At 38.6% G+C, this 72,089-nt stretch overlaps 2 protein-coding genes across 3 annotated transcripts in view; one reads left to right on the top strand and one right to left on the bottom strand.

Moving 5' to 3' along the window:
• Nucleotides 1-10,948, bottom strand: part of pkia (cAMP-dependent protein kinase inhibitor alpha) — a 13,103-nt gene extending 2,155 nt beyond the window's left edge. The window contains exon 1 of the mRNA XM_073831224.1: nucleotides 10,788-10,948. The gene's annotated coding sequence lies outside the window, so the exon portion shown is untranslated. The remainder of the gene's footprint in view (nucleotides 1-10,787) is intronic.
• A 3,021-nt stretch (nucleotides 10,949-13,969) lies between these two features.
• zc2hc1a (zinc finger, C2HC-type containing 1A) lies at nucleotides 13,970-42,146 on the top strand. 2 transcript variants are annotated; one of them, XM_073830467.1, is made up of 10 exons: nucleotides 13,970-14,087; nucleotides 14,769-14,839; nucleotides 16,358-16,474; nucleotides 25,831-25,866; nucleotides 26,656-26,797; nucleotides 26,880-27,028; nucleotides 37,403-37,511; nucleotides 40,518-40,623; nucleotides 40,706-40,816; nucleotides 41,042-42,146. In XM_073830467.1, the coding sequence occupies exons 1-10, from the start codon at nucleotides 14,072-14,074 to the stop codon at nucleotides 41,175-41,177; spliced, it is 993 nt and encodes a 330-aa protein (XP_073686568.1). In that variant the 5' UTR covers nucleotides 13,970-14,071; the 3' UTR covers nucleotides 41,178-42,146. The 2 variants fall into 2 exon arrangements, with proteins under 2 accessions (XP_073686568.1, XP_073686569.1); XM_073830468.1 differs by lacking the exon at nucleotides 25,831-25,866.
• Nucleotides 42,147-72,089: the final 29,943 nt, after the last annotated feature.

The following is a 72,089-nucleotide window of genomic DNA, read 5'->3' as shown; positions in this document are numbered from 1 at the left end:
CAAGGCTTGCCCCAATCGGCCTGACATTGGCTACAGCAATCGCAAAAGTACAAAATCGCTTGTAACTCCTAAACCATCAGTCGCAGGCTCAAGTGTCTTATGTTCTCAACCTACTTTTGAGACCTAGTCCTAGGTTTTCGCCAGATCGGAACCAAACCTGTGCAGAAAGAACGAAATGGGCAGGGCCACTTTTAGTAAAATGCCTATAACTCCTGAACGAAATGAGATATCTTCGCCAAACTCAGAACACTTATGTAAGAGCTCAATTTGAGGTCACAGGTCAAAAATTGCGGTGCTTGGCCACTTTGTTGTGCTAAAAAAAATGTCTATACCTATGCAGCCATTTGTCCTTTCAACATTAAAATGGCTATGTGCGGTAGAGCTACACGATTCTGAATAAAATGAGAATCATGATTTTTTTTGCTTAGAATAAAGATCACGATTCGATCATGATTCTGGTGAACTTTTTCATTTTAAAGATTTACCCCTGAACATTAGGTTATCAAACAGCAGTAAAATAGCAGTAAAATAAGACTTTAATTTTAAAGAAATGTAATGAAAAATAATGTAATAATGTAAAGAAAAAAATCACCATTAAACATTAAAAAATAAACATACAAAGGAGAAACACTAGCCTATCAACATTTTATGGCTGTCACCGTCCACTCTGGGATGCCCAAGTTACTTCACCATTTTACAAATAAATCCTAATCTAATCACGACAAACTATATATCGTTGGAAAGGTTTTTTTGTTACAAATTATGTAGGAAAAATCATTTATGATATCATGGATTAATTTATGACAAGAGTGCACCTCAAAAATCTACTTCTTAACAGGAGTCCTTTTTCACAAACAGATTTCCTCGTTGCCTTTTTCCCTATTACACTTTAGAAATCATAAATGATATATCAGATGAAAACTTCAAATTTCAAAATTCATCCTTTGAAAGCTATTTTAAAATCAGACATTGCATTAACATGAAAAATGTACATCAAAATCAAAATGTTTTTGTTCATGAATTATAAAAATGTAAGTTTCAATTCTACATTTTTCATATCTTTGTTCAAAAATGGGAGTAACAGTTAAGGGGTTAATGGATGTATATGGTTCCATTGCTCTGCTGGTCCATAAATCTGGCACGATCAAAGTACTACTCTTTCAATATTCAAAGTGCAAATACAGACTGAATTTTTCAAGCATGATACAGTTATAGACAACTACACAACTTATTATAGCCCACATACTAATAACAGCTGCGATATTTTATGTAGCCTAATTTGTGCGCATTGGGGAGTCACTCTCTAAACGCGGGGTATTAAAATTGCTTTTGAATGCGCGTGCGTGTTTTACTTTTGGTTTCATTTTAATGATCGTGCGAAACTCTCGACGGCGCTGAGCGTGCATTTTACAATACAAGAGATTATTTTAACAAAACCATTTGAAAGTGGGTGGACACCAACTGGGTTTTGAAAAGCGTGTCCCCAGTGGAAATTACGCCCCTGTGTGAGTGGAACTCTGTCGCTGAGTTATCATCTGATGTGAATGTATGCCGCGTTGTACAGTACATTGAGACAGAGGCGCCATGAATTGCATCTGACAGAATGTGAAATGTAGTATATTTCTTAAAAAAGCAGATTGTAAAGACCTTTTATTGTCCAACATCAAAAATCGTCATATCACACAACCCCTAATTGCAATGCAGTTTGTGCAGATCCAGAACAGAGTTTGGTTGAGAGAAAAAAAACGGCCGGTTCCTAGTTCAGAGGAGCGCAGTGTCAGAGACAGGGAGCAACTGACGGCTAATATCTCAAATCTTAATTAAATGTAATAAAGTAAAGATGAAGTTTAAATGGTTATGTAATGTTGGAGAGAACGGCGAACCTGTCACTGCATCAGCTCACAGCAGTCTGTGCAGTAATTAGGCTAGCGAAAGTTTTGTAAAATATAAATAAAATATAATTGGCTGAATCGTATAAATGCTGGATTAAGATCGTGAGGGGGGTCGAATCGAGATCGCGATCTTTTAACGATTAATTGTGCAGCTCTAGTGTGCGGCCTTGGTGCAAAGTCAAACAAGTGTCTATAACAGCCCAACCCTGTTCCTGGAGATCTACCAACCCTGATCAAACATACCTGAAACAGCTAATTAATCTCTTAGGTAGCACTTGCTAATTATAGACAGCTGTGTTGGAGCAGGGCTGGAACTAAAGTCTGCAGGTAGGTAGATCCCCAGGAACAGGGTTGGGCACCCCTGATCTATAAGGACATTTGCGCATCTCAAAAACATGGCCGCCATTGGCCGATGAAGTTTGAGCACCTATTAGGCAAGGTTAACAGAGGCCGATTTGACCGAAACGCAGTGGGCCTGTTAGACACATGGCCCCAAAGGTCTGTGAGAAATTTGAAAGAAATCGGCCACTTATGCGATATTGCATTTTTCAAGGTCATAAACAATTGTACATTGCGTGTTTTTTCGCACATATACACATGATATTCGTATCATATGATAGAACTCCTCATTCCGGAGAACTTTGTCTCTAGTACCACTGCTGTCAAATCCTTTGTTAAATGATTGTTAAAAAACCTAGACCTGGGTTTTTCAATCAATCTGGGAAAAACACTGCAGTACAATTCTTTGGACTCTCTAGGTAAATATTTATCAAAAAATGTTGAAATTTACCCTTTGGGAAGCTATAACAGGTTGTTTAAAAATGGGGTTTTTCCACATTTACCCCAAATCCTATAAAGCCTAAAGTAAAATGCAACACTTCATGAAACCTAGTGAGCATGTGCAACAGGTGATTCTAAACAAGCGTGCAAAGTTTTAAAAAGATGGGACCACAGCTGGTGTTATAACAGTCATAAACGTTAAAAAACATAATATTCCTATGGTAAATTACCTGGATTTGACATAAATGCTTTTTTAAATCATTGATTTAGGTGGTTACAGACTTGAGCCCCAGTAACCGCTGCTTGCAGCTATATTTAAAATATTTATTGGCTTTCTGATATATATTGGGCCAATGGTCAAAAATAAAATTTTAAATGTATTTGTTTATGCTAGTCAGTCCAGATTGCATTTTCATTTTTTAATGTGCTGTCATGCAATGATTCATTTTTATTTTTAACAATGCATTTTTATATTTTATATAGAATTACTACAAATATTCTGAATAATCTAATAGTTGCAATATTTTTAATCTTTATAAAATATTTCTGCAATATTATACTATATAATAATTAGAATCTTTTAAATTATTTATATATTTTTTTCATTCAATGTTTGACCTACAAGAAATGATGCAGCTATAGTGTAAACTACTGTTCAAAGGTATGGGGTTAGTGAGTTGTTTTTATTCAACAAAAACACATTAATTTGATCAAAAGTGACAGTAAAGGCATTTTTTTACGTTACAAATGAATGCTGTTCTTTTGAACTTTTTATTCATTAAAGAATCTTGGAAGAATGTATTACAAAAATAACTGTTTTCAACATTGATAATCATAAGAAATGTTTCCTATTCTCCAAATAGCCATTAAAATGTTTTTGTGGGATTATGTGCTCCCTGATCTCATGACGAAATCATACCAGAGTGAAACTTTTTCGCAAGACGCGAAATACTTACCAATAAATACATATCACTGCAGTTTCCAACAGAAATGAACACTAGAACAGCAAGCACTTTTAACTGGTTTAGTATAGAGTTATGATTACAGCTCCACGCGTTTTGTTTTTCGGACATAACAAGCTTGCTCTGTAGCTTAGACTTGAGGATTTGGAATCCTTGGGTACGAATCACATGAAAAACATGACTCACGATAAAAGAGTTGAAAGATGAGAAATCGAAAAACAAGCTAAAACGGCACGATTGCGTTTTTGCATCACATTCACTTTTGTTCATACTATTGGGTAGATTTATGTGTAGTGCAGATGGTACATTATCGTTACGAAAACTTTGAGTTGTATACAGAACTGCGGTGACACGTACCAAACCAACATCACATAAAACGTACCATATGTACGTTCATTTGTTCTGGGGAAAAAAAAGAACACTCTTTTAGCACCACTCAGTGGTTTCACATTAAATACGTTGTGAAATGTACATGGCGATATATATTTCCAGTCTTGCAAAAAAGTTCCCACAGGTACGTGTTTTTTTTTTTTGTCATGAGATCAGGTTAATTAACTGTTCTAGGAATCCCAAGCAAGTAACAATGTAAAGATTATATAAGCAGTCATAATCTGGCCTAGATAAGAAGATAAGCTTGGATAAGGGACTGCTTATTCTGTGCCACATTTGTGATCTCATGCATTTCTAAATTGTCCTTCTGGATGCGCTTCTTATCTGAGATTCTTTTTTATGTTGTGTGGGAAACAATATATCCCATAAAACATTTTTAATAATATGATCCCTGATCAGATCATCAAAACAGATGTGGGACAGCTCTGTAAGATTATCTCGAATTTTGTTGAACTAAATATCTTTCATGAGATGTGAGGATTCCCTGAGCTCTGAGTTATATTTAGCGCATGTTATCATCTCAGCACAGTCATTCTCAGCTGTTGCCTTCAAAATGGTGCCACTGTGTGGTGAAACACCCATAAGGTCATCATTAAAGGGCTGTTCACAGTATTATTCTCACACACTCATTTCTCCAACTAAAATATTCAATTGTCTTAATGTTCCTTACTAAATAAGTGAAAAAAGTATGATTTGTTTTATTCGACTCTCTTTACGTAGTTATACCACATCCATGAACGTCCACGTGTATGTCAGATTTATGCAGAAATACAGAAACTTTTAATCACTGCTATACTTAATATACTATAGCATCACATTCTATTGATATGCCCCTGGCTGTAAGCACTAAATGAATTGTCTTTTTCAATTTATACAGAGAAAGAGACATAATCTAAAGCTCGCTTGACAAAGCCATTTAAGTCCAAGTCCAAAAAATAAATATGGACTTGAGTGAGCACTTCCTCAAGGCAACAGTGACAACCATGCAGAAGAGTTGTCACACACGCTTACCCTGCCTATGTCTAGGTAGACCTCTGTGGAATCCACCAACGCAGCCTCAGAGACAGCTTGTGCAACAGTTTGGACAAAACAGCCCTAACACACTGAGATTTCAACAATAGAGGTTCAGCAGCTTCACATTTTACATAACAAAGAACAAAACAGGACTGCTGTATATAGTGTGCAGAGATAAGTGTGCCTCTTTTTTGCATAATATGTACACCACTGATGTCAGAGTCCTGGGACAGAACAGGCTGCAAATTAGAAAATAAAAGTTTATTTATAAGGATTAAATAGTTCAAAAAGGTTTAGGTGCAACCTGTTTCTTACTCATTATATTTCTTACTCATTCTGACCTTTTTGCTCAGAATTGTGATACAAACTCGGAATTCTGACCTTTTGCTCAAAAATATGTGATACAAACTTGTAATTCTGACTTTTTACTCAGAATTGTGTGATACAAACTCACAATTCTGCATGTTTGCTCAGAATTGTGAGATATAAACTCACAATTGCGAGTTACTGTATAGGCCCGGTTTCACAGTCAGGGCTTAGACTAAGCCAGGATTAGGCCATAGTTCAATTAGGACATTTAAGTAATTTTTATAAACATGCTTAGAAAAAAACATTACTGGTGTGCATCTTGAGACAAAACAAAGGCACTGATATATTTTAAAATCAATCAGTGCAATTTTATTTCAGTTGAAACAGCTCAGACTTACATTTTAGTCTAGGACTAGGCTTAAGCCTTGTCTGTGAAACCGGGGGATAAAGTCATAATTGTGAGATATAGCCTAAACTCGTGAGACATAAATTCGCAATTCTGAGAAATAGTCGCAAAAAATATCTAAAAAATGAAGTCGCATGTACGAGAAAAAAGTCAGAACTGCGAGTTTTTATCTCACAATTTTGACATTATTTCTTGCAATTGTGAGTTTATAATCATACAATTCTGAGTAAAAAAGTCAGAACTGAGTTTATATCTCGCAATTCTGACTTCATAACTCGCAGTTGTGAGTAGGGTTGCACGGTATACCGGTACATCGGTAGTATCGCGATATTAAAGCTTACAAATACCCGCGGTGCCATTGCATTTTTGAAACGGTAGTATCGTCCACACAATAGTACCGTGAGATATGTTGTAGATATGTTGAACACTGTTTAAAACTTTCATGCACGCCAGCAGAAACATTACAAGTTGATTGCCAAAATGTCTTTCTGCTGTGCGTTGTGTAGTATAGGCTGTGTATACGCTTTCTGTGCTATTCAGTGTTTCCCGACGCTTCAGTTCAGTTTGAAATGAGCAGCTGCGCGCGCACGTCGTTCTTCACGCTGCAGTTCCAGAAGAGAGGGTGTGATTCAGACCGTCTAATGTTATTTAAAAATAGCAGCTCAAGAATCACTTATTAGGGGCCGTTCACATGAAGCGTCTTTTGCGCGCGCAAGTTCGTTTTTTCAAATGGAGACGCGCGGCTTGCGCGCGCATATTGGAAGCCACGCGCTCGTTTTTTCCAGGCGCGTCCGCACCGCATCGATTTAAAAACATCTCAAGGGGCCGTTCACATGAAGCGTCTTTTGCACGCGCAAGTTCGTTATTTCAAATGGAGACGCGCGGCTTGCGCGCGCATATTGGAAGCCACGCGCTCGTTTTTTCCAGGCGCGTCCGCACCGCATCGATTTAAAAACATCTCAAGGGGCCGTTCACATGAAGCGTCTTTTGCACGCGCAAGTTCGTTATTTCAAATGGAGACGTGCGGCTTGCGCGCGCATATTGGAAGCCACGCGCTCGTTTTTTCCAGGCGCGTCCGCACCGCATCGATTTAAAAACATCTCAAGGGGCCGTTCACATGAAGCGTCTTTTGCACGCGCAAGTTCGTTATTTCAAATGGAGACGCGCGGCTTGCGCGCGCATATTGGAAGCGATGCGGTGCGACGCGCTCGTTTTTTCCAGGCGCGTCCGCGCCGCATCGATTTAAAAACATCTCAACTTTTCAGAATGTCGCAAGTGCACCGCAGGTCATGTGACATGAACTAACCAATCAGCTTCCTCACGTTTTTCCGTTACATTGAAACCTCAGCAGAAACATGGAGGAGCAGCTCATCATTGTGGTCCAGGGATTTCTTGAACTTTATGATTTGTCAAGCCCCCATTATTTTGACGCTAATAGAAGAAACAATGCATGGAGACGCATAGGCTTGGAGCTAGAGCGCAGCTGATGGTTGCTTAGAAACGGCAGACGCTTCCGGAGCGCAAGCGCCCGAGCGCTTTGTTGATAAGGAAGAAAGCGGCGCGCCTAGCGTTTTCCACGCGTTTTTAGGCGCGACATGTGAACGGCCCCTAAAGCATCAAAATATTTTACTAGAAAGAATTTTCGTATTTTTATTCATTTGCCCACTTTTAGAACAAGTGTAATAATTCGTTTCTGGAAGCATCTTTGCGATCACGAATGCAATTCCATTCATTAACATGGTGGTTTTGCACTTGGTTCATTATATATATATATATATATATATATATATGTATGTATGTATTTTTTAACATTATAAATGAATACGTTTTAATATACAACCTGCTTACTTGGAAATTTTAAGATATGGCAGCAAAAATGCTCGTGACAGTTCGCAAGATGTTTTTGTTTCGTTTCTGTGTTCGAATCTGAACTGGCGTTGGTTTGGGCGAATCACTGATTCACTAAGCCATTCATAAAAACGAGTCATTTGATTCAAGCCGTTTTGAAAGAATCGTTTGATTCAATCATGAACATTGCTGCCACCTGCTGGCGGTTTTAAGTTTCCCGTCATGTTCCATTCTTTGCCAACATATTTCTATATTCAGAGTTTTGTATTTAAAATATTAATCTTATAACATTATTTATGCAATTATAAGTACAGTCTAAATGTATAAATACCACATCTAAATGTCACTCCATGAAGCTTCTGTGCAGTGCTCAGATGAGTTTTGTTTACATGATTTTATGGATAACAATAGCCAGTCATTCATTCACATTAATGAAGTATTCAGAGAAAAATCTTGCCTGTTTTCATGTACATCTTTTTATTTATGAATTTTTTATTCATTTTGTAGAATTGAATTTTAAATTAACAGAATACTGCATGGTATCGTGATACTACTTGGTATCGTGATACTTCAGCTGGTATAGTATCGTAAGTCATTTTTATGGTATCGTGACAACCCTAGTTGTGAGTTTATATCTTGCAATTCTGAGAAAAAAGTCAGAATTGTGAGTTTAAATCTCGCAATTCTGACTATACCTCGCAGTTGTAAGTTTATATCATGCAGATCTGAGAAAAAAGTCAGGACTGTGTGTTTATATCTCGCAATTCTGACTTTATAACTCGCAGTTGTGAGTTTATATCATGCAGATCTGAAAAAAGGCAGAATTGTGAGTTTATATCTCACAATTCTGACTAGAATTTGCATATGTGAGTTTTTATCTCACAATTTTGACATTATTTCTTGCAATTGTGAGTTTATAATCATACAATTCTGAGTAAAAAAGTCAGAACTGAGTTTATATCTTGCAATTCTGAGAAAGAAATTCAGAATTGTGACTTGCAATTCTGACTACAACCCGCAGTTGTAAGTTTATATCACACAATTCTGAGAAAAAAGTCAGAATTGTGAGTTTATATCTCGCAATTCTGACTATACCTCGCAGTTGTAAGTTTATATCATGCAGATCTGAGAAAAAAGTCAGGACTGTGAGTTTATATCTTGCAATTCTGACTATAATTTGCAGTTGTAAGTTTATATCATGCAATTCTGAGAAAAAAGTCAGAATTGTGTGTTTATATCTCGCAATTCTGACTTTATAACTCGCAGTTGTGAGTTTATATCTTGCAATTCTGAGAAAAAAGTCAGAATTGTGAGTTTAAATCTCGCAATTCTGACTATACCTCGCAGTTGTAAGTTTATATCATGCAGATCTGAAAAAAGGCAGGACTGTGAGTTTATATCTTGCAATTCTGACTATAATTTGCCGTTGTAAGTTTATATCATGCAATTCTGAGAAAAAAGTCAGAATTGTGTGTTTATATCTCGCAATTCTGACTATACCTCGCAGTTGTGAGTTTATATCTTGCAATTCTGAGAAAAAAGTCAGAATTGTGAGTTTAAATCTCGCAATTCTGACTATACCTCGCAGTTGTAAGTTTATATCATGCAGATCTGAAAAAAAAGGCAGGACTGTGAGTATATATCTCGCAATTCTGACTTTATAACTCGCAGTTGTGAGTTTATATCTTGCAATTCTGAGAAAAAAAGTCAGAATTGTGAGTTTAAATCTCGCAATTCTGACTATACCTCGCAGTTGTAAGTTTATATAACACAATTCTGAGAAAAAAGGCAGAATTGTGAGTTTATATCTCGCAATTCTGACTTAACTCGCAGTTGTGAGTTTATATCATGCAATTCTGAGAAAAAAGGCAGGACTGTGAGTATATATCTCGCAATTCTGACTTTATAACTTGCAGTTGTGAGTTTATATTTTGCAATTCTGAGAAAAAAAGTCAGAATTGTGAGTTTAATCTCACAATTCTGACTATAATTCGCATATGTGAGTTTATATCTCATAATTTAGACTATTTCTCACAATTGCAAGTTTATATCTCGCAATTCTGACTTAATTTCTCACAACTGTGAGTTCATTTCAGGCAATTCTAAGAAAAAAAGTCAGAATTGTGAACTAAAATCACACAATTCTGAGAAAAAAAAGTCAGAAAAACTCACAGTTCTGACTTTTTTCTAGGAACTGAATTATATAAACTTGCAATTGCGTGATATAGTCAAAATTGCGAGATATAAACTCATAATTCTGACTTTTTTTTCAGATCTGCATGATATAAACTCACAACTGCGAGCTTTATAAGTCGCAATTGTGAGTTTATATCATGCAATTCTGAGAAAAAAGACATAGTAATGTTAACCCTTTTTTTTTTTTTTTTAATTCAGTGGCAGAACCGGGCTTCTATATTATTTGAATTTGATAGTACATATAAATGTTTTCATAACTACATGATGGTAAAAGATACATTTATATTTCAGTTTACTAATTTTTATCTATATGAAGTATTAAGGTTTCATCTGAAAACAGGTGGTTTCAGTGAATGCAATGTCATTTCAATACCAATAAACAGAAGTCAAATGAAGTAGTCATTCATATTATAGTTATACTTTTTTTATTAATTTGAGTGTTTTTGTTTTTTTGGTTTTGTTTTTTTGGTAGTCCAGTTTTGACCTCTGACATATGATGGAGAATGTTCTGGAATAACAATAGCTCTCTAATGTTAGTTACAATGTGCATCATAAAAATAGTGATACAATTTTAGATTTGCTTCATTCATAATTAAACCCTCAGAATATAAATCACCTTTATTAACTGAAGCCAAACTGAAACAATGCATATTGTTGTGACATTCTAGCTCTTCCTCTTTCCCTTCGTTTAAATGAGCAAACACTCCTGTCAATTTGACAGGTTTATGAACAATTAGAGCGTAAAAGCGTAGTATCCAACATTACATGTCCAGATATAACAGCTACAAGTGCAAATCCCAACGGTGCAATTCTTTCATTTACAGCACAGCGTTTGAGCTTATATGAATGCAACGGGACCGGGTTATATAAATCTGACAGGCTATACACAGATGCTAATGAAACATTCGCGGGAGCGACTCTATTTTATCACAGAATACGCCTCAGAAGGCTTATCTATAAGGCAAATCTTCAAGAATTCGCAAATCTTACCTGTTTTAGGCTGGACGTTTTCCTAATTGTCAAGGCTGTGCAGTTTTGTCGCTCTGGTTAATACTTCAGTAGGATGCGACGGTGCTGTTGCTGCTGCTGCTGGTTCAGTCCATGAGTCTGCAAGAGAAGAGAGGGATGACGTATGCGCGTTACTGGGTGCTGATGATATGCAAGGATTATCCAAAACCATTCTATCTGCTTATGCTCAGCAGTGCTGGGCGTTTGATTCATCTTAGTGATTCGAATCTTTTGAACCGTTTAGTTTAGACTCGTTCACTCATATGATTCTTTAAAAAACAGTTTCATTTTCATTTTTTCATTTTCAACAGGTCATTTTTTATGGGTTCAAGTTCTACTGTAATTGTTAGAATGGTCACAGAACAACAATCTCCATGTAAAACTGATCATGCAGGCCATATGTAGTCATAGAGACTTGAAACTTGGAGGGATGGTAGTACTCACACTGCCTACAACATGGAAGGCTTGGCTAATTGACTTGACAAGGGAATCAAAAGTACGAAATCGTTCATAAAGCTCATCACAGGCTCAAGTGTTTTGTCGTTGAATCCTTGGCTCGCGCCGGACAAAATGCATGCCTCAGATTTGATCATGAGCCTGTGAAATTTTCTGGTATTTTGAATTTTTTGAAAAACCTACTTTTGCTTACAAGTCCTAGATTTTTCGCCCGATCTGAACCAAACCAGTGCAGAAAGATTCTATGGAGAGTGAATATCATTAATTATCAAAAAAGTTAAACTTTAGACTCACCGTTGCAAAGGGGTGCCAAAACTTTTGAATGGGGGCCACTTTTAGTAAAATGCCTATAAATGGAATAAATGGAATGAGATATCTTCGCTAAACTCAGAACACTTATGTAAGAGCTCAGTCTTAGGTCATAGGAAACAAATTGTGGAGCTTGGTCATTTGGTGGTGCTATAAGAGAAAAAAAAAAACATAAAAATGGCTATAACTGCACAACCATTTGTGCACGGTCTTGGTCCGAAGTGCCACAAGTATCTACAAGGACATTTGCTTATCTCAACAAACATGGCCGCCATTGGGCGACAAAATTTAAGCACCTGTTAGACAATGTTAACGGAGGCCGTTCTAAACAAACCCATTTGACTCACGGCCCCAAAGGTTTGAGAGAAATGTGAAAGAAATAGGCCACTGGGGGGCAATATCACAATTTTTTTTTCAAGGACGTAAATGATTGTACATCGCACATTCGCACAATATTCATATCATGTGGTAGAACTCCTCATTCCGAACAACTTTGCCTCTAGACCCACTGCTGTCAGTTAAATTGTTTGTTAAATGATTGGGAAGATGTAAAAAACCTACTTTTAAAATGCTAGTCCTAGGTTTTTGCTCAATCTGGAATAAAACACTGCAGTACAATTCTATGGACTCTCACACATTAACGTGTGTTGGCAGTTTGTGTACACAACCAACCTACAGTGATAAAAATCCACCCAGTGGTATTTTTTTAATCTTTAAAAGTAATATCCCTTTTTTAAAATCAGGTCATTCTCAGCTTCTTGTCGGTGTGACGAAACACAGTTGATTGACATGAGCGTCTATACCCACCCTCACCGAGTTGAAACAGTCCGAATATGATCGCCATTGTGTGACTCAGGTGCAGGGGAAGACTAATTGAGCGATTGAGGTGTTCTGTTGTTGGAAGTAATAATGAACACAGCAGTCGTCATTTACTCCCGACATCTGAGCAGCTGAAGAGGCAGAGGATAATGTTACTTTCGTTTTTAAAAGGAAAGCGCAGATCCCGATCTACATATGCATCATGTTCGTGTGAATCATTCGTGATGCAGCTTCACCCACAGGAGAAGTGAGAATAAGGGTTTTTATGCATCTTTGCAAATGGTCTTTGTTAATAATATGCTTGTTGGCAAGTTTCACCAATAAACACAGCTAAATGTGGCTAAAGTAAACATTACGGCTTGTAATTCCTCAGCAGAGAGGGGCGGGGCGAGCAGAGCTGATTTGCATGTAAAGGGACCATGCAATAAAATGAGTTGATTTTTTGCAGAGCTGATTTTCACAAGGTAAAAGGGTGTTTTTTTACACTACTGAGAATTTTTAACCAAAGTATATTATAGACTTGTCATTAAGACCCTAAAGAATCATATGAACTTGTAAAAAAAATGAGCATCCGATGACCCCTTTAAAACTTTAAGAAACCCAGTAAGCGTATGCGACGGGTGATTCTAAACAAGCATGGAAAGTTTTAAGGAGATCGGACCACTGCTGGTGCTATAACAGTCATAAACGTTACAAAACATAATATTTCTATGGTAAATTATGTGGATTTGACAAAAATGCTATTTTAAATATTTGATTTGGGTGGTTACAAGCTTGCTAAATAATGTATTTTTTCACATGTGCTTTACACATTGTATTGTTTTCCTGCTCACTTTCTCTCATGTTGTAAATGAGGCTGATTTACATGCCTGATTCACTAATGTGATGAGAATGAGTTGACTCGTTTCATTAGGTGTAAAAAAAAGTCTCTCAAAAGGAAGATTGAATGAAAAATATGATTCATTGTAAGTAAATCAGAACGATTTGTTTGCTTATAAAACATTGATTTCTCATTCAATCAGTTTCTCATTGATACTCATTGGTATGTGCCATTTCAGATAAAACATTGCTGCCCAGATGATTTCACTAAGTAAATTCCAGACATTGCAGCTGTTGCTAACATGCATTTCCCACCACACATGGCAGATGTGCTGGGATGCTACCCAGCAGCAATCCAGTTTTTAAACAAGGCCTCTATTGTTTGGCATTTCGTCCAAAACACATGTTGATTGTTGCTGGCCAGGGCCATGTGAACAGGATCCTTGAAATAGAGAAATATGGTGCAATATGGCTTTTGGCATGGACAATATTCCTTTATTTTGCTTTTGCAAATAGTAGCTTTGGGTCTGGAAATGTGCCATTAAATACAATAAGAAGAAAAACAAATTGCAGAAATACGAACCAGAAGTATTCATGCAGACAAATGTTTTATTTTATTTATTTATTTTTTTTTTTTTAAATATCGTCAAACATCAGTGGTTATTAATCTTTCTATTGTAATGCCCAGTCTGGTCGCCTCCCACGTCCCACCTAGCGGCCAGTTGCAGGTACTGCACGGCGTTTATTTCTGCAGGGAAACGGGAAAAGACCAATCAAAAATAAGGATACTGCCATGTAGAGCGGCTGCCTAGAAGAGCCTAGTTGCCACAGCATCGTCCTTAGTGTCTTACCAGGCAAGAAAGATGGAGGAAATAGACGGTAAGGCTTTAAATAAACAAAATATGCCTATGTAAATATTTCGAATATGAGGCGTCTTACCTTTAACACTCAATACGCGTGGTTTCACAAAGGAGAGCAGCTTTGGTTTATTCGGACGCTGTTGTTTGAGGTTGTCACCATGGAAGAGAATGACGTCCTGTAGGAAAATACTGACGTTTAACTGTTATTTTTTAAGGGTTTATAAGTACACACACACACACACACACACACACACACACACACACACACACACACACACACACACACACACACACACGTAGATATATGGATAGATGAAGTGCTTTAGTTGTGGTATTTGATTCATGTGAGCTTTTGGTGATTTGTTTTGGTTTGTAATAAGTAAAAAAATCCCATGTCAGATCCTTTACATACAATTCAGGAAATATTTTCTTCTGCCCTGCATCTTTACATATTAAAGTTCCTGCCTTGTCAGTCAGTCCCTCAGTTGTTTTGCATGGACTGACAGGAGTGACCTATTTTCTCATGCTTCTGCTTGATCTGTTCTCACTTGTTTGTTTAGCTGATCTAAAACCACTTTATATGAGTGAATTAATCGGCACACCCAAACAGGCTGAACTGTTGATGTTTATCATTTTTGTGGTTGTTTTTCTGTTTAATCATGTTGATCTGTTACTATTTGCTTTTGTGTTTTGTCTACAGAATCTCCTCCTGTTTCTGAAGACCTGCTGCCTTGCAAAATATGCGGAAGAAGTTTTTTCTCAAGGGTTCTTGTAAGTATTTTTGAATGGATGATGAACTGACAGCTTGTGGTTGATATGAATCTTTTCATTCAAGCATGTAGATATAAAAATACAAATCCCAACATGACATTCTAAATTAAATGTATAAAATAATATATTTCATTATGTTACAGTATGGGAATTATTATTTGTTGTGTAGCAAGTTGCAGTATGATACAAAATGTACACTACAGTCCAAAGGTTTAGAGTCTCACCAAGGCTGAATTGATTTTATTAAGAAAATACAGCAAAAACAGTAATACTGTAAAATGTTATTACAGTTTAAAATAACAGTTTTCTATTTCAATATACACTACCAGTCAAAAGTTTTTGGACAGTAAGATTTTTAATGTTTTTTAAAGAAGTGTCTTCTGCTCACCAAGCCTGCATTTATTTGATGCAAAGTACAGCAAAAACAGTACGATTTTGATCCTTCAGTAATCATTCTAATATTCTGATTTGCTGCTCAAAAAATATTATTATTATTATTATTATTATTACTATGATTCTAAAAAAAAAGCTGATTAGAATTTATTTCAGGTTTTTTGGTAAATAGACAGTTCCGAAAAACATCATTTATCTGAAATAGAATTTTTTTTATAACATTATAAATGTCTTTATCATCACTTTTGATAAATTTAAAGCATCCTTGCCAAATAAACGTGTTAATTTCTGCCGTTTTTGAATGGCGTAGTGTATCAGCTTTTTATTTCAGATAAATGCTGACATTTAAGTCTTTCTATTTATCAAAGAATCCTGAAAAAAAGTACTTGACTGTTTTAAAAATTGATGATGATAATAATAATAATAAAAAAATTCTTCAGCAAATCGGCATAGTAGAATGAATTCTGAAGGATCATGTGACACTGAAGACTGGAGTAATGATGCTGAAAGCTACAGCTACTTTAGCTTTGATCACAGGGATAAGTTACATTTTAAAATATATTCAAATAGAAAGCAGTTTTTAAATAGTAAAAATATTTCACAGTATTACTGCTTTTGATGTATTTTGGGTCAAATAAATGCATACTTAGTGAGCTGAAGAGACTTCTTTAAAAAAAAAATGTCTGAAAACTTTTGACTAGTAGTGTATTTTAAAATGTGATGGAAGAACTGAATTTTCAGCATCATCACTCCAGTCTTCAGTGTCACATGATTCTTCAGAATTTTTCTAAAAACTGTGGTACTTTTTTTTTGTTTTACCAAAAAAACAACATTTAATCGAAATACACATCTTTTGTAACATTACAATAGTCTTCATTGTTACTTTTGATTAATTTCCTGTCTTATTGTGATTAAAAATACCAATTTAATTCATTTATAGTACATTATGTGTTGCCCAGCAATATACTAACCAATTATGTTGTTATAGTTGGTATATCAAGATTAGCAGCAAGGGAAGTATTTCTCTCAGATCACAAAGTAAACACAAAACCTTTATATTATTACTCAACCAACGCAGTGCTGTCACGGTTAACTGATACCTTTCCATCTTATTAACTGTTGCAGAAAAAACATGCGCAAATCTGCCAGAAGACAGCGGCAAAAAAAAGGAAGGTGTTCGACTCCAGCAGGCAAAGAGCAGAGGGGACCGATATTTCTACAGTCAAACCCATAAAACCAAAGGTGAGGAAACAACCAGACATAAACATTACAACAACACTTTTACACAAGTTGTTTGGATATGGATCTAGTTCACCTTGTACTGCATTGGTTCCCTTCATGTTCACAACTGATAGGAAGTGAACCATGAGTGATTACATAAAGTGTATTAATCAGACTGCTGCACATTCAGATTTCAGAAACTTAAAATCTACAGTGATATCTGCAGTGTCACTGCATACATTGGCAAAAGTGTTGTTCACCAACTTCATCTGCCTAGAGACACTGGCAGCAGTTTCCAGTACAGTATAGCTACTACTAATAATACAAATAATAAAGATATTTCGAAAAACAACGGTTTACTCTGCCTCAACACGCTAATATCTGAATTCAAAATTCATAGAAAACAAAAACCTCAATGCTAATCTGCAGTAATTAAAAATAATTTTCCGTAGACTTTATGGTTTCAATTTAAATAATGTTCAGATTGAATAAATGCAAAAAAGGAACTGTGTTAATGGGGTCATGACATGGATATTTTTACTGTTTTAATATGTTCCTTGAGGTTTACTTATAATGGTAACAAAGTAAAAAAAAATGTCATTTTGACTCTCTTTCTGAAACAACCTGTTTTTAAGAGGTGTGTCCTTTAAGGCTTCTCAATAATTGGCCGCTGTTATGAGTGGCTTATGTTATGTCATAAGACACAGTATCAGCACCCCCCTGCTAGTGGTTGTGAGTGATAAAAAAGGGGTAATTTCCAGACAAAGCATTATGAAATAATTTACTTACCATTTGTGATGCAGCTGCAGTCAGATGTAGTACTGCTTTCTTTGTGAACTCTCCATTAAAGCCTGTTCACAACAAGAATGATAATGATAACTATAATTGCGTCCACACTAGTGAACGATAACTGTCTATTTTTGTTGCATTTACTTGACTTCAACCAATAGATGTCCTCAGCATGCATGTTTCTAAACAGTGAATCTAGTTCCCCTTCAGTCGAATCACTTCGACGTTACATGGGAATTCGCTTAGAATCCAATCATATCTGAGCCTTATACAAAAGGCCAATGAAAATTGGCGAGTGGCATTTGCATGATGCGCCACGCCCCGTACATACGGGTATAAATAGCGACGTCATGCGCCAGTCAGACAGCTTCTTCGCTTCAGATCCGTCTGAATGTTGAGCCTGCTTTCTCTGCTAAAGAGTCTACAATCTTCAAAAGAAAAGAGTTCTTCCAGAGTTCCTGCTCTCTCTCCTGACGTGCTGCAACTAAAAGAGCTTATCCTTCTGCAGCCGTCAGCGATCTCCCGCGGGCTGCCGTTTTCACGGCCACTACAGCCGCTCTGCTTTCCAGCGAGAGAGTCCCGTTGAGTGCACAGCCGCCCCGCGGCTTTTTCCCTGGGCAGACCGGGAGCTAAAAGAGCAATTTCTCGCGGCCGTAAGACGTTCTTTTCAGAATGGCTTTTCGGCCGTGCGCTTCAGGATGCGGTAGTTTCCTCCCTCCTGCGGACGGACATGATCACTGCCTCACGTGTTTGGGGAGTGAGCACGCTGAGGCAGCGTTCATGGATGGTGAATGCATTCATTGCGAATGCATGACCATGAGCACGCTGAAGTCCCGCCGCTCGTTCGCGAGGCGGCTCCCCCCGTCTTCCTCTCGCGGTCCGTCGTTAAGCCGTCAATGCTTTTCGGCCACCGCGGCGAGACGCGGGGGGGACTTAACTGTCACCGTGCAGAACGCACCGCCGGCCCAGAAAGCCCTGCGGTCTTCTGTCACACAGCGTGGTCCCGTCGAGTTCCCGGAGCAGTACGCTTCCCCGCCCAGCGGGCTGAGCGTCTCCTTCGGTGCTCCTGCGGAGGATGAGATGTCGACCGCAGCATCAGAGGGAGAGTCGGTCGGCGAGGCGGACGCTTCGGCGGCGCGGCCCCCTCCAGAGGTGGCCGCTCCGTCTGAGGTGGACGTTGAGCTATCGACTATGCTCCTCCGGGCCGCCAGGGGGATCGGTCTGGAGGTGCCCCAGGTGCCCCCGGCCGATCCTTCTAGGCTGGATGATTGGTTCCTGGGGAGGGCCCCCGCGGCTCCACCTCGCCCCCCCTCGGTCCCATTCTTCCCGGAGGTGCACGAGGAGCTGACGAGATCCTGGCGGGCCCCCTTCTCATCACGGCCCCGCCCCAGCTCCTCTCCCCTCACCACCCTCGATGGCGGGGCGGCCAGGGGGTATGCAGCGATTCCCCGGGTCGAGCGCGCTGTGGCGGTGCATTTGTGCCCACGCGGCGCTGCCACCTGGAGGGATCGTCCGCATCTCCCGTCCAGGGCGTGCGAGCGCTCGTCCGCCCTTGCGGGCCGCGTTTACCACGCCGCTGGACAGGCCGCCACCGCCCTGCATGCTATGGCGATCCTCCAAGTTTATCAGGCCCAGGCCCTGAAACAGCTGCACGAGGGTGGTCCCGACCAGGGGGTTATGGAAGAACTCCGCGCCGCCACCGACTTCGCCCTACGGGCGACGAAGGTCACGGCGCGTTCCCTTGGTCAGGTGATGTCCACAGCCGTGGTCCAGGAGCGACACCTATGGCTCACTCTGGCCCAGGTGGCAGACGTCGACAAAGCTCGCTTTCTTGACGCTCCTATCTCCCAGAGTGGCCTATTCGGCGACACTGTCGAGGACTTTGCCCAGCAGTTCTCGGCAGTCCAGAAGCAGAGGGAGGCCATTCAACACATCCTGCCCCGCCGCGAGTCCAAAACCATCCCGCCGCCGGTGGCTCAGCCTCCCCCCGCTCGTCGCCGAGGGCGCCCCCCCGCGGCCCCCACCAAACCTGCTCCGTCGCCTGCTGAACCCAAGAAGGAGACGGCCCGACGTCGAGCCGGCCGCGGGGGCGTGGCGCCGCCCGCCTCTCAGGGACCTGCAAAGAACACCCGCAAGAGAGCCGCGAAACGTCCCTGACGCCGGCAACCCGGAGGTGGAGAAGTTTGTTCTTCAGGGGACGAGAACATCTGCGTCCCCGCTCCCGCTGGAGGGCCGGGGGATGTTGTGCACTTTAACGCTGCCGCCGGCCCATGGGTCGGCGGTACCCACAACTTCAATAAAAGAGCAATTTCCTTCACCTCCGGGGCCTCGGCCCCGTGTTCCCGTTCCGGGCGGCACCAGGATGCCCTCTCGGAGCCGGACTCGGAGCTGTCTTTCGCCAGCGCGGGAACCTGGGAAGAAGGTAGGCCCTGCTCAGAGCAGCTTGTCTCCCCTTCCTGTTCCCCCCCTAGGCTGCCCCACCACGGTCACGTCGGTCAACGTTCCCTTGACACCCCTGTCGAGGCGCTTGGGGGCCTGGCTTCAGCTCCCCAGCCCCTCGCGGTGGTTGATACGGACGGTACGTCTCGGCTATGCGATTCAGTTCGCCAAAGCTCCGCCCAGGTACAGAGGTGTCCTTCACACTCGTGTCCACTCAGACACCCACGCCGCTGTCCTGCGTGCAGAGGTCGCAGTCCTACTGGCGAAGGATGCGATCGAGCTTGTCCCTCCAGCCGAGATGAGGTCAGGGTTTTACAGTCCCTACTTCATCGTGCCCAAAAAGAGTGGTGGGTTAAGACCCATCCTGGATCTCAGAGTCCTGAATCGGTCCCTTCTCAGGCTGCCGTTCAAGATGCTCACGACGAAGCGCATGCTCTCATGCATTCGTCCCCAGGATTGGTTTGCAGCCATCGACCTGAAGGACGCGTACTTCCATGTCTCGATTCTTCCTCGCCACAGGCCCTTTCTTCGGTTTGCGTTCGAGGGTCGAGCATACCAGTACAAAGTTCTCCCATTCGGCCTGTCCCTCTCTCCTCGCGTTTTCACCAAGGTTGCGGAAGCGGCCCTGGCCCCTCTTTGGCTGTCAGGTTTCCGCATCCTCAACTATCTCGACGACTGGCTTCTGATAGCCCACTCTCGAGAGGTGCTTTGCGACCAGAGGGACCTGGTGCTTCAGCACCTCAGCCGCCTGGGCCTTCAGGTCAACCGAGAAAAGAGCAAACTCTCCCCAGTGCAGAGGATCTCTTTTCTCGGCGTGGAGCTGGACTCGGTCTCCATGACAGCCCGTCTCACCAACGAGCGCGCTCAGTCGGTGCTGAGATGTCTAGATTTATTCAGGCACAAGACAGCGGTTCCTCTAAAAACTTTTCAGAGGCTCCTGGGGCATATGGCAGCTGCGGCCGCGGTAACGCCGCTGGGCTTGCTTCATATGAGACCGCTTCAGCACTGGCTACACGACCGAGTCCCGAGACGGGCATGGCACCGTGGCACACTCCGGATTGGCGTTTCCCCGCAGTGTCGCCGCCTGTTCAGCCCGTGGTCAGACCCTGCCTTTCTCCAGGCCGGAGTACCCCTGGGGCAGGTGTCCAGGCACATCGTGGTTTACACGGATGCCTCCACCACGGGTTGGGGTGCTGTGTGCAACGGGCAAGCAGCTTCGGGCTCCTGGACAGGACCTCGACTGCAGTGGCACATCAATTGCCTCGAGTTGTTGGCTGTGCTTCTGGCCCTTCGTCGCTTCCGACCGACGTTGCGTCAGAAGCACGTACTTGTGCGTACCGACAGCACTGCGACTGTGGCTTATATCAACCGCCAGGGCGGCCTCCGCTCCCGTCGCATGTCACAACTCGCCCGCCGTCTGCTCCTCTGGAGTCAAACGTGGCTAAAATCGCTACGTGCCATTCACATTCCGGGGGAACTCAACCGTGCAGCCGATCAGCTCTCACGGCAGTCCACCCTCCCTGGAGAATGGCGACTCCACCCCGAGACAGTCCAGCTGATTTGGAGGCATTTCGGGGAGGCCCAGATAGATCTGTTTGCCTCCCCCGAATCCTCCCACTGCCAGCAGTTCTTCTCCCTCAACGAGGTATCCCTCGGCAGGGACGCTCTGGCCCACAGCTGGCCTCCGGGCCCAAGTACGCCTTTCCCCCAGTGAGCCTCCTTGCACAGACCCTGTGCAAGATCAGGGAGGACGAGGAGCAGGTTCTCCTGGTCGCCCCATACTGGCCTGCCAGGACCTGGTTCCCAGAACTCATTTCCCTCGCGGCAGCCCCTCCCTGGAAAATCCCCTTGAGGGAAGGACCTTCTTTCTCAGGGGATGGGCACTATTTGGCACCCACGTCCCGATCTATGGAATTTGCACGTCTGGCTCCTGGACGGGACGCTTCAGACCTCGCCGGCCTTCCACAGGCCGTGGTAGAAACCATCACTCAGTCCCGAGCCCCCTCTACAAGGCAGGCGTACGCACTGAGGTGGGGTCTATTCGTCGACTGGTTTTCCTCACGAGAACAGGACCCACAGAGATGCACGATTGCAGTAGTGCTTTCCTTCCTGCAAGAGAAGTTGGAGCGCAGGCTGTCCCCTTCGACTCTCAAAGTGTATGTTGCCGCTATTGCCGCACATCACGATGCAGTGGATGGATCATCCCTAGGTAAGCACCCTCTGGTCGTGAGATTCCTCAGAGGCGCTAGGAGGATCAATCCTCCCAGACCGCGCCTCGTACCCTCTTGGGACCTCTCCGTCGCCCTCCAGGGCCTGCGGGGACCTCCCTTCGAGCCCCTCGCCTCAGTTGAGCTTAAGTTTCTGTCATTGAAGACAGCGCTCCTGACTGCGTTGGCCTCCATCAAGAGGGTGGGGGATCTGCAAGCTTTCTCTGTCGACGAAGCGTGCCTGGAGTTCGGGCCCGGCGATTCTCACGTCATCCTGAGACCCCGGCCCGGCTATGTGCCCAAGGTTCCCACCACGCCTTTCCGCGATCAGGTGGTGAACCTGCAAGCTCTGCCCTTGGAGGAGGCAGACCCAGCTATAGCATCGTTGTGTCCAGTCCGTGCTCTGCGCACTTACGTAGACCGCACTCGGCACTTCAGACGCACTGAGCAGCTCTTTGTCTGCTTCGGAGGTCAGCAGAAAGGGAATGCTGTCTCCAAACAGAGGTTGGCGCATTGGGTGGTAGAAGCCATCTCCCTGTCTTACTTGTATCAGGGAGAGCCTTGCCCCTTAGGCTTGCATGCCCACTCCACACGGAGTGTTGCATCTTCCTACACGTTGGCACATGGCGCCTCATTAGCGGACATCTGCAGAGCTGCCGGCTGGGCGACACCAAATACCTTTGCCAGGTTTTACAACCTTCGCTTAGAGGCCGTGTCCTCCCGAGTTCTGACAGGTGACCGGGAGGACGGCTAGTGTCGGCTTGCTGCGCCATTCCCACGTGGATCCGTGCGCTATCTCCCAGTCTGTTCCCTCCGGCGAACCTGGGTCCTCCATGCCCCTCAGTCCGGGCTAGACGCGGAGTAGCTCTTGACTGTGCTCCTGCCGGGTCTCCTTCGCCCCGCAGGTTGTGGCTATTTTTCTCTATATTTTTCCAGGGGTCAACCAGAAGGCCTCTGTTTCCCTCGTATATCCCTAAAACCCCCTTATGGATATATTGAATTTCTTATTTTCACATGGACAGAATTCATGTCTCCGCCCCCCCAACCCCTGCTTCAGTTTCTGGCATCCCTGGGGACCCCCCTTCTCGGGCCCCAGGGCGTTGGGAAGGTTACGTTAACGTCCGCCTGTTGACACGTCCGCCTGCCGGCACGTGGTCGTTGCGTAACGCGGCGCAGGGACGTGGCTTGTTCCATAGGGTCAGTTCCCATGTAACGTCGAAGTGATTCGACTGAAGGGGAACGTCTAGGTTACGTAGGTAACCCTCGTTCCCTGAAGGAGGGAACGGAGACGTTACATCCCCTGCCACGTCCCTGTCGTCGCGCTGACGCCGGCTCAACCCGGCTCCTCAGCGAAGAACCTGTCTGACTGGCGCATGACGTCGCTATTTATACCCGTATGTACGGGGCGTGGCGCATCATGCAAATGCCACTCGCCAATTTTCATTGGCCTTTTGTATAAGGCTCAGATATGATTGGATTCTAAGCGAATTCCCATGTAACGTCTCCGTTCCCTCCTTCAGGGAACGAGGGTTACCTACGTAACCTAGACGTTTCTCTTACATAGTCAATGTAGTGGAAATAAAAACTGTAAGATCTCTTTTCTACTACACCTTCAAAGATGGCTAGACAATGTTGTCCAAACTAGCGCTGAATTCCTGAGGTAATTTTATGTTTTATGTTACTCTGTTTGCTGTGCAGTGTCTGTTTGCTTCTCAACAATGTCGTCTGCCATTTCAAATGCACAAGCCTTTTAAATTTGAATGAAGTCTGATTAGCTGAAAAAGTTTTTAAAAAAAATAAATAAAAAAGTTTTGAAAGTGATCCCAACGATATCGCTGCCCTGTATCATTATCGTTGTAGTTGTGGTATTAACACTGCTATTCTCTTAAATTCGAAACTATTTTTAGAATGTTATCTTTATAGTTATAGTTATCTTGGTGTGAACGGGCCTTTACACTGTGCCTCGGTTACAAAACAACATGCTTTGAAGAATAGGGTTGGGTATCGAGAACCGGTTCCATTTTAGAACCAGTTCCAAAAAAAAAAAACGGGTATTTTGATTTCGCTTAATGATTCCCGCAGTCACATTTTAATGTGATTCTTAAACTATTTAAGTGCAGGAAGGAAAAGAACTTGCGCACACATCTGAAGCGCAAGCACACAGAACAGCGGTCCTAATGCGGCTTCCAGACCTGTGTCTGTTCTTGAACAGCTTCGTGCATTTCCACTGGAGAAAATGTTGTTTCGGTATGTGTAACAGTATTTTTAGATCTGTGTTTGGTGTTAAAGAGACAGCTATCTAATAAACCTGCTGCCTGTCATTATGTTAATCACAGAACAAAAGAAAATCGTTAACTGACTGAATATCATTTATAAATGTAATGAGGATTAATCAAATTATTTATGAAAAGAAAACTATTTTTTTTAACTTAAAACAGTGTTTTTAAACTTTTGATTTAAATTTCTGCATCTGACATTTGTTCGGTTTTATTTATTTATGCTATTGCTAATTGATTAGTTTGTCTTTACCAGTTTAATCTTTGAAATTTATATTAGTCTAGATATTTTTTTTTCTTTTTCTTTTTTTTTTCAGTAAAACCATAGTCAGAAGACAGAATAAACATGTTTGACATCTAAATGTTTGACTTCATTTATTTTATCTTATTTTATCTGAAATAGGAATCGATAAGAATCAGAATCGATAAGCAGAATCCGAACTGGAATCGGAATCGGTAAAATTAAAATGATACCCAACCCTACCGAAGAATAAACTATCCACTTGTTCCTTACACTGGGATCCTTCTATGTGTACAAAGAGCTGTTTAAACCAAATGCGTCAAAGCGAACGTTCTTTCACATCATTTGTCCTATTGACGACAGAAAGTCCTGGACTGCGTCAGAAAGCGCACGCTAATTTAGTTTTGCTTATGACGCGACATGACACTCGCATTAAGCGTATTTTAGTGATCAGACGTTAAGCTACTGAAAACCAGTGGGCAGGACATATACTGAGAAAATGACTATTCGTCGATGGCTTGCTCTGGAGGCGGTGTTTATGCAAATGTTTGTGCCTGGGTGACGTCACCTTGCAGCTCAGATCCAAAAAAGCCTTTTTTTTTAAGCTTGATTAAAGGGTTACTCCACCCCAAAATGATCATTTTGTCAATCACTTACCCCCATGTCGTTCCAAACCTGTAAAAGCTTTGTTCGTCTTCGCAACACAATTTGAGATATTTTAGATTAAAACCGATAGCTTTTTGACTGTCCCATTGAAGCTATGAGAATACTATTTGTAAGCAAAGAAACCTTGACAGTGCTATTTATTTGGCAGTCAATGAGACAGTCAAAAAGCTCCCGGTTTTCATCCAAAAACATCAAATTGTGTTTCAATACGAATTAAGCTTTTACAGGTTTGGAATGACATGGAGGTAACTGGTTAATGACAATTTTCATTTTGGGATGGAGTAACCCTTTAAATAAATGTTTTGTTTTAAGCTTTAAATCTTGGAGGAACCAAAACCGTGACCTTTCCGTTGTTTGTGCCATTGTTTATCGGTTAATTTAACCTGTTAGCGTTCCATTGTAACACGAGCGGTACACTTCGCATTTAGTTAAGTTTTATGGGAATGCTGAGGGGTTAAATGAACATCACGCTTGGCCTCCCCTACAAAGTTTTTTGGGGCAGTGTGAAGTTTTTTCAACTTTCTGAATACAGTAGACCGCTTGTTTGAAACTTTAAAATATAGCTTTGGCGAAACAATGTCAGCCTACCAGCATGCTTTTGATTCAGAACAGTTAAACTCTGGTGTGCCCTCAAGCAAGCATTCCAAGTGTGAAAAAGACATCAGTCTCACACAGAGCCCACTATTCAGGGCCGTTTTCCTCCATAGCTACCCTCATATGTCATGAAATATTCTAAAGCACCTTTTGGTTATGTTTCAGTTACAAAGTTCTTCCAGCAGCTCTAAGTCTGATAAAGTAAGTTGAATGTTTGATTTAGTTTTCTTTCTCATCACTGAATTTTGTGTCTCACCTTGGACTTCTAGTATTAATGCTGCAGTGTTTAATATTTGCTTACTTTATGATGCACTCATGAAGTCTCCAAGAATGTTAGATCAGGAAAAGAAATGGGCCATAATGTAAATCTGTCCTACTTCTGTCAGTCCTTCTTATCCTCAAAGAAGAGCTGTGTCCTTAGCCTGAGGGAGTAATCTTTATTTTTATTTATTTATATACAGTATATTTCAAGATGTTTGTCTTAAGTTTATCTACTGGGAACAATAAATAATGTTTATCTACCTGACCTGACATACAAAACACAGCTATTGTTGTTATCCAATGCAATATTCAAGATATTTTCTTTAGTATTTCAGCTGTATTAATGGTAAAGCTTGTTTATCAAACTTTATTACCAGAAAATAGGAGTATCAATAGAATAAAATTCTTCATGATAAATTTTGTAATCACAGACATCATGAAGATCTCTTTTTTTACACTTAAAATACTAATAACAACAACACAATCTCAGAATGAAATTTTTGAGAAATTTTATTTTAGATTTTTATTTTAAAAATAGTCCATTTATCATTTTTGGCTGTAACCAGTAAATTATCAGAATTTTAATAATGGTACATTCCTACATTTTAAATAATTAAGTCATCTTATTCCCCCTTTGAAGATTATGTAGAAGGTGATTTATTTTATCCTACTTTCCTGTTTGATGTAGTTGCACTTGTTTGCCTGTTTTTAAACAAGTTTTTTTTTCAGCCTGAACCACCGAAGAAGCAGTCCAATTGGCGCCGAAAGCATGAAGAATTCATTGCCACCATTCGTGCTGCCAAGGGTATAAATCAAGTCATGAAAGACGGTGGGCCGCTTCCTCCACCCCCTCCTCCATCCTATGATCCAGGTTAAAAAAAAAACAACAACAGTAATTTATTGACACTTAAAATAGTTACAGTAAGATTGGTAACAGCAAATTACTTTTTCAGATTATATTCAGTGTCCCTATTGCCAGCGACGCTTCAGTGAGAATGCAGCAGATCGCCACATCAAGTTCTGTAAAGAGCAAGCGTCCAGAATCTCCAACAAGAGCAAGTTTCCTGGGAGTGATAAAGCCAAACCCGCAGCCAGGACTCAGGTGAGGCTTGATAAACATAAACAGAATTCACCAAAACTTAACGTTGTAAAGGACTTCTTGTCTCTTTTAAACGCTATTACTCTTTTAAACACTAACACTATTACACTATTATTACTAATTAAAAAAAAGGAGCACAGTCAAAATTTCAGTAGCACCTTCTAATCAATAACCAAAAAATTTGTTCAAAATATTGTCTTCTCATTACAAGATGATATTTGACTCCTTAAAGTGATTAACAGGGGAATTTTGTTTCTACCTTTGTAGTGGCATTTTTTGCAATTGTATTAAAAGTATATTTTATATCAAATAAAAAAAAAATACAGTCAAACCCGAAATTATTCATACCCCTGGCAAATTCTAACTTAAAGTTACTTTTATTCAACCAGCAAGTTTTTTTTTTTTTTTTTTTATTAGAAATGACACAGACGTCTCCCAGAAGATAACAAGACGATGTACAAGAGGCATCGTTGTGGAAAAAATGATTACTCATCTTTTATTTACATTTTAACAAAAAGTGGCATGTCCAAAATTATTCATACCCTTCTCAATAATCAATAGAAAAGCCTTTATCGACTATTACAGCAATCAAACGCTTCCTATAATTGCTGACCAGCTTTTTGCATGTCTCCACTGGTATTTTTGCCCATTCATCTTTAGCAATGAGCTCCCCCTCTGAGGTTTAAGGGTCTCCTTGCCATTACCCTGATCGTTAGCTCCCTCCAGAATTTGCCAGGGGTATGAATCATTTCGGGCTTAAATGTGTATATATATTTTAAGCTTTCTAAAATTTCTAATTAAAACAAAAGAATAAGAACAAGTAGAATAAGAATAAGTTACTAATCAAATCAAATCAGTATTAACAAAATGTATTTGTACTACAGAGGTGGCACAGAAAAACACAAAAGTGGCCAAGTAAGTTTAAAGGTGCCAAGTGTGTAATCAAATTCATAAATTTATGTTGCGATTAATGTTTTTAAAATAGAATTTTGAATACAGAAAGATTAAATGATATAAATAACTGAAAAAAAATACAGTATTTTAAAAATGAAACTAAATCTGCCAGTAGGTGGCAGCAAGTGACTGATTTAATTACTGAATCATATCATTCATTTAAATTATTCAAACGGCTTATTCATTCAGGAATAAAGCAAGTGACTGTTTATGAATGGGAAATTGAATCATTGGCTCTCTAGATTTATTTAAATACGCACGTTCATTCATAAACGAAACACTGCTGTGTTTGAATGGAAATGTGCAGCGGCTCAGTTGTGCCTTGTTTCAGACCATTTTTGATGACGAAATGGGGCAAAATCAGGCAATAGTGTTAGAGTCAGACAATGTAAGTCACTTAATATTACCTTCTTGTTTATTTAACGGTTGTATTAAATCAATATTTCATTTACGAACTCCCATAAAAATCATTAAAAGCTGTCACTCATCTTAGTTCATTGAATACACAAATATGAAAAAAACACAAATATGCTGATCGGGTCAGTCGTACATGGTGCTCCTAAAGATTTTTTTCATAATCACATGCAGCAGTTTTCAGTCTTAAATGCAGAACGACTTTAATGGTCGTACTGTAGAGCCCTGTTGCACCTGTTATTGCAACATGCTAACTTGGTCTAGTGTGTTGGTACATTCTGTTCTCAAACGCATACAAATGTTAAAGGGATAGTTCACCCAAAAATGAAAATTTGATGTTTATCTGCTTACCCCCAGGGCATCCAAGATGTAGGTGACTTTGTTTACTCAGAAAAACACAAACGAAGATTTTTAATGAAAACCGGTGCAGTCTGCCAGCCTTATCATGGGCGTGGATGGGCACCAAACCTTTAAAAGTAAACAAAAACATGCACAGACAAATCCAAATTACACCCTGCGGCTCGTGACGATACATTGATGTCTTAAGACACGAAACGATCGTTTTTTGCGAGAAACTGAACAGTATTTATATCATTTTTTACCTTTGATACACTGCCAGGTCCATCTGTCAGGAGCACGAGTTTGGCATCAGTCACGTCACATGTGCACGCTCTCTAGCGTAGAATACGCAAACGCCGTAAGGGGAAATCAGTGAAAAGTCCCGGATGAGTTTGCGCAAGCAAACGTAATCTTTTAGCTTTAAATCGGTTTAAACAATCAGGATACGCGCAAGTAATTACCATTTTGAATAGCCGCTATACCCACAATCTCTGTGCACTGTGGAAACAATGAGTGTCGTATACATGCAACAGATCGCTTCCGGCGTTTGCGTATTCTACGACAGAGCGCGTGCACATGTGACGTGACTGATGCCAAACTCGTGCTCATGACAGATGGACGTGGCTGTGTATCAAAGGTAAAAAATGATATAAATACTGTTCAGTTTGTCACAAAAACCGATCGTTTCGTGTCTTAGGACATCAATGTATCATCACGAGCCGCAGGGTGTAATTTGGATTTGTCTGTGCATGTTTTTGTTTACTTTTAAAGGTTTGGTGCCCATCCACGCCCATGATAAGGCTGGCAGACTGCACCGGTTTTCATTAAAAATCTTCGTTTGTGTTTTTCTGAGGAAACAAATTCACCTACATCTTGGATGCCCTGGGGGTAAGCAGATAAACATCAAATTTTCATTTTTGGGTGAACTATCCCTTTAAGCTTACATGATAAAGAAATACTAGTTATGATTCATAATAAAATTCCGTCATAATCCCCCCTCTTAAACAATTATCAACCTTCATTTATTAAATGAGTTTGGCATACATGCTTGTTTTTACATGCTCTTTACCAAAGCGTCCAATTCTGAGTCTTGGAATGAGTAATGTCAGTCTTTCTAATCTTATTAAATGTTTATTAAATTGTGATTCAATGCCACCTGATATCTCTCATAATCTTCATGTTAGCTAATACTTACATTCCTTCCATCTGCATCCTAAAATGGAATGGAAATACTACAAATTTTCTCTGTGGGCGATATACTGGTACTTTTGCCCTAGGTGCACTTGTGCATATTTTCAGGTAGCTTTGCAGGTAGGTCTCTTAAAGCATCTTGGAGACGTTGCCACAGTTCTTCTGGATATACTTCTGGATTCCAGACAGACTGGATGATGATGAGATCAGATTTCAGTGTGGAGCACTGGCTGTTGTCCTTGTGCAATCAAAAATCTGACAGAAGTAGTATAAAAAATGGTGAAATGAAGGTTTGGAAATGTAAACTGCAGAAAAAATATTAGTGTTCTGATTTTGGCCACCACTGTGCCAAAATGCCTGTTTTTTTTTTTCCAAGTATCCTTGTAAACACAGTAATTTAGGTTTTAAATAACTGACTGTCTGTCATTCATATTAATCAAACAGCAAAAAAAAAAAAAAAAAAAAAAAACACTTTTGTAACGTTAAAAAGAAAAAAAAATATTTATATAAAAATTTATAATACAAAAAAATGTGTATTTAAAGAAGTTAACTTCCAGAACAAAAATGTACAGATAATTTGCTCACCCCCTTGTCATCCAAGGTGTTCATGTCTTTCTCTCTTTAGTCGTAAAGAAATTATGTTTTTTGAGGAAAGCATTTCAGGATTTCTCTCCATATTGTGGACTTCTATAGTGCCTCCGAGTTTGAACTTTCAAAATTCAAAATGAAGCTTCAAAAAGCTCTAAACGATCCCAGCCGAGGAATAAGGGTCTTATCGAGTTATTTTGTTTTTAAAAAAAAAAAAAATAGAATTTATATACTTTTTAACCTCTAATGCTTGTCTTGTGTAGCTCTGCGTGAACATTCTGTATTCCGGTTCACGATAGTTAGGGTAGGTCGAAAAACTCCTATCTCATTTTCTTCTCCAACTTCGGCCGTTTGAACTTCTTTGCATGTTCACTTTGTAAACACTGGGTCGGCACTTCTGCAGCGATGTAGAATGATTTTAAAGGTGGAGGAGAAAATGAAATGGGATTTTTTTTTTCAACCTACTGTACCCTAAACTTCTTGAACTGGAATACATAGAGCACACAGAACTAGATAAGCATTTGAGGTTAAAAAGTATATAAAATGTCCAATATATGGAGAGAAATCCTGAAATGTTTTCCTCAAAAAAACTATGTCTTTACGTTTGAAGAAAGAAAGGCATGAAGATCTTGGATAACAAGGGAATGAGTAAATTATCTGTACATTTTTGTTCGGGAAGTGAACTTCTTCTTTAAGGGACACATCATCCAAGTTAACCATTGTGATTCCAATAGTAAATAATACAGACCCTCTCATCTCCCTCTCAGAGAAGGTTCAGCTTTACGCATGTTTTGCACAATGTCCCTTTTCTGAAATATATTTACTGGCCTTTGATGTAAGCAAGGCAACGATTTTACTTTATCAGGGACTTGTTTAATAATATCTTTTTTAAAACTCCATCTCCTATGTCAATTTGCACATTGTATTTTAATTTCACTACCCTGAAGAGTTCCTGCAAACACGTGTTCATTTCTGTGACTAATAGTGTACATGTTTTTGGGATTAGCCAAGTGTTCTTTTTGCCCTAATTTATGAGCTTGTCCAATTCCATATTTAGACAAAGTGACTTAACACACATTCTCTTGCAGAAATAAGAAATAATGACTTCGTCTTTAGCCACCACTGTTTTTTTTTCTCCCAATAGCATGTCTAGGGAGCAGTCGACTTGTATAAAAAATAAAACAGATATATATTTGTAGAAGCCATTTTGATGCAATACTGTTTTTAACCTTAAGGTGGCAGTATAATGAAAGAAGGAACAGGGTTGCCTATGACCTTCAAAAAACCCACTGTCAAACATGGAGGTGAAAACATTATGCTTTGGTGGTGTTTTTCTGCTAAGGACGATGGACGGGGCCATGTACCATCAAATCTTGGGTGAGAACCTCCTTCCCTCACTGAAAATGGGTTGTGGATGGGTATTCCAGCATAAAAATGCCAAAACACACGGCAGAGGCAACAAAGGAGTGGCTTAAGAAGCACATTAAGGTCCTGGAGTGGCCTAGCCAGTTCCCAGACCTTAAGCCCTTATAAAATCAGTGGAGGGACCTGAAGGTTTGAGTTGCCAAACATCAGCCTTAAAATCTTAATGACTTGGAAAGGATCTGCAAAAAGGAGTGGGACAGAATCCCTTCCTGAGATGTGTGCAAACCTGGTGGCCAACTACAAGAAACGTCTGACTTCTGTAATTTGCCTGTTTTGTTTGCACAGTTACTTTCTTTGCCCAATAAGAATAATCCCCTAGCTCGTTCACTTGGTACTTTGTTTTAGTGGTGTTCAGAACCAGCTCATTTTCTGAACACCACTTTGACCAGATGTTGAACTTCTTCCCTATAGTGTGTCTTGTCATTTCATTTAGAAGAATGGATAGGTGTACAGTTATGTGCAAATGAAGTGAAAAGGGCTGGACTGAGGATACAACCCTGCGGTACTCCTGTGTTCAGGGTGAGAGTAGATGAAATACAATCATCCACCCTGACAGTCTGTGGTCTGTTTGTAAGAAAGTCTGAAATCCATGAACAGAGTTTGGTGGTTAATCCCAGGTTTCTGAGCTTGTTTACCAGTTTATGAGGCACTACTGATTAAACACAGAGATAAAGTCCACAAATAACATCCTAAACTTTGTGTTGGGATGCTCAAGATGTGACAAGCTTGTGTGAAGTGTGATTGAGATTGTGTCCTCCGTTAGATGTGAGATAAGACATGCCTCACAAAGCACTTTATAATAATTGGTGTAAGGGCGATGGGGCAATTGTCAGTGAGACACCTGACTGCTTGCTTCTTAGGTACAGGGCCAATAGTGGTGGCTTTGAAACACTTCTGCTAATTGGCCAGAACATGACTTCAACGTACAACCCGGCACCATGTCTGATCCTGATGCTTTGGTAAAGTCAATGTTCTTCAGAGTGGATTTCACCTGATGACACTCCAAGGCCAGTAACGGCTCCTCCCTGGATGGTGGAATTGTCTGAGTTTTCACTTTGCCAGTATGGTTGTCAAAGAACTGATTCAAGGTATCAGGAAGTGTGGAATCATGGCTGGTCAGTGTAGTGCTGCTCTTATAGTCCGTTATGGCTTTTATACCTCTCCACATGCTGTGAAGGTTGTTATTTTTTAAATGGCCCTCTATATGCCTCTTTAATGCCCTTCCTCAGTTCTCTTCATGCATTACTGTAAGACATTACTGTTCTGCAGAGTTTAGGTATGTTTGAATAGGGTTGGAGCTAAACTCTGCAGGACAGTGGGCCTCTAGGACCGAAGTTGCCCATCCCTGCCTTAGATGCTGTCCAGAGTCGGAGATGGAAGTTAAGTGGAGCTTTTTATTATCTAATCTGACTCTATTAGAACGCCAATTATTATTGATCATTCATAGGATAATTTATCGACATCTGATTATTCTATTTATTCTATAAGAGCCATTTTGAAATTGCAATATCTCTTTTAACCAAACCATATAGGGTCTTAACACTGAAGTTGCCTAAATGAACATTTGTTAATACCCAATATTTAAAAGGGCATTAAGATATCTTTAATACATCTTGAGTTACAGACATGCAAACTTTGGAGAAGAAACTTAAAAGATGCTGTTTGACCATTTTTGGCTTTGAATCTCAGGTGGAAATTGTCATTTTGACCCCCCTCTAGAAAATGGATTATTCAGTAAATATTCATCCATGACATTTAATATTTTGGCTTTCATCACTATACATGTCTATCTTTCTACAGAAAAAATATTAGCAAAATCAAAAATTTGATCCGGGGACCTTTAGTTGAATTGACACGGAATGACTAAGCAGCAAACACGTGGTCAGATGCCACCTAGAACCTGTTTTTCAACAAACTTCACAATATGTGAGATATTTTGCTCGCATAATCTCACAAGCCTTTGTGCTCCAATGCTCTCTTAGTTTAAAGGGTAACTTTGTTACAGTAATTTTCATGTTACTGGGCATGTTGAGGTCTTGCATATACTGTATGAATGTTTGTCCATGGTTACAACAGGTACACAGAAGCAAAGCATAGCCCTCCTGGTACACCCTGGGCCTTTAAACTGGGTCAGCCAAGCCTTTCTTCAAATAGGCTGTCGATACAGTGAATTCATTACTAAAACTTTCCTTTAATAATCATTTTGCCAATGCAAGCAGAACAGTCCAGTTGGAAATCTCGTACTGACTAGATAAGGTATTATGCATCGATGCCTTCAGGAGATTTGTCTGACATCATGGTCAGGTGTTGTCACTGACTTTGAGTTAATTTCAAATGAAACAGCAAGACACACAACAAAAACTGATGTGCTATAGGAGGACCATTTTTGGTTCCCCAAAGAACCTTTCAGTGAGCAGTTCTTTAAGGAACCATTTTTAAAGATCTAAAGAATCTTTTTTTCCACTATACAGAACCTTTTCTGCTTTTGAAAGGTTCCATGGATGTTCAAGGTTCTTCATGGAACCATCGATGCCATTAATTTCAAAAACTGTGTCTAAGCATTTTTTTTTTTTAAACTGTAATGTTTCAGCATACCAGAATATTTCAGACAATGCTGTTGCTTCCAACTTTTTGGGAACAATTTGGGGGAAGTCCCTCTTCTATTCCAGCATGACTGTGTGTTTCTTTTTAAGAGTCCAAAACAAGTCAAATAAAGTGCATCCATCCATAACAAAAGTGCCTCACACGGCTCTAGGTGGTGAATAAAGGCCTCCTATAGCTAATCGATGTGTTTTTCTAAGAAAAATATCCATATTTAACCCCCCAATAATAAATTTATTATTATAAAAGCTTGCGCTAACAGTTGTACAGAAGCTGCTCTGGATGGTATACATCGCATACATTGCTCAGAAGTGACGAACACAGATGGACCGTGGCAAACAAAACAATGGTCACGAATTAGAAGTTTAAGAAAAATGCAAAAGGATTTCGATATAAGCCAAGAGGAGACTGGTTTTCCTTACACGAGACTCAGAGGTGAATGCGCTACGCATATGTCCGTCATCCACCTGGAGCAGCTTTTGTGTACAACTATTAGCACATGCTAGCTTAAAATGATTATTACGTTTTAAATAATGGATATTTTTCTTATAAAAATGCATTGATTCGCTACAGGAAGCCTTTAGTCACACAGCCATGTGAGGCACTTTTTATTATGGATAGGTGCACTTTATTGGACTTGGTTTGGACTGATAAAGAAAAACACTATGGCATTCTAAAGCTTGGAAGTGCCAGGATAATTTTTGATAAAACTCTGATTGCATTCTTCTGAAAGAAGCAGTCATATACACCAAGGATGCCTGAAGGGTGAGTTCTTTTCATATATACGAAATGAGCCAGAAGTAAAAGATCGTTTTCATGTTTGCACAGCGTCTTATTATTAGCCATGGTTATTCTAAGCTGTTAAGTTAAAAGGCTGCTAGTATGCATATCCACATATGTTTTACAGGATGCAGAAATGCAGGAATCTGATAATTAGCTGAATATATACTTGTTTAATCAGTGACTGTTAGTCCACATCTGAATATGGCAACATGATGCCTAGTTCTACAATAACTGTAATCACTGTTAGTAGCTTGTAAGCTTGATGTCATAGCAACAAGGTCAACCCCACCCTTTCTCTTAGCTTATTAAGATTGCTCCTCATTCTTAGTAAAGTTGGTCTCAGCTGCTTTGTGAATAGGTTTAAAATTAGTAGTTCACTTCCAGAGCAAAAATGTACAGATATACAGTACAGACCAAAAGTTTGGATACACCTTCTCATTCAGGTGTGTCCAAACTTTTGGCCTGTACTGTAGATATGAATTCAACTGAAAAAACATGTGAAAAAATATCTTTCAGGTGGTCAAATAGAAAATAGTGGAGCTCTGCAGCCACCTACTGGTAAAAGGTTTTTTTTTTTTACTTTTAAAACTGGATTTTCCAAAAGATGGGCAAAAATCTTACACTAAACCATGTGAAATTATCCATGTTATCCCCATGAATTAAAGTTAGAAATGTGGGTCTTTTATAAAGTGAATTTTACATAAAAAAAGCAGTTTTTGTATAAAAACCCATTTAAAAAATATTTATTTATTATTTTATATATATTTAAAAAATATCACTAACCCACTGAAAACTGCACAAATGTAGAGTAAAAGCTTTAATAAACAGAAAAATATACAGTACAGACCAAAAGTTTGGACACACCTTCTCATTCATTTGAATGAGAAGGTGTGTCCAAACTTTTGGTCTGTACTGTATACTCACCCCCTCACACTCTTGTCATCCAAGATGTTTATGTCTTTCTTTCTTCAGTCGTAAATAAATAGTTTTTTGTGGAAAAAAATATCTGGAATTATCCCCATACAGGGGACTTCTATGGTGTCCACGAGTTTGAAATTCCAAAATGCAGTTTCAGTGCAGCTTTAAAGGGCTCTAAAAAATCCCTGTCGAGGAAGGGTCTTATGTAGTGAAACCATCAGTCATTTTCTAAAAATAATTACCATTTATATACTTTTAAACCTCAAATGCTTGTCTTTTCCAGTTCTGCCATGCGCATACATAGTTTGTGCAGTCCCATTCAAAATAGTTAGGGTATGTCGGAACACTACCTTTTTGTGTAAAAGGCATTTGACCTTCTTTGCACGTTCACTTTGTAAACACTGGGTCGGGACTTCTGCAGCGATGTAGGACGATTGAAGTTAGAGGAGAAAATGAGATGGGAGTTTTTTTGACATACCCTAACTATATTGAACCAGAATGCACAGAGTGCACACAGAGCTAGACAAGATGAGCATTTGAGGTTAAAATGTATATTATTTATTTATTTTTAAGAAAATGACAGATCGTTTCACTAGATAAGACCCTTCTTCCTTGGCTGGGATCTTTTAGAGCCCTTTGAAGCTGCATTGAAAGTGCATTTTGGAAATTCAGACTCACGGGCACCATAGAAGTCCATATATGGAGGGAAATCCTGAAATGTTTTCCTCAAAAAACATCATTTCTTTACACTGAAGAAAGAAAGACATGAACATCTTGAATGACAACAAGGTGAGTACATTATCTGTACACTTTTGTTCTGGAAGTGAACTACTCCTTTAAGAGGTAACTTATACTTCTATTTAGAAGAAAAATATTTTGTGAAGACGGTCTCCCGATTTGCTGCTTTTAACGAGCACACTTGTCCTTTAAACTGCTTATTCATGAAAAAGTACTAAGTATAATGGCTATTAAGGGGTCACAAATGAAGCTAGACAAACTTAACTGCTTGAGTGGGCGGCACTAAATATGTGTCTAAATATTGCTCTGCAGAGTGTGTGGAAATTGATAGTTTGTTTCCGTAATTATATTCCCCTCAGTTGCACCATTTGTTTAGAGTGACTTGAGTGGATTGATTTTAAACATTGCATTTTTCTGTATCTGCAGTACAAGCCTCCTGCACCAAAGAAGACAAACTCTCCTGCTGTATCCACAGCGTCCACCGTGTCTTCTCGTCTACCTCAGCGCTCAGCCTATGGGCCGGGTGCTGCCACAGGTATGGAGTCGTTTCAATCAATTATTTCCCTCTTATTTCATCAAGAATCACTTTTGTGAAACATGGCACAACCAGATCAAGCAAGCTTACAGGATTGCTCCAGTGTTCAGTCGCTTTAGTAAGCAAAAACAGATACGTTTTTAGTGCTTCAAATCTGGCTTGTATTATCTTATCTGTTTTTACTGGAGCTGTCAATCGATATTTTTTTTTTCTGAAATAAATCATGATTAATCCCACCTAATATTTTAAAGTTTTAAATTATGCTTCTATATTAAATAATTTCACATTCAATCTTCAAATGAATGTACGATTGACACAGAAGTCAGTAATAAATAGTCATTATTTTTGCGCAAATAAAGTATTCTCGTAGCTTCATAAAATTACGGTTGAGCCACTGATGTCACTATTTTAACAATGTCCTTACCTTTCTTGCCCTTGAACATGCTAATTAAGTTGCTGTCTATAAAGAAGGCTTTTGGATTACATCAAAAATATCTTCATTTGTGTTCCGAAGATGAACGAAGGTCTTACGGGTTTGGAAACATGACAATTTCACAGGCCGCATTCATCATTGCTGTGTTATAAATGTAACTCAGAGCACAGGATTGCTCTAGATGTTCGTCAGCTGGCTGGATCTGGAGACAAAGATCTGTGTGGCATCTGTCAACAACTAATATTTCTAATGTATTTAGCACTCCCTTATTCTTATAAATACATTTAATGCTTCCTGCATGTGCTGACCCAGATGTCTCTAAGCATCCCATGAGTGCAAAAAATAACTTTCAGAGCACTGAAACTGGTCCAAGCACTGATCCTGTGTGTTTAAGATAACATATAAAGAATGACCTGGAGTGATCTATGTTTTATGATGGAACACAGTGTTATGGAAAAAATACACTTCATTCAACTGAAATCCAAATTGAATGCTGAGAGGCCTTTATTAGACATGCCAACATAAAATAATTTTTGACAATTGACCACAGATATTAAATTTAGTATACGGCCAACAAAATACAGATATATTCAGAAGTGTGAGGGTAGAAAAGCAGCTTTGGTTTAAACTCTTCAGATTTCTCTCTTGTAGCCATGTCTTGGCCACTGGTCCATTTGCTGAGTGAAATAAATTCTCTTTCATGTCTTATTGCGCTATAACTTTCAAATACACACGTTTATGTTAAAAACACACATAAGTTACAAAAACACAGTCCGTTATGTCTGTGATGGTAAACAGCTGGAAAATAAATCATATGTTAAATTAGATCTGTGTATTAAGTTGACAGCAGTGTAATATAGAGTACATATACTGCTGTCTATGATGTTAATATGACGCAAGCACAGAAAATCACTCACTGCTCGAAACTGAAGTACTTCTTTATCCCTAATAAGAAGACATTTCATACTTGAATGCTGTTTTTGAAGATACACATGGCTGTGCAGCTCGCTCAGGGTGGGGACTCTGTATGATTCATGGGGATTAAAAAAAGGATTTTTATTTATTTATTTGTTATTTATTGTAGGCAACAGTAACAATGATCCTGTGCATGTATTATTCTAAGTTTGTCCAACCTCCAGTTGTCTCCTTTTAATACTTTCATTTTTAACATCTGTAAAAAAAAAGTAAAATAGTCTTTCGAAGCTCTCCAGAACATTTGTGGCACATTAGTGCCACTAAGTTTAAGCATCTATTACTTGTAAGGGGGGTTGTTGTACTCCTAGAACACAACCTATTTTGATATATACAGTGCCTTGTCAAACTCATTTTTTTCACATTTTGTTATGTTGCTGCTTTAAACTGCTTTAAATTACTTTTTTTCCCACATCAGTCTACACTCCATACACCATAATGGCAAATCAAAAAACAGGTTTTTAACATCTTTGCAAATTTATTACAAATAAAAAACTGAAATGATTCCATTGCATAAGTATTCATACGCTTAGCTCTGGAGCATTCATATTGCTTGTAAATGTTACTACACTTTGAGCGGAGTTAACCTATGGCATAATTCAATTAAATGTGTATGATTTGGAAATACAAACATTATAATAAAAAGGACTAATAGCTGAAAATGCATATCAGAGCAAAAAAACAACAACCCTGTTGTAAAAAAACTGACTAGAGCTCAGAAACATGAAGGCTTTGGTTAGAGTAGTGACCAAGAACCTGATGGTCACTTTCACTTTAGTTGAGCTCCATGATCATATGTGGAGATAGGACAAACATCACTGTAACCACCCATCTGGGCTTTATGGCGGTATGGCAAGACTTAATCCTCTCCTCAGAGAAGACACATTAAAAAACACACTGGGAATTTGCAAAAAAATGCATCTAAAGGACCCTCAGACTGTGAGAAACAAGATTTTCTGGTCTGATGGAGGAAACCAGGCACTGCTCATCACCTGGAGAGTACCATCCCAAAATTAAAGTCTGGGCAGAAGGTTCACATTCCAACAAGAAAGTAGGCACACAGCAAGAGCTGGCCTATAGACAAATCAAACATTTCTGGAGAAACCTGAAAAATGTACCTCTGTCTCCATCCAACCTGACAGAGCTTGAGAGGTGAAAAGGTGAGTGGAAGAATGATAGATAATTTACCAAATACTGATGTGTACGGATGCTTGTCGGATCATACCCAAAAAGGCTGTAAAGGTGCTTCGAGCTAAGTACTGAGTTAGGGGTATGAATACTTATAATGTACTTATTTCAGCTTTTTTATTTTTAATAAATTTACGAAGTTGTGACTCTGTTTTTGCTTTGTCATAATGGTGTATAGACTGTAGTTTGATGAGGGGAAAAAATAATTTAAACCAGTTGAACATAAGGCTGCAACATAACAAAACGTGAGGGAAAAAAAAGAAGGGGTATGAATACTTTCGATAGACACTGTATATTTAAATATTTTTGGCCTTGTTCCTCGCACAAAGCAAAGACTTGCAAAACAAAGTGTACTTTTTTAATTCATATATCTGTCAATGGTTCTAAAAGCTCTTTCCCATCTCCCTCCACAGGTATTCCTAGCAGCAAAACCTCATCCACTGGTTCAGTGAGGAGCGTATCATTAGGATACTCTCCATTACGGAACACCTCCTCTGGCTTGACCAGCCCTCCCTCTGAGTAAGACACCAGCTCACTGACCAGACCTGAACTTTGACATTTTCTCCATGCTTTAAGACCTTCATTACTTTTGTGTTTGTAGAGGGAACATGAAACCCAAGGGCATGGTTTTACAAAGCTCGCTTAAAAATCCACCTTCTGGTATAGGGATGAACAAGAAGAAGGTCCAAAATGCAGACAACTGTATTTCAAGGTATGCCATTGGTGTACGACACAGCTGTACTGTTTATTTGTGAGTGCCTTCCTGGTACTTGTGGCGATAAATGCAAATGAAATGGAATTCAATCTTTAGTTTTTCTAGAACATCGGTTTAGTCAGTTGTCAATGTTTTAGGCCAGTCTAACATAACGTGGGTTTCGGTTTTGTTTTAAATAGTCAACACTGACTCATTCACATCTTGATGTTCTTCTTTTGTTAGGAATGATGTGAAAACCGAAAATGAAATCAACTTTTCCGCAACAGGCACTAAGTTTTGCCATGAGTGTGGGACCAAGTACCCTGTGGACTGGGCCAAGTTCTGCTGCGAGTGCGGAGTGAAACGAATGCACATTTAATATGTACTCATAAAAGTAAGACTGACTCACTGTAGCTGCAAAAACTGAGTATTCCTTTTTCAACCCCCTAGTGTACTTGGCAAATCCTTGTGCTGTAGAAATATTTAACTTGTAATCAGCTTCTGTTTCTAGAGAAAGAATCTCATACCAACATTAGGCTCAGTTTTTTTTTTGTTTTTTTTTTACATGAAAGTGCAATATGATTGGTTACTGCTACAAAAGGAGTAGTATTATCACCATTATAGTTACGATTAAAATATTAATATTTTAAATGGACTTAAATTGATCTAGGCCTTAAAATGGGACCATATCACAGTCAAAATGCAACTATTCTAATTTTAACAGAGCAATGTTTTATTGTAGTGTGATATTTTGAGGGAATTTTAATGCTATTATTTTATTTAAACCTTTTTTGGGGGTTAGAAATTTGACAACAGTTCTTTCACTGAGCAATCCACTTTTGTATTTCACTTTGTTTTTATACGTTCTTGATTGTTTTGTGTGTTTTTAACAGTATTGGACATGAAAATGACTTGTAGAAATCTTCGTCGTATATTTATTAGACATACAATCCATCACATCTGTTCAACCTTGGTTGATCTAGTCTGTCCAACATATTTACACATCAACACAACATTCAAAACTTAAAGGCGACTGAAATGTCACATTCTTCAAGAATATCCAACATAATACAACCTTACAAAAGTAGCTTTACAATGCTTCAGAGCCTTTAAGCTTTATCACTGCTGGTCCAGGGTGAGAGAGGTCAAGGCGTTGGTATGTGTTTGTGCCCATCTCAAGCTCATATGCATTTCAAGCATCACTCTGCACCTTGTTATGCTTGTGCTACTGCTGCTCTGGCAGCAAATATAGCTTATGAATACCTGCTAAATGGATTATGACAAATTTTGCCATTTAAAGACCGAATGGTTAAAATGGATAAATAAATAAAGTGGAAAACAGAACTCAGATTGTGTCCTGTTTGATGCGTTATTCAGGGCTGCCAATTTAACACATTTAGTACAATGAACTGTTTATTAAAATATTAGCATTTCATCACTGTTTTTATAATGTCTATTCAGTGATTTACTCACAATAATGTCATTGAATTCATTTATGTAGTTATTCATTAAAGCACTGATTGACAGGCCTAGTTTTAAGTTCTGTTCCACATTTCAGTTTGTCTTTATGAACCCAATGTTTTCCGTGCAGCTACTGGCATTAAGTTACACAGAAAATGAAAGTGGAAATTTGATATTACATAGCAGTACAAAAATATTTCTAAAAATCACCATTAATGTCAACGGTTCTGGAAAAAAAACAGTGCTATACAGTTATATATAAAAACATATCTTTGTGTAATAGGAAAGCAGTGAGAAGTGAACACATAGTTTTTTTTATAGAGGGGAAGAGACCCTAAAAAGCTAATGTACCATATAAGCCCACCTGTTGATTTTTTACATTTAAGAATGACAGACTGCTTGTTTTACAGCAGATATCTGTTAGCGGCATTACATTTGAAAAAAAAAAATGTTTTTACTGATACAAACTTTTAAATAAATTTTGTTGGTGTTTAAAAGAAATGTTCTGTCTGTAAAATCTTAAGCCTCTGTAGTTAGTGTGAAAAAAACTGTAAAAGAAAATTTTTATGTGCTGTGAAAAAACAGTAAAAACAAAGGACTATGGACTATGCTCCTTATAAAAGAGAAACCCCATATAAAAAGCATGTAAGCAAGTAAGTACTTCTTCGAGACCACAGAAGAAATTACTAGTCTAACTAAGAAAGTTCAAAGATGATAAAAGTGAATAGCCAGTAAAAAAATAAGAACAAAAACACAAATGGGACCCTGGACCACACAACCAGTCATAAGGGTCAATAAGGGTCATATTTTTTTTTATTTATCCCTGCTGAAAAAAAAAAAACAGCTAATACCAGCCTAGGCTTGTTGGTTGGTCTTAGCTGGTTTAAGCTGGAAGTGGCTGGATTTAGCTGGTCTCCCATGCTGGCCAGGCTGGTCAGGCTGGTTTTAGCTGGTGGTTTCCGAGCCTGACCAGCTAAGACCAGCCTGGCCAAGCTGGAAAAGTGGACAAAACCCCTCTAAAACCAGCCTGCCTTCCAGCTATGACCAGCTAAAACCAGGCTGGTTGACCAGCTAAAACCAGCCAACCAGCCTAGGCTGGTTTTAGCTGTTTTTTTCACCAGGGGATACATCATCTGAAAGCTGAAATATGCTTTCCATTAATTTGGTAGGATAGGACAACATTTGGCTGAGATACAACTTCTACTATCTAGAATCTGAGGGTGTAAAAAATCTAAATACTGACAAAATCGCTGTTAAAGTTGTAGGCTACTAATCAAAAGTTAGGGTTTAATATATGTATGGCAGAAAATGTACAAAATATCTTCACGGAACATGATCCTATCATATTGATTTTTGGCATAAAAGAAAAAAAACCCGATCATTTTGTCACATTGTATTTTTGGCTATTGCTGAAATATACCCATGCTACTTAAAGGTTGTATCAGCGATTTCTAGCCTAAAACATAAAGTGTCAATTTCAGCTGACCTTTCTTTACGATCCGCTCGCTGCCTGCCCCATAAATTGTCTGTGAAAAAACCGCGTCTCTCTGGTCAGCCTAGGGTCCGAGATATGCCAAAAAAACAATCGGCACTACCAACCTTTCCACAGATAAACAAACAGTGTTCCAACCAATCAGCGTCAGGGGGTTGGTGTTGTGGACTTTCGTACTGGTGCAGGGATGTGAGGGAGGCGGAGCGAAAGTCCACAACACCAAACCCCTGACGCTGATTGGTTGGAACACTGTTTGTTTATCTGTGGAAAGGTTGGTAGTGCCGATTGTTTTTTTGGCATATCTCGGACCCTAGGCTGACCAGAGAGACGCGGTTTTTTCACAGACAATTTATGGGGCAGGCAGCGAGCGGATCGTGATGAAAGGTCAGCTGAATTTGACACTTTATGTTTCAGGCTAGAAATCGCTGATACAACTTTTAAAGGTCATTGCGCACTAAATTCCAAAATTTTCATTTGCGTTTTGATCGTTTTTTTTATTTTTTATAAATTTTGTCATCCTTTCCTAACTTGTTAGGGATGCGAAAACGCAGAAAATCGAACCTGATCCGATTTTTAACGTGGGAAAACTTCATACTCGGTGTACAATGGTCTTAACACTTGGTTTTATCCTCCAGGACCACAAATTACAAGCTACATAAAACATAAAAAGTTACCAATAAAATCGATCAGTTGTGTTATATATAACACTGTATAAATTAAATATAGATTAATATTTGTCAAAGTTATGTTTTGTTGTTTGATTAGCAGTAATGATGGCAAGAGGGTTATTTATAGACCGCTGTCCCCTTAAGACCTGAGGCACGGATCCAATATGATACACTTCCAATTTTTTTCTCAGTCAGCTGTAAGACATAACCGACTGTGTTTACCGGAATGATTTTCGGGTGTTTTGTCATAATTATATGTGTGTCTGTTGAAACGCAAGGAGATGCGAAAGAGTGCGATGTTCACGCAGTCTGAAACGCGCCTCGGTGCTCGTGCGCGGCTTTTCATTGAGTTCTCTTTAAACTCTTTGTGCGGTAGAATAGTTTAAAGTGCTTGACACCGTATCTACACCGGATGCAACAGTTTTCGAATCGCGCCGCTGCACTGTCTACACTGGTCGTGATGAGCGACCGTTGCAAATCATTTGAACTTTGTGTCAGATGGCCATAAAGAGAATGAGGGATCAGTTCTGTCAGATATTTTGCCGCACCGCATGTAGTGTAGACAGCATCACTGATTATAATGGGTACTATAGTATTTTGTCGCGACGTCCGGTGTAGACACGTATTGTGGTTACATTTTGTAATTAATCCGTGAATAATATGCGTGCCGAACCGCTGAGTAAAGAAAAAAGGCAAGACTGGCTAAAGCAGAGAGGGGCTGACATTTGCTACAGTTGTTGCGTCTACAGGAACAGGAACCACTGGCCTTAAAATAAGGTAAGGTTCACACTTTCCTAAAAACAGGGTTTCTGAAGAAACAACCAGATATAAAAGTTTTTTGGTTATGTGTTTTCACAATGTGTCATCAATCAGCCATACTGGCAGCACTGAACGTAAACAATGCCACTGAAGTGAACAAAACTCGCAATTTTTTTGCTAATTATTGCTGCTGAGAATGGTCAATTATAGTCGTGTTTTGGGCTGCACTAGTCGGTTGACTGGAAAAAAACATTTGGAGTACTATCAAAGACTATAGAATACCAAAGACATGTCACTCATGTAGTTTTGAATGGGGAAAAATGCAACTGTCATCATGGCCGCGAAGCCCCGCCTTCTTAGTGAAAGAGCCAATCGTTGATGAGTAAAGTCAGCGCGTCACTGCAGCTGCAGTTAGAAGTCCCGGTTGCTATAGAAACAGTCGGTGCTCTAATGGTGCGTTCACACTGGACGCGAATGAAGCGGCAAGCGCGAGTGATTTACATGTTAAGTCAATGCAAAGACGTGAATAGCCATCCTGCAGCGCGAATGAAGCGGCGCGCATTGAGCGTTTCAAGCGATTGCCGCGCCATTCGCGCGAGTTCAAAAATCTGAACTTTGGCGAAAATCCGTGCCGCGTTAACCAATCAGGAGCTTGCTCTAGTAGTGACGGAGGCAGAAATCCGAAACAACAATGGAGGACAAAATCACCGTTGCTATCTGTGGTTACTCGGAGCTGTACGATACATCTTTGGACTTTTGTAGAAACAGGAATAAAAAGGATCTTGGTAGGAAGAAAGTGAGTGAAGAGGTCGGACAATCTGGTAAGTTTTAAAAAACGCTCTTTACTCAATTTGACCTACATATACATACATATTGAGACTACAAGCAAGCTAAAGCTGGCAAATTGAGCTCATTCACCTATTTTACAACTAACGTTACTTTCCCGCTGACGAGTGGCAGAAGCCCCTCCCATGACGCGAATTCGCGTCTGTTGTGAAGAAAATGTCACGCGCGAATGACGCGAATTTTACCGCGCGAATGGCGCGAGTAAACTCAAATGCATTCAACTACGCGCGAATAACGCGTTTTTTCCGCACAAGTCGCGTCCGGTGTGAACGCACCATAAGACCTGCGTTCAGTACTGCGCATGCGCACTGGCTCATCTAGCCGGAAAAATAAGCGTTTTTTAACGCTATTAAAGCACAAGGAACTATATTTATGAGGCAGTTCTTGTTGTATTTCTTTGGAGATTTCAAATATGAAATTTAATCGTAAGTTTGGCGAACAGTTTTGGAGAATTTGATGTTTCCCCATTCAAAGAGATAGGAGCTGCACTTGGATGCCCTTGAGGCGTTTCAAAGATGGCCGCCGAGTGACATGACTTGTCTTAAAAGGACGTTGGTACTATACACTGCCAAAATGTATAACAAATCAAGGAGAAGTGTGCAAAAAACTGTCTGAGGAACAAAAGGCGTTTGTGGTTGACCAAACTGAACCAGGATTTCCAGGGCAAGAATCTTCTCTATATGATTTAGCAGCTTCCACATGTTTTTTCTTTTGTGGTTTAGACAGCATAAATTAGCAAAACAATGTATTCAGTAGTACATTAACCATACAATCCATGATGTATGTGCCAACCCTCTGTTATAAAGGTGCTAAAAAAATCTACCTTCAAATATTTGCTTGTTTTTTTAATAAGCTACACTGAGTGAAAAAAAACGTATTAAAATTAAAGTTTTTGTTTAAGAAAATGCATTAAAAGTGATGGGTTTACAGTATTTGCAATATGCTAGGTGGGTTTAAATTATACACGTGTATAAAGATAAGACCTGGATTTAGGTGAGCTGAATAGGGTAACTTCCCCAAAAAAGAAGCATGTGAAGATCATAAATAACTTGAGGCCTAGAAAATTAATATAATATAAGCTTTGAAACGTGCATTTGCTGCACCCTCCATACTGGTTTAGCAAAGATAATAATACAAAGTTTTGAAACATTTTCATGCATAGTAGTATCTGTTCATGTTTATGCTTAGCACACATTTTCCCATTAAAAGCTTTGTTTTTCTTCAGTCATATACTGAATAGTGTGAATGGCACATGGTGCGTCCAGTTACTTCATATTTTTTTACATTCATGAGATGGATGGAGGCCAAACATTATATACCGGTTTGCTCCGAAGGATTCCCACGCTATTGAAGGTCTGTGCTGAGAGACAGATACGCATTGTATTGTTCATAGCGTTTCTGTAAGTTGGCAAGAATGTCTTTCACTCTGCAAAGCTTCCAGTTTCGTTTTGGCTTTTTTGTCCCCTCTATCTATTCATCCACAAATGAAACAAAAAGAAGGTTGAAATAAATGAAAATTATGTCAAAGAAAACTGAATGTGAGGTGTTTCGCTTACCTTTAAATGGCACCAACATCTCAAGGACGAATTGATTTCTTCCACAAGTCTACATAAAACATCTTTCAGTTGTTCATTTACATTCTGTGATTCCCTGATTCTCCCCAGCTTTCCATTAACCTTGCAGATCTTTCTGTGGATGGACTGTTGCGCCTGTGAGCAGATCAGAAGCAAATCATCAGCTGAGTGACAAGAATAGAGGAGAAACTTGTGTCTTGAAATAGGGTTGTTAAGCTGACAAGTTTCATCTGTGTCTATGTGCTGTGAATAGCACTCGACTGATCGAACTTCATATTTAGAAGCTCTGGAATGAGTGGGAAGGCCAGGTCAGAACATTTACTAACCAAATGTTCAGAATATTAAAGTGAAAGAACTTTAGGGGACGTGACGACTACTTTTCTCTTTCAGTTTGAGAGAGAAATATGAAACGTGTGTGAACTCTTGAACAGATTAAGAGTTTATTTAATAGACATATAAGAATAGACATTTTCTTACATTTTTTGGTTCCTTCGACATGCTGACATTTCTTATTGTGCAGTTTGAATTTAGTTGGTCAGTAATATCCTCCTGAAAAGTACAAATAAAATTGTTACTCTAGAAATTACTCTAACATGCTGATTTGCTGTTCAAGAAACATTTATTATTAGGCTATAATTTTTGATGAATAGAAAGTCATTCAATACCATTCAAAAGTTTGGAGTCAGGTGCTTTAAAATGGCTCAAAAGTGATGATAAAGACATTTATAATGTTACAAAAGATTTTAGATCAATTCTGTTCTTCTGAACTTTCTGTTCATCAAAGAAATCTGAAAAAATTATACTCAGCTATATATATATATATATATATATATATTATATATATAATATATATATATATATATATATAATATATATGTGTGTGTTGTATTTTTGAGCAGCAAAAGGATCATATGACTGGAGTAATGGTGCTAAAAATTCAGCTTTGAAATCACAGGAATAAATTACATTTTAAATTGTATTCAAATGGAAAACAGTTATTTTAAATAGTAAAAATATTTCAAATTTTACTGTTTAAATTATTTTAAATGATTACATAGTTTAAATCATTAAAGATATGTTTTAAATAATTTTTACATTTTTTGAGCAGCAAAAGGATCATCTGACTGGAGTAATGGTGCTAAAAATTCAGCTTTGAAATCACAGGAATAAATTACATTTTAAATTATGTTCAAATGGAAAACAGTTTTTTTTCTGTATTTTGGAACAAACAAATGCAGGTTTAGTGAGCAGAAACTTTAAAGAAAGACTCAATCATAAAAAATCTGTCCAAAAACCTTCGACTGGTAATGTGTTTATTAGCAAAAGTTCATAAAGTCCATTTATCTATTAATCCTTTATCATGTGTCCTTTTTTATTATTAACCATATTAAGGGGTTATTATCAATAAATTGTAAGGTACTTAGATACATAGTTCAGTCAGCTATATTCTTAATGATATGATGATTATATAATGTAAATTACAAAGGTACACATATCCCGTATTTTTTAAAGATAACTCCTGCCAGTTTTATTGTAAATTTAATAGACTTTTTTTTACAATGTGCATACACATAAAAGAGAATAGGCCAATGTAAGATAAACTGTTTGAATCCTGTCACCTGGTGGCATTAGTGTGATACTGATACTTACAGCGTTTTTCAGTTGTATCATAATGATATTGCTGTAATCCTCTGTGATCTTGTTTTTATTCTGGCCGCTTTCACAGGAAAACGCAAGAGGTAGTATAATAAGCATCAAAACAGAAGTACCAAGGCGATGCTGCGGATAAAAAAAAAACACATGCACATGTGTAACCCTAAAAAAGCCACAGTGTTAAACACGGTTTCATTCAGTCGTATGCAGGATTTACATAACACTATCACGCATACGCACCACTCACTCACGTTATACTATGCCATTAATTCAACCTGACTAAACTTTCAGGATGACACTTTCCAAATGAATAAACCCTCGCCAGCATTCACTTTCGTAATAAACACACTTTCTTGTAAATCACTTGCGAGTTTCGTTTTGATTGTTGCTTATAATCACCGGGAATCCCCAAGTAATGATACCTATAAATACAAGCTTTTCCTGTAGTCTGGTTCAAACTAAGCTGTGCTCCTGAAGGAAAGACTTCTGCGACACTGACAAGGGACTGGGACACTTGTATGCTTTTTGCTTTGCGTGCGTCAACTTACCATTGGTCATTTTTTAGCCATATTCACATGCAGACCGAAGCCGTCACTGCAAACTCTCCGAATGAACAAAAGGAAATTCATTGTTTCCAATTTATTTTCCACGTGAAGAAGCCTGGTGGTCAGTTGTTTTTATTGACTCGAATGCTTTCCTCGTCTTTCAGTCATTGAAACGCTCATAGTCCATTAGTAATAAACTTCCGTCACTGGTGGATCTCATCGCTTTCGTTTTGTCTCTGCATGTCTGCGGCTATATCGCTTCGAGCCATGCTCCGTGTGAGTTCGGAACGAGCGGAGAGGACAAGTTACCGAAAGGAGGGGCCTTCCCGGTTTCCACATGACGGCTGGTGACAGCTACAGTCAGTCTGGTTTGATCGCATTATATAGGCTAGTCGGTGAACCTCAGGTGTGTGACTAAGTGTATCTGTCGATGTTTATGTCAATGACACATCAAAGTTGGCTTCAAAGCTATAGGTTTATTTAAGGAATTCCTAAAAAAAAATGTATTATCCAAATACTATGATGTTTCGTCCACCTCAGTGGAACAAATTCCATCAAGTGATTTCCAAGTGCAGAATGACAGTGCGTTTTTTGTTTATCTTGTGAATCAGATTCTTGTCTGAAAAGGTAGACAGATTCTTAGATTAGACTTGGTGGGCATTAACATTTGAAATTCTAAATCATTTTATTGGTTTTTAATACATGCAATGGCATGCCAAAAAATGAAACTTTAAACTTTTATATTTTATATTGAAATATTTTCCAAATTATGAAGTAGTTTAAATCGTTAAAGATGTTTTTAGGTTTTAAATACATTTACGTTTTACATTTACATTTCAATGCAGGAATAAGAATGTTAAAACAAAAATACAAATTAGAAATTAATTATGCTTCAATTGATTTTTTTCTTCTTCTTCTTTTGATATAAAATGGCGGGCCAAATCAAAGGTCATCACGGGCCAGCTTTGGCCCACAGGCTTTGGTTTGCTCATCTTTGATTTAATGTCAGTCAATGCATAACATAAATCGTGAATATAAGCTATTAGGATCTTCAGGAACTTAATTTCTAAAATAAATTTATAGGAAATTTGCGCAACCATTTGTTGTCTTTTGGAATGAAGTTAAATTAAATGTCAGGTCGTAAAACGATCTGTAGGCCTATTTTATTTTGTTGATTGTGTTGTTAGAAATGTTTGCCAACAAATGTTTTATGCATTTTGATTATTATAATTGTATTTTGGGGTGAACTAGCCTAAATTACAATGTTTCCACAAAGGACAGTTAAGGTTTCAGATGTTATTAGAAGTTGTTAAATAACAAAACAACATATGCATGAGCAGGCAATGAAAACTGAATGAAGATATAGAGAATTCTGAAACATAAGATACATAGTGAAAACATTAGCCATTTTCACTGAGCTTGATACATGACATAGTTTAACAGATCAGTAGTTATGAACATTTAAATCCAAAAATTCAAATCCAAAACATTAATGACAAACATTTGAATGTATTTGAACGGTTATATAATGTCACTGTTGTTAAAATTATTATAAATGTAAACTTAATGAAAAGCACATAAACTACCTAAAATGATTTCATTGCTTTAATGAATATGAATATTATTTAGGTTATGTCATGTTTGCAAAGTAGGTCTAAGCGCTTTGCTTGTTGACCTCTCAAAACTTGGCTAACGTTCTGGAAAGATTTATGAACAAACATCTTTTTTTTCAGACATTTTTTCTGAAATGTTTTAGACTTTCATATTAAAATGTTTGAATGTTCCCAGAACATTCAAAAGTAACATTCCAGCAATTAAATGATAAAATGGAGTTTTACCTTAACGTTTGCAACAAAAAATAAAAAAGATGTTTGTTCTGAACGTTCAGAGAACATTTAGAAATAACATTTGCATAACACAATGGCAGCATGTTTTTAATTCGCTGGGACTATCCTGTAATGGAGGATTACTCAGTGAAACGAAAGTTCTGGTTAATCAACTTTTAACTGTAATTATGACAAATGTTGAACGCAGTCACGTTTGGCAATGAAATCTTGGAAACAAGTCGAGTCAACTTTATTTATATGCTTCTCAGAAGAACTAGTATAAACTAACAATACCAACACTAACAGAACTAAACTATGAAATTTAAAATAAGTGGAATAATTTAGCACCATATCATTTTTTAACCACAAATCTGTCAGGGATCATTTTGGATGCAGCATACTATAATTTAATTATTCGAAGCTTGAAAATGACCCACAAGGTATTAATTTTGGGTATAAAATATATTTTAAGTAAATGATCTTCCATGCCATTAAAATCTATGCATTCCTATGCATTTGAGAAATAAGAAAAAAAAAAAAAAAAAATAGAAACAAAGTTACAGTAACATTTGTGAAATGTCTCACGTGAAAGCAAGTCTCACAAGTGGAAAACAAAGATGCTACGTAATTAAAAACATCCATCACAAACAGTCGGCTTTCACCTTGGTACCTGGATGACTTACCAGACAGGATTGTACTTGCTTCTAAAACACAATATGATTCACTGACCAACTATTTCTCCACCTTTGCAGAAACAATGCTGTTTCTTGTTACGCTGCAATCAAAACAAATAAAACAACAAACGAAACAAAACAAAAGGAAAGCAAATTTGAAGAGCGGTGTGTGTGTGTGTGTGTGTGTGTGTTTATAAACTGCCGCTCAAAAGTTTGAGATCTGTACGATTTTAATGCTTCTCTGCTCATCAAGGCTATTAGTTAAAAATACAGAAAAAATCTATAATATTGTAAAAAGTTAAATAGTAGTTTTCTGTTTTAATATTCTTTAAAATATAATTTATTTCTGCGATGCAAAGCTAAATTTTCAGCATCATTACTCCAGTATTCAGTGTCACATGATCCTTCAGAAATCCTTCTAATGTGCTGATTTATTATCAGCACTGGAAACAGTTGTGTGTAATATTTTTTTGGAAACTGTGATACTTTTTTTTTTAGGATTTTTTGATAAATAAAACATTTAAAAGAACAGCATTTATATTTAAAATAACATTTTTGTTACAATAAACACCTCATTCAAAGTTTGGGGTCAGTCATTTTTTTCATTTTTTTTTCTTTGAATGAAATGAATGCTTTTATTCAGCAAGGATGTGCTAAATTGATACAAAGTGATAGTAAAGACTTATATTGTTAGAAAAGATTTATATTTTGAATATATAATTTTTTATATATTTTTAACTTTTTATTCATCAGAGAATTCACAGGTTCCGAAAAAAATATTAAGGAACTGTTTCCAACATTGATGATAAAAGTAATAAATCAGTATATTAGAATGATTTCTGAAGGATCATGTGACCGAAGACTGGAGTAATGGCTGATGAAATTTCAGCTTTGCATCACAGAAATAAATTATATTTTAAAGTATATTAAAATATAAAAACGTATATTTTGAATTTCAATAATATTTCATATTACTTTTTTCTGTATTTTAGATCAAATCTTTATATATATATACATACATATATTCACAATATATAATTACACACATTCATCCTTTTTAAACATGCCAACATATGGAATATGTTGGCATGTAACAATACTAAACATATTCTGTTTTCTGAATGCACAACAAATAAAAGATGGAATATAGCATGCTATGGCAGGGTTGTTATATAGCTAACTAAAATAAAAAACACAAAACAATTTCTGTTATTTGAAATAAAACTATTTCATTCACATTTCTCATTTTCTCATGAGAAATGTGAAATTTCTCATTTAGCTTATCTTGTTGTTACTAAAATAGCAAAGTAAAACTGAAATTACAATTGATAAACTGTAAAATTGTATAAAAAACTGTATAAAAATATAAATATTAATAAAACTCTATAGTAGCTCAATCTAGTGATACTTTATTAACTCTGCAGCACACTTGAACTAGCCATCATGCAAAACAGCTTACATTTTAAGAGCTGAAGCTTGGAAAAAAAAAAAAACATACGCAGTTCACAAACAGAAACGTTTCCAACCAAATATTTATACTGGTAACAGTACCTGAGTCATAGCCTGGCAAGCCAGACCCACATAAATGTAGGGTCTGGGCACTCTCCATAGACAGGGCTCAACCGGAGGGGTGGGATAAACGGTTGTCTTTCAAACTCCTCTCCACGCAATAGGATAGCGCTACAACCAATCAGAGACTTAGTCTGTCAGGTGACGTAGTCAGAGCGACGGAGATTTTTAACGAAAATCAGTGCACTGTGCAGTCTGTCAGCCAAATAATAGACATAGATGGGCACTAAACCTTTAAAAGTAAACAAAAACATGCACAGACAAATCCAAATTACACCCTGCTCTGATGTAGTATACGCAAACACCGGAAGGGGAAATCGGTGAAAAAGTCCAGGATGAGTTTGCGTAAGCAAACGTAATCTTTAAGCTTTAAATGGGTTTGAACAACCAGGATAAGCGCAAGTAATTACCATTTTGAATAGCCGCTATATCCACAATCTCTGTGCACTGTGTGAACAATGAGTGTCATATACACGCCACAGATCGCTTCCGGTGTTTGCGTATTCTACACCACAGCGCGTTCACATGTAACGAGCTCCTGCTCAGGACAGATGGACGTGGCTGTGTATCCAAAGTAAAAAATTATATAAATACTGTTCAGTTTTCCACGCGTAATTCACAGAACCAGGAATTCATGTCTGACGGAACTTATGGTCGCAGGTCAGGCGTCATCATGTTAAGCCCGCCCACCGACTCGTGATTGGCCCGGTACATCTTGGATTTTTCGGAATTTTAAGTGAATTGAGAGTAACTAGACTGACCTTGGAAGCAAATGTAATTTGCTGCCGCTAGGGGCGCGTCTAGATTCTAGGCTACCTGAGTCACACAAGCACATAGGAATCCTTCTGCATTTGGTACTCGAGAGCCAAACCAATTTCCCTTTCTCTTTGACTGTGTTTCATCTTAAGTAAATGTGCAAATTTAACACCTGCAATTAACATTAATGATTTAGTTTAAAGATCTAATTATATTCTTTAAAGATTGAAAAAAGCCTGGAAATGCTTATTTATGATAAAAATGATCAACAGGAGCCTTAAAGGGATAGTTCACCCAAAAATGAAAATTTGATGTTTATCTGCTTACCCCCAGAGCATCCAAGATGTAGGTGACTTTGTTTCTTCAGTAGAACACAAACGAAGATTTTTAACTCAAACCGTTACAGTCTGTGTCAAATAATGGCAGTGGATGGGCACCAAACCTTTAAAAGTAAAAAAAAAAAAAACATGCACAGACAAATCCAAATTAAACCCTGTGGCTTGTGACGATACATTGATGTCCAAGGACACGAAACGATCGTTTTTTTGCGAGAAACTGAACAGTATTTACAGTCAAGCCCAAAATTATTCATACCCCTGGCAAATTCTGACTTAGAATTACTTTTATTCAACCAGCAAGTTTTTTTTTTATTAGAAATGATACAGACATCTCCAAGAAGATAATAAGATGATGTACAAGAGGTATCATTGTGAAAAAAAATTATTCATCTTTTATTTACATTTGAACAAAAAGTGGCATGTCCAAAATTATTCATACCCTTCTCAATAATCAATAGAATAGCCTTTATTGGCTATTACAGCAATCAGACGCTTCCTATAATTGCTGACCAGCTTTTTGCATGTCTCCACTGGTGTTTTTGCCCGTTCATCTTTAGCGATGACCTCCAACTCTTTCAGGTTGGAGAGCCTTCTTGCCATCACCCTGATCTATAGCTCCCTCCACAGATTCTTAATTCGATTTATGTCAGGCTGGGCCACTGCAAAACGTTAATGTTTTTGTCTTCTAACCATTTCTTTGCTGTGTGTTTTGGGTGGTTGTCGTGCTGACATGTCCACTGGTGCCCAAGGCCAAGTTTCTCTGCAGACTGCCTGATGTTGTTGTTGAGAATTTTAATGTATTGCTCCTTTTTCATGGTGCCGTTTACTGTGATTTGTTTCCCTGGTCCACCGGCTAAAATACACCCCCAAAACATTAGCTTCCCACCACCATGTTTGACAGTGGGGATGGTGTTCTTAGGGGTGAAGGCTTCTCCTTTTTTACAACAAATGAAGGTTACATCATTGTGGCCAAACAATTGCATTTTTGTTTCATCTGACCATAAAACAGAAGACCAGAAGTCTTTTTCTTTGTCCAGATGACCATTTGCAAAGGCCAAGTGGGCTTTTGTGTACTTTATCTGGAGAACCCAGTTGTGTGCAGTGTCTGTTGGACTGTCTGCCTTGAGATGTTGCCACCAGCAGAGCCCAGATTCATCAGGATGGCCTTGGTGGTGATCCTTGGATTCTTTTTTTACCTCTCACACTATCCTCCTGGCCAGCACAGGTGTCACTTTTGGTTTCCAACCACGTCCTCTGAGATTTTTCACAGTGCGGAACGTCTTGTATTTTTTAATAATACTTGGCACTGTAGCCACTGGAACTTCAGAACATTTAGATATGGTCTTATAGCCCTTTCCTGACTTGTAAGCAGCCACAATGTGCAGCCGCAGGTCCTCAGTGAGCTCCTTTGTCTTAGCCATGAGTGACTGTCCACAAACCAGCAGCAGAGAGCTTTTGTTTTTCACCTGTTGAGTTGATTAAAACAGCTGATCCCAATGAAACAGGGTAATTGGGATGCTTTAGAACAGCTTGGACTATTTGGAATGGTATAGAACTTTGAATTTTCCCATAGACTGTGACAGTTTGCAAAGGCTACGAATAATTTTGGACATGCCACTTTTTGTTCAAATGTAAATAAAAGCTTAGATTTTTCTTCCATCTTAATATCTTTTGGGAGAAGCCTCTGTCATTTCTAGTCAAAAAAAAAAAACTTGCTGGTTAAATAAAATTAACTTCATGTCAGAATTTGCTGAGCTCAAGCTCAGGACAGTTGAACATTGCTGTGTATCAAAAGTAAAAAATGATATAAATGCTGTTCAGTTTCTAGCAGAAATGGACGTTTCGTGTCTTAGGACATTGATGTATCATCACGAGCCACAGGGTTTAATTTATATTTGTCTGTTCATGTTTTTTTTTTTTACTTTCAAAGTTTTGATGCCCATTCATTGCCATTAATGACTAACAGACTGCAACAGTTTGAGTTAAGAATCTTCATTTGTGTGCTACTGAAGAAACAAAGTCACCTACATCATGGATGCCCTGGGGGTAAGCAGATAAACATCAAATTTTCATTTTTGGGTGAACTATCCCTTTAAGTGTAATGAATTGCAAACTGGTGTAATTAATTACAGTGTTAAAAACAATCTGTACACTCAAATATACAGGATACTAACTTAACAATAAACGTATACTTATCATATTTGACCCAGTTAAATAATGCACCATTGTCTTACAGTCATCATAAAACTGACATTTTTAGATCAAACAAGATATTACATGCACAGAAGACTGGTTTCAACTATAAATGTTCAGTACTCTAATAGAGCCAGGTAGTTGGAAAGAAGGTCTGATATGCAAACATGTCCTGTATCCTGTTTACAAATTCCACCTGGCTAATGATGAGGGTCATGCAGGGTTTGGCACTTCCTTAAGTACCTGAAACATAAGTCATAGGTTTGTTTTGGCATCACAAACAGGCCCAAAGTAATTCGCATAATTGTCTCTGAAAGGCATGGTAGCCTTAAGTGTAATATTACCACATACCTTTACAATACTTGGGCTTACCTTTTATTACCTAACTGTAGTTACAGTGTACTAATTCACTGGCATATTAGTTTTTGACAAGAGTCAATGTGTCACTGTTACTCATTAACACATGTTTTGGGGTTTTCAGTATTAATTTAGGAATGGCAGAAGAAGTGAACATTTGTTCATTAAAAAAAACATGTTTATTCAAAAAGCTGAAGATGGAAAAAGAAACATTTGAAGCATCAACAAGTTTTCAGCCAAATATTTAAACTGTATCCAAGTCATTATTTACAGAAGCACAGAGGATTCATTCTGCATTTGGTACCTGATGGTTAAAGCACTATTTGCTTTTCCTGTTCTTCTTCAAAGGCATTGCATTTAAAGGGATAGTTCACCCAAAAATGAAAATTTGATGTTTATCTGCTTACCCCCAATGCATCCAAGATGTAGGTGACTTTGTTTCCTCAGAAAAAAACAAAAACAAAGATTTTTAACGAAAACCGGTGCAGTCTGCCAGCCTTATCATGGACGTGGATGGGCACCAAACCTTTAAAAGTAAACAAAAACATGCACAGACAAATCCAAATTACACCCTGCGGCTCGTGACGATACATTGATGTCCTAAGACACGAAACGATCGGTTTTTGTGAGAAACTGAACAGTATTTATATAATTTTTTACCTTTGATACACAGCCACGTCCATCTCTCCTGAGCACGAGTTTGGCATCAGTCACGTCACATGTGCACCCGCTCTAGCGTAGAATACGCAAACGCCGGAAGTGATCTGTCGCATAAATACGACACTCATTGTTTCAACAGTGCACAGAGATTGTGGGTATAGCGGCTATTCAAAATGGTAATTACTTGCGCGTATCCTGATTGTTTAAACCGATTTAAAGCTAAAAGATTACGTTTGCTTGCAAAAACTCATCCGGGACTTTTCACTGATTTCCCCTTACGGTGTTTGCATATTCTACGCCAGAAGCACGTGCACATGTGACGCGACTGATGCCAAACTCGTGTTCATGACAGATGGACGTGGCTGTGTATCAAAGGTAAAAAATGATATAAATACTGTTCAGTTTCTCACAAAAACCGATCGTTTCGTGTCTTAAGACATCAAAGTATCATCACGAGCCGCAGGGTGTAATTTGGATTTGTCTGTGCATGTTTTTGTTTACTTTTAAAGGTTTGGTGCCCATCCACTTCCATGATAAGGCTGGCAGACTGCACCGGTTTTCGTTAAAAATCTTCGTTTGTGTTTTTCTGAGGAAACAAAGTCACCTACATCTTGGATCCATTGGGGGGTAAGCAGATAAACATCAAATTTTCATTTTTGGGTGAACTATCCCTTTAAGTCTCCAACATTAAAGTGCAAATTTAACACCTTCAGTAAATAATTTAAAGCAATTTAAAGTAAGAGTTTCCCTGTATTTCCTGACATGCACTGTAAAAAAACTATTAACAAAATGGAATTTTCTGTATTGATTTTTACAAGCGTTTTACCATTTTAAATTAAGCATTGCATTGTATAGTCATACCAGTAAATTTGGACCTTGTGGGGACATTTTTTAGGTCCACTTTTTCCATTTGAATCTTTATGGATTCCCTTTTAATGGTTAAATAAAATTTTATTAATCAAAAAGCATGTCTAATTAATTGAAATCATAAAACGTCTCAGGTTACGTATGTAACCTTGGTTCCCTGAGGGAACGAGACGCTGCGTCATAAGCGCTATGAGGAACGCCATTGACGAACCACGCTCTGAACGTAGTCTGTAACCAATCAAATGACGGGAGTGACTTCACAGGCGGGGTGACGTAAGCGACCAGGAAGTATAAAAGCACGTGCGTTGAAGCCGGTGTCAGCCTCTGGAATGAAGTGAGCACTGCAGGGATGCAGGAATTATAGATACAGCGTCTCGTTCCCTCAGGGAACCAAGGTTACATACGTAAACTGAGACGTTCCCTTCTGGGAGCTTCAAGCTGCGTCAGAAGCGCTATGGGGAACTAGATGTCCACGCCTCCAGAATTCCAAGTCCCTGCCTAGGAACTGCTAGGACAAGGGTGGACAAAGATGTGCCTGGGGAACGTGCCAGGACACGAAGAAGTCTCCGTCTGGGGAAACTGCCAGAACAAGAGGGATAGAAAGTCTCTGCCTAGGTAAATTGCTAGGACAAGAGTGGTAGTACACCTCCGCCTGGGGAAATTGCCAGGACGCGAGGGATAGAAACTGTGCCTAGGGAAATTGCTAGGACAAGACTGGTAGTACATCTCTGTCTGGGGAAATTTCCAGAACAAGAGGGATAAAAATCTCTGCCTAGGGATAGGGCGAGAGGACAGAAGAGCCAGGAGTGGCTCTGAGGTTAAGGTCATAGAACCTGACGAACGTAAGTGCTGTGGACCAACCCGCAGCATCGCAGATGTAACTCGAACACCTGCCAGAAGGGCCTTTGAGGCAGCCATGCCTCGAGTTGAGTGGGCCTTGACACCCAAAGGTGACGGGAGGCCAGAGGACTCATAAGCAGTAGAAATGGCATCTACGATCCATATACTAATAGTAGGCTTTGAAGCAGGGTGCCCCCTCTTAGGGGGGCCATAACAAACAAGCAATTGCTCTGTTTTACGGCACATGGCAGCTCTGTGGACATATGTGTCCAGTGCTCGCACGTGCAATTATACTTCCGATGGTCGGGCTCCAAAAATGGAGGAGGATAGAAGTCCTGGAGTGCAACTGGCTGTGGTACTGAGGATGGGACCTTGGGGACATACCCAGCTCAAGGGTACATAAATGCTTTGGCCAACCCAGGCACAAAGTCAATATAGGAAGGGGCCACCGAAAGGGCCTGCAGGTCCCCGACTCTCTTGAGAGAGGTAAGAGCAAGAAGCAAGGCAGTCTTGAGAGTTAGCATTTGATCTGAAATCTCCTCTATAGGCTCAAATGGAGGCCTACAGAGGGCTTCGAGCACCACAGCGAGATCCCAATGAGAGATCCCAAGGAGGGATCTGCGGTCTAACTCGAGGCCTCAGCCTGAGCACACCGCAAAGGAAACGTATGACCAAGGGGTTCTTGCCCACTGAAAGGTCACCAAGAGGAGCATGGTAGGCTGATAGAGCTGCCACGTAGACCTTCAGGGTGGAGCGGGCTAACCCTGTGGCAAAGCGAGCCTGCAGGAATTCCAGTACTGTACCAATTGGGCAGTGAACTGGATTTAACTGGCATTCCCTACACCAGGAAGTAAAAAGATTCCATTTAAAATTAATAATAAAAACCATCTCTAATTGATTTTATAATTTATTTACAATTTATTATTTATTTATTTAACTTTTTTTTTTTTGCTAAATAGATTCTGATACATATTTTTTTTCTGGTAAATATTCCTTCAAAGATGATATTTTAATAATCATTTTATTTAGAAGTAGTACTAGTAGTACTATCATTACATTAAGTAATATTTCTGTCACAGTTTCTTCAAGTTAAACCAAACTTTTATTTAAATGGGATGCTTTAAAGACGTTTAGGTTTTTGTTTGTATATTATACAGTATGACAAAAGTTTTACTCAGACGAAATTGTAAAATGCTCATGAAGTGACTCTTAGAGCAGTTCTAGAGATTATGTATATGTTCATGTACTAATATATTGAGGCGGCAGAGGTTTGAAAACACAGCGAGCGTCAAGCCCACTTTAGTTTGTGTGTAACACTAACAAACTTATTTGTGCGTCTGTGCCTTTAATTCACACAGAACATACAAGATTCAAATTTAAATGTCATTTTTGCTGCTTAATCCATATCGCTTGATTTAAGTGTACTGACCTCCTTTTGATGTATCCATCCAAAATTGGGCAAGTTTGTACAGCAGAAAAACCATTACGCCTGTGGAATATCCCCATAATGATAGAAATACCAGTGTGTGTGTGTGTGTGTGTATGTGTGTATGTGTGTGTGTGCGTGCTCAAGTATATCCTACATTATGGGAACAAAACATTCCCACAAACTTAGCAATATCCAAATTCCTTATCCTAAGCTTAAAAACGGAATAATAAGCTTATAAACGGAATGTTTGAAATAACCCTATTATGAAAAGTGGACATTCCCAGTCATTATACAAAAAAATTTGCCCCCAGAATGCCATGATTGACCGTTCAGAATCATTAACTTGTGGGATCCAACAACAGTTTTGTAGTTGAACTCTGTGTGGCTCTGGTGGAGGAAGCTTGGAAAGAGTTTGTTGATGTCTTTGAAGAAGTAGTCATGGAAATTGGGAAATGAAAGCATTCCTTACCAAAAAAGAAGTATACTTCAAGTTTATTTCATTAAGTATACTTAGGTAAAGTTCAAGTATATTTTTAAGTATACTTTATGTAGTAAGTATACAGATATCAGTGTACTAGTAGTATACTTTTAAGTGTACTATTTCAGTACTCCTTGGGACTAAATTGGCCCACTTTATAGTATATAAAAGTATACTTTTAAGTAGGGATGCACGATATGAAAAATTCGAACCGATACCGATAACCGATAATTAAGTCCTTCTTTTGGCCGATGCCGATACCGATACCGATAACCAATACATTCATATTTTTATATGATAATTTTGTGCACACAGGAGAATACAAAATCTAAGATAAACTAATGAAATTTATATTATATATCTGGGTCTAACAATCATAGCAAACAGTCCTGACTCTTCAAAAATGTTTTTATTTTTTTGTGTAAGGCACCACAATTCTAAATAAAATAAAGTGCTTTGACATTTTGTCAACCTGGAAAAAATGAAAAGTGCATCATGGAGTAAAGTCAGATGTCCAAATGTCTGTGGTAAAGCTTACATGTAGTCCATTCTTATTGATCATATTATGAATGTGTGCAGCAGCCAAATCGTACAACGCAGAGAATAAAACATCAGAATCGAGATAAAAACATCTCAACTCTTCAGAATGCTGCAAGCGCAACGCAGGTCATGTGACATGAACCAACCACTCAGCTTTATCCTTTCCCTTAATAACACTGAAAGCACTGTCAAGGTGGAGAAACAGCTTATCATAGCTGTACAGGAATAAACATTTTTAAATAAATTTGATAACAGAGCTACTGCAAGTAGAGCCCTGCACGGGCCTTAAATCTAAGCCCTAGCCCGGCCCTGGCCCGAAACGCACAGGCTGTAGCCCGGCCCGTGTCCGACAGCTTATCAAAAATTTTGGCCCGAGTCCGACCCGAAGCCCGTCTTTTTTTCCGCCAAACAGCTTATACTGTTACAGCCATTAAAATAGACCAGATTCGTATTTAATAGAAAGTTTATGTTTTTTCGTTTTGTTTTTTTTATCAGAACAATTTAGAGAAATGTTTGGAGTTTTTTGTTTGTTTGTTTGTTTGTTTTTTAAATGTAAGTTTTAGTTTTTTAAGTGACATCGATATCCAAGCGGTATGTGGTCCACAGTGAGTTTACTCAATTTAACCTATATATCAAATCAACACTTGACTAGTCTACAATGCAATCCACAGATATAAAACAAACATCAATATATCGCAATGTTAGATTTAAAGTTTATTATCACCATCTCAGAACAAAGGCATTTCAAACTGGGCAGGCAGCTCTGCTGCGCAAAACCGGAACATACAAAGTCGCAGTGGTAAAGTAAACGAATAATGAACAAATATATAAAGAATAAATAATAATATAGAAAACTTCAAAAACACAACTTTACCACGTGGCTGAAAATCTCTGTGCTGCGCAGAGTATGTAAGCGGAGTGGAGCGGCAACAATTTCCCCCCGCGCTCCTATGGAAGCAGATTAGTCTCATTAATAATTCACGCACAATACACGATGCACACATGCGTGTCCCAATTCACGTGCACAAAAAAATATATATATTCACAAAAAAAATTCACGTGCAAAAAATAAGAATATAAATTCATAAAATACGTTTCACAAATTGCAAAACACAATTCACAGATTTACAACTGTGTACAACAATTTTGAATGTTTAAAAATCACGAGTGTATCACGGACTGTGAGTGTGTGAATAGCTTTTTTACGTGTGTATTTTTTAGACTTGCGTGTGTGTTTTTGAGACTCTCCTGGCAGCGAACTCCTCCCACGCGGGTCACTCGTACACTTTAGCCAATCAGATTTGAGCCTGTCGATCGACCAATCATAACCCGCTGTGGGCGTGCCTATCTTACGTTACGTCATCAGCGCGAGTCCAGTTCCAGAATTCAGATACGATTCAGCTGTTGATCGGCTCATTTGTAACTAGCCTAGTAAAGGTGTATTGTTTTATTTTGATTGCTTAAAAACTAAAGGTAAAATCGGTCGTTTAGACACACTCGTTAACGTGACCAGTTTAAGCCAGCGGCTGCTATGAAAACAGATAGTGTTGTCAAAGATGCTGTCTTGTGTTAGCCACAATGTCCTATATTGGCCAAAATGAAGAAAGAATTCTGTTCATTGCCATGTTTTTGTTTAACAACGCTGGGAGTCCTCTGCCCAGTCTAGCTCCCACTTAGCACTGACCCTGCCTTTATTATTATAGCTTTATGTAATGATGAATATACCTCACGAGAACTCAGTGTATGAATAACGGTGTGTTTTTACTAACCATTTGTGAAACTGGATGCAGTGTTTAATTAAAACACACTAATCATTTTCCTTGCATTTTTCAGGATTTAACACTTTGGAACAACATCTGGATGACAGTTACAGACCTCTTCATTCACATTAATCTTTATCTCTTTTTATGTACTTTACCTTAATGCATTATTTTTTTAATGTAATCAACATTCATGTACTTTTTTAAATATTATATTATTGTGATTAACCATGTTTAATTTTATGTTGAGCAGTGATGTAAAAATCTTTGAGATTACAATACACAAGATGATGTTGGTTAGCAGCAATTGTATATGCTTTAGTATTAACAGTTCTGGAATTTGCTGGTCAGTCAGACAGACTGATCACATAAAGGAATGCATCAAAGATTATTCAGTAAACTTCATTCAAGTTCCGACTTGTTTTGAATGTTTTAATTCTGACATACAACCAGAACATTTAACAATGCATAACAAAGCTTTATGCCTTAACAAATACAAAGTCATAGGGTACCATTCTAAAAGAAATGTAGTAATAATGCATGAGTTAAATCAGTTGAAACTGTTAAAATGGATGGGTTGCAGCATGACTGTTTTGAAAGAGTTACAGTTCCAAATGAAACTTCTAGATTCACATCACCTCATAATTTGTGGCAGAGGTTGAAATAGGAGCAGCTACTTGTACATCATAAGCATCACAATTCTGAAATAAATAATATCTGCAGGCTGCAGCGTAAACAAACTTAAATGAAATGTACATGGTTTACAATGTGTTATTAAATCGTCATCAGCTGAATGCGTGCCATCGTAGGATTTGAGACACAAGACAAGTTTGGCTCTGACAGCTCTTTCCTGTTTTCAATCAAAAAACAAAACCACAAGAGACTGCTTGAAAAATATCCTCAACAGCCGATCAACAGCTGAATCGTATCTGAATTCTGGAACTGGACTCGCGCTGATGACGTAACGTAAGATAGGCAGGCCCACAGCGGGTTATGATTGGTCGATCGACAGGCTCAAATCTGATTGGCTAAAGTGTACGTGTGACCCGCGTGGGAGGAGTTCGCTGCCAGGAGAGTCTCAAAAACACACACGCAAGTCTAAAAAATACACACGTAAAAAAGCTATTCACACACTCACAGTCCGTGATACACTCGTGATTTTTAAACATTCAAAATTGTTGTACACAGTTGTAAATCTGTGAATTGTGTTTTGCAATTTGTGAAACGTATTTTATGAATTTATATTCTTATTTTTTGCACGTGAATTTTTTTTGTGAATATATATATTTTTTTCGTGCACGTGAATTGGGACACGCATGTGTGCATCGTGTATTGTGCGTGAATTATTAATGAGACTAATCTGCTTCCATACGCTCCTTGCATTTAATAATCGCTCTGCTCCAGCTCCACTCCTCGCTCACTGATATCAGAAACACCGCTCCGCGTCAAAAAATAAATAAATAAATAAATAAATAAGTATGTGTGAAATGTAACAGTCCTGTTCATAAAATATAATAAAATAAAATAACAGGAGATTTTCAAACATAGTGTGCAATATTTGTTCCGACCAGCGACCACAGCTGATAATTGTCAGCATTAAAAGAGTATGCTGCTTTATCCAGTGCAAAATTTGTAATGAAAATAATACGTTTTCGTCAGTTATTTTACCTACAGATCACACTATTTCTGATTTGAGTGATCCATCTCTATCAAGCTGAACATGTTTAACATATGATTTCCTGCTTAATGTGCAGTTATATTATGGACCATTGGCATGAATTGTACTCATGATGGAGCGGTGGTGGGGCGCTCTTGAAGAGAGTGAAAACCATGACGCTCCGACTTTTAAAAAAATCCGCTCTTTCCTCCATTCAAAATCACACCGCTCCACTCCGCGCTCCGCTCATACTCTGCTATGCGCGAGTTAGGCATCACTGGCGCTTCCGGGGACGCACGCATTAAATCTCATTAAACTTTTTTTTTTTTTTTAATTTTTTTTTCTAAAGCAGGCCCGAAGCCCGATATGCGTGTAAGTTATGACGTGAAAATTGGCCCGAAGCCCGGCCCTAGGGGCAAAAAAAAGTCGGGCCCCGACGGGCTCGGGCTCAAATGCAGGGCTCTAACTGCAAGTGATTTTTAATGCTGAAAATCTATTTATTCTTTGCTGAAACTACTGCGTCTTTATGGAGAGCGCATGTCCTGGCTTCTTAGGGCCTGTCCACACGGAGACGCGTTTCGCTGTATACGCATACATTTTTTATCGTATTGGCGTGTCATCCACACGGATCCGGCGTTTTAGGAGACTGAATCCGCTATTTTTTGAAACCGGGTCCCAAAGTGGATAAATCTGAAAACGACACCCTCGCGGTTTCGTGTGTACGGCCAATCCGTATATTTTCTGAAACGATGATGTCATCACATCACGTGTCGGCTTCGTCACACGTAACAGCAACAACAATATTGGGGGACTACATGATTGTGTTCGTGTTGCTACTAAGCCTGCTAGCTTTATTACAGCAAAATCTATTGCTTCTATGCAACTGTTATGAGCAACAAGCGATACTGTTCACATCTTCGTCTTCTTCTTCTTAGTACGAATACAGCGCGCAAGGTTATGCGCATGCTCAAAGTCTTCTTCTCCGTGTATAGTGTATATCTATGGCAGAATTACAGCACCCCATACTGGTCTGGCATATATACTACACCGTTTTCAGTGGTTTCGTGTGTACGGAACTTTTTTTTAGAACGAGAGAAAAAAAAGATTGGATAGGGCACGCACCGGCTTCGTGTGGATGGAGCCTTAGCAACGGCAAACGCCACTGGAGCTCAAACTACAGAGCGGTTTGGCAAAGACTGGGTTTGGAAAGAAAGAGAAGGCGGCGCTTCAGCGTTTTCCACGCGTTTTTAGGTGCGACATGTGAACGGCCCCTAAAACAGATTCACAGCGATGCCGACCGCTGAAGTGAGATATAAGATTGTTAAAACTTAACGGCTTTTTACCTCCTCTCGGAATCCTTGCTAAACATGTGTTGCAAATAGCAGTAGCATTGTCCTCCTCTGTCACCGTGAAAAAACTTCCAGACCTGCGAAGGCGATGATGTCGACACAGATGATGACGTATTAAACGCGACAAAGGCTGAGAGTCACTGCAGTTTACAGCTGCAGTCACTTGCACTCGGAAAGCAGATGAATCTCTGATAAACCAGACTGATTGATTGATTTACCAGCAAGAGTACTTTATCGGATCGGGTTTCATTTATTTATCGGAGCAATAAAAATGACGTCATTTTTACCTAAATCGGTCGATAATTTATCTGTCCGATAAATATCGTGCATCCCTACTTTTAAGTATAACAGTAGTGAACTTTGAGTACACAACTAGTTTCTTGCTTCAGTTTGTGATTCAAGTCTGCTTGCAGAATACTGAACCTGAAGTAAACAAATGACTTGAACTACCAGCTGAATAAAGACAACATCAGTGCCCTGCTGTGAGTGGAAAGAGGGGAAGCCCTTCCAAGGGAACTCGCTCAGGCAACATCACCACTCTCACTCTTCTTAGCGACCTTCCTAAACCAGACGTGGGCTACTTGGCCCCAGCTTCTTCAAGGCTGAAGTGTTCCAAGATCTAGGTCAGGAAACTTACTCAAACATAGAGATAAGATACTTTCTCACGATCAGAAGTTGAATCAATATTATTATTTAGTCTCTAAGTAGGATGAGAAGGATGAGAAGTGAGTGCTTAAAACTGTGGACTGGTCACACAGAGAAGGGCTTGTATATGTGACAGGTCAGCAGGAGGGTAAAAAAAATTGTGTGGCAAAACATTGAAAGATGAATAATCGTAATGTAATACCTGGTTTATTATTTTAAAAATACAGAATTTATTAAGATAATTTCTGTCATGACAACTCTCTGAAGATTTTAGCAGGGTAATAGATATGACAATGTTAATGTATTTGGTCTTGATGCAGTAGACCTGCTATGCTGCTGCTGCTGTTGTAGATCAGGTACAGGTACAGGTAAGTACAAGAACTTGCCACTGCCAACACATACGCAGATACATTGCTGTGAGTATTTAAAACATACTGCTGCTGCACAAATAACATCTGAACATCTGAAAGTGTGCAGCGAACTGCTCTAGTGAATACTAATCAGCCATTTAAGTGTATAGCAGCTAGCTCCTTTGCTGCATACACAACATGAACCAATCAGCTTGTGCCAAGTAGTTTAACGCCGTTAATATCATCAGTTTGCGTTAAGGACCTATCAGCCCGCACCATCTTGAGTTACATGACAGAATTTGGCATATATAATAACCCATAGCAGATCTATACAGGTGGAGCTGGGGAGGTGGAGGATTTCAGAGGAACTCTAAAGGCATGCTGCGAACTGCTCTAGTGAATAATAACCAGCCATTTAAATGTAAAGCAGCTAGCTTATCGGCTGTGCATGCAACATTAACCTATCAGCTTGTGCCAAGTAATTTACCGCTGTGAATATCATCAGTTTGCATTAAAGATCCATCAGCCCGCACCATCTAGAGTTTCATGACAGAACTTGGCATATATAATAACCCGTAGCAGATCTATACAGGTGGAGCTGGGGAGGTGGAGGATTTCAGAGGAACTCTGAAAGTGCGCTGCGAACTGCTCTAGTGAATAATAACCAGCCATTTAAATGTAAATCAGCAAGCTTGTTGGCTGTGTGTGCAACATGAACCAAACAGCTTGTGCCAAGTAGCTTAACACTGTAAATATCATCAGTTTGCGTTAAAGATCCATCAGTATGCACCATCTAGAGTTTCATGACAAAACTTGGCATATATAATAACCCGTAGCAGATCTATACAGATCAGAACCACTTCAAAGGATATAATGAAAGGAAGTGGAGCTTCAGAATCCACTCCAAAAAGCAGTTTCAAAGCAGTTTTAGATCAATGTGCAAGCAGATATGAGAAGCAACAGCGAACAATCACCCACAAGTGATTAATAATTCTGATCAGTCATTAATGGCATTCTGTGGTCAAATATTGTTATATAATGACTGTTAACAAGTGTAATGGATCATTGTCCCAGGAAAAATATTTCCTACTTAGCTGAACTGGTTTCACATGTGTATGGTCTTATTTAAATAATAGCACAAATCAATATTTAATTTACATTTTATATGTATTATATTACACTACCAGTCCAAAGTTTTTGAACAGTATGATTTTTAATGTTTTTTTAAAGAAGTTTCTTCTGCTCACCAAGCCTGCATTTATCTGATCCAAAGTACAGCAAAAACAGTAATATTTGGAAATATTTGTACTTTATCATTACTTTTGATCAATTTAAAGCAGCCTTGCTAAATAAAAGTATTAATTCCTATAATTTCTTTTCCAAAAAAATGATACTGACTCCAGGTATTTGAATGGTATAGTGTATAATGTTAAAAAGCTTTTAATTCATAAAAATATTGATCTTTGGATCTTTCTATTAATCAAAGAATCCTGAAAAATTTACTCAACTGTTTTTAATTGATAATTGTTTATGGAACAACAAGTCAGCATATTAGAATGATTTCTGATGGATCATGTGACACTGAAGACTGGAGTAATGATGCTGGAAAACTTAGATTTGATCACAGGAATAAATACATTTTAAAATATATTCAAATGGAGAACAGTTATTTTAAATAGTAAAAATATTGCAGTTTTTTAGTACTTTGGATCAAATAAATTCAGGCTTGGTGAGCATAAGAGACCTCTTTAAAATTTTACTGTTCAAAAACCTTTTACTGTACTGTAAAAGGTTTTCACCAGATTCAACTTAAAAACCTAAGTTCAGCAGCTGCCTTAAAATTTTAAGTTAAATCAGCTTAAAACTACAAGTCATTTTAACTTATTTCTATAAATGAGTTGATTTAACTTGTGAGTTGAAATTACTTAAGTTGATTTAACTTAAAATTTTAAGGCAGCTGCTAAACTTAAGTTTTTAAGTTGAAACTGGTGAAAACTTTTTACAGTGTGGTAGTGTATATTATATTAGTTAAGTATTAGTTACATTAGCAATCTCACACAAACATGAACATGTCACTCTTCTCTGAATTTTCCTTCTTTCTTTTGCTTTGCTAGCCAAGAAAGAAGTTTCCACACCCTTCAACTGTGATTCACATAGGACACACACACCCATCCCCTCAAACAGATAACACAACTCATTCATCTGGCAGTTTGTATGTTTTAACAATATCTTGTGGTTTACAAATCAGTACACATAGTTGAGGGTGTAGTCAGCTAATATTACTTTTCTGAATTCTACAGGTTGTGTTACTCTATTTTACATCATTATAAAGTCTTGTTTAGTATATTTTCTGATGCAATGAAACAACTTTTGCTGTTACAATATGAAGCAAATACTTAACCAATGCAAGGAAAGCTTTCATATGCTAGAGATGAATTCTGAATACCCTCCCATGACCCTCTGAGGCACTTTTAAATTCTGCCAGCTCAAATTCCCAGCCAAACAGACACAAGAGTGAAAGAAATACATGTAATTCTGTCAACCAAATCTGCAACTCTCCTGCCCAGACAAGTGTTGATAAAAAAGAAACCAAACCAATTCCTGTAAACTCTGGCATGACTTTTAAGTTTTTTTTATCATATCATTTTATACAATGCATTTAACAAGACAGATGTATCTGAATTTGTATTAAATTTTGTAATTGATTAGTCCAAAAATAATAATTAAAATGTTTAATTATATTTATATTTATTTTATATATTATACTTATTTAATTATTTAATTATATCACTTTGTCATGGAAAAAGGGGGCCGATTTGTACATTTTATGGAGTTATTTTGGCATTTTGCCATTTAAGCAAATATTTATCAAACCGTCTCTATGATTTTGGCATTTACAAAGTGATGTCTTTTGAAAGACACAAAGTGTTCGGCAGAGTTTATGACTCATTGTTTGATAGCTTTGGAAACATTACATGATTATGCCAATGCATGATTTACAACCTGACTGTGGTCATGCTATAAAAAAGATGACTGTGCATGTGAAGTATGATGGTTATTAAAATGTTTATCAAGTTTTGTTTGCAATATAATTTATATGTTTGTGTACACTAGTTCAAAAGAGCAAGTTAAAAGAGCTATTTTTTCTCTTTTTATTTCTTTCTTTAGGCACTTTTTGTAAACCAGTATAAGTAAACCAGTTCATAAGAATCATTTAGTCTAGAATCGCACTACTTTAATTGCACTTTATGGATTTGATTCACTCAAAAGATCCATCTCATAAGAGTCATTTGTTCGGGCATCGGACTACCATGCTCGGGCTGTATGGACTTGATTAACTCAAAAGAACCAGTTCATAAGAATCGTTCGGTCTTGTATAGGACTACATTGATTGCACTTTATGGACTTGATTCACTCAAAAGAACCAGTTCATAAGAATTCTTCAGTCTAGAATCAGACTACATTGTTTATGCTTTATGTATTTGATTAACTCAAAAGATCCAGCTCATAAGAGTCATTCATTTGGGAATATGACTACACTGCTCTGGCTGTATGAATTTGATTCACTAAAAAGAACCAGCTCCTAAGAGTCATTCGGGCTAGAATTGGACTACACTGCTTGCGCTGTATGAACTTGATTCACTTAAAAGAACCAGTTCAAAAGAATCATTCCGTCTAGAATCGGACTACATTGATTGCGCTTTATGGATTTAATTTACTAAAAAGAGCCAGCTCATAAGAGTCATTTGTTCGGGAATCAGACTACACTGCTCGTGCAGTATAGACTTGATTTACTTGAAAAAAAAACAGTTCATAAGAATCATTTGGTCTGGAATCAGACTACACTTATTGCGCTTTATAGATTAGATTCACTTAAAAGAACCAGTTCATATTAATTATTCGGTCTGGAATCGAAATGCATTGATTGAGATTTATGGATTTGATTTAATATCTTCCTGCACTGGTTTGGTTACGATCAGGCAAAAAACCTAGGACTAGTTAGCA

Source organism: Garra rufa, chromosome 24 (genome assembly GCF_049309525.1).
Source record: "Garra rufa chromosome 24, GarRuf1.0, whole genome shotgun sequence".
Taxonomy (NCBI): Eukaryota; Metazoa; Chordata; class Actinopteri; order Cypriniformes; family Cyprinidae; genus Garra; species Garra rufa.
This window is presented reverse-complemented; position numbering and strand designations above follow the sequence as displayed.

Bases quoted from the DNA above. Each gene is read 5' to 3' on its own strand.
- zc2hc1a (XM_073830467.1), top strand. The intron at 25,867-26,655 runs GTAAGTTGAATG...TTTTTTTTTCAG, and splicing joins GCAGCTCTAAGTCTGATAAA to CCTGAACCACCGAAGAAGCA. The intron at 26,798-26,879 runs GTTAAAAAAAAA...TTACTTTTTCAG, and splicing joins TCCTCCATCCTATGATCCAG to ATTATATTCAGTGTCCCTAT.